Genomic DNA, 72,089 nt, shown 5'->3' on the forward strand with positions numbered 1-72,089 from the left:
CTTTAGTTAAAAGAGGCTGTTTTCAGTTAAAAAATCTTCAAAAATAACACAAGAGTGGTAAATTTCTGAAAATTTTAGGAAAGATGTTCCCCACTGTGCTTGATGTCAATTAATTTTCTCAAGCTCCAAATCAAGGTTTTTGTGATATTTTTGCCCCTGTGAATGATTTCGGATTATGTAAAATCTGAACCTATGGGTGGGGATTTGGACAAAATCATTATGACCATGTTAAATATCATGTTTTGATTAGTGGGTGTGGTTTCCGGTTTGATCCAATTCAGATCTGTGATGGGGATTTTGTATTTTTCTTTGTTTTCCCTTCTTTTTAGCATTTCAGAAAATATTAAAAATAGTATAAATGCATAAAAATTCACAAAAAAATTATGGGATACATATTTCATCAGGATTGATTTTATGGGATCATTAATCACTGACATGAATGTTTGATCATTTTCATAGGTGTTCCTTACCATGTTAGGGATGTAGATGTCATTTTTGTATTTGTTGTGAAAATCCAAGAAAATCAGAAAAAAATACATTTCTAAGCATTAAATTTTGTTTTAAGTTGTTTTAGAATGATTTCATATGCATACATGCCCACCATGAATCATAATCATGCATAAAAAGTCACTTCTGCCCTCGGGGGTATTTTGGTCATTTTACGACCAAATCATATTTAGGGCCCTGGAAAGGTTTCTATCACTTTATTTGCATGTTTTAACTTTCATAAGCATGTTTTAAGTATAAGTTTGTATTTTCATGCATATTTGTATTTTTGCCTTAATAGGGGCATTTTGGTAATTTTATCACTTTGTAGTATTGTATATATTTTAATAATTCACATGCATGCCATTAATCATGTTTTAATCATTTCAGCATTTAAATGTGATTTCTTGCCTTTGTACATATTTTGGTCCTCTAGGGGTATTTTCATAATTTTGGCCATTTTGGCTCTACATAATCACCTAACTTAGGGGTAGTAATTAGGATTAAAACATTAATTTTAATTAGCCTAATTAGGTCCATAAATTTCAACAAAGATAATCAAAACACAAAAAATAAAATAGTTTAATTAGGTGCATAATACGCATAACACAACAGTATACAATAGAGTTTGGTCTAGGAAGACCGGCCGTCGACCGAGCGGTTGCTGGGTGCCTAACACCTTCCCAGCCCGTAACTTGACACCTACCTAGAGATCTGGAGCAGACCATCCATTGAGTCATTGGAGTTAATTAGCGCCCTTCTCTGAAGAACGGGCACCATTTGTGGGTCCTAGACCCTGATCTAGGTGGCGACTCCCTACACCATCAACAACAATCCCCGCACCGCTCCCACACTCGGGTGCACTACGCTAGAAAGAGGTCGCGGATCGATCTTCATCCGTTGCGCCTACACATAGCATACATAAGACTTCCCATAGCTAAAGAATAAGGAATGTCTTTCATCCGTTCTCGCTCCAGATCATTCTGCGGGCACTGGTTCAAACTAAACTTATCACCCTTAATCACGGGAGCAACACTGGGTCTGCAGGTTTTCATACCATATCTCTCAAGAACTTTATCAATGTAAGTTCTTTGTGATAGCCCAAGTAGTCGGCGAGATCTATCTCGAAATATCTCTATGCCGATAACGTAAGATGCCAAACACATATCCTTCATTTCAAAATTCTTAAAGAGAAATGTTTTTGTATCCTTTAACAAACCAAGATCATTGCTGGCAAGCAAGATATCATCTACATACAGGACCAAAAATATAAATTTGCTCCCACTAACTTTCAGATATATACACTTGTCAAAAGTGTTTTCTACAAATCAGAAAGACACGATGATGTGGTTGAACTTTAAATATCACTGTCTAGAAGCTTGTTTAAGTCCATAGATTGATTTCTTTAATTTGCATACTAGACTTTCCTTTCCTTGAATCCTAAACCCTTCTGGTTGGTTCATGTAGACCTCTTCCTTTAAATCCCCATTCAAGAATGCCGTCTTCACATTCATCTGGTGAAGCTCTAGGTCATAATGAGCCACCAATGCTAAAATAATTCTAAGTGAGTCCTTCTTAGAAACAGGAGAGAAGGTCTCATGGTAATCAATGCCTTCCTTTTGAGTAAAATCCTTCGCAACTAATCTGGCTTTAATTCGTTCAACTTTACCCTTTGAGTCACGCTTGGTTTTAAATACCCACTTACAACCAATCGCTTTAGACCCTGAAGGTAGTTCAACAAGCTCCCAGACATCATTGTCGCTCATTGACTTCATCTCATCTTTTATGGCATCTACCCATTTACTAAAATCATTGTCATTCATAGCCTGTGAAAAACTTAAAGGATCATCCTTGATTCTTATATCAAACTCAGATTCCTGGAGATATGCTATGTAGTCATCCGAAATGGCAGACCTCCTCACTCTCTGAGGTCTACCCTGTACTTCCGGCTGAGGTGGAGGTAAATCCACAGTGTTCTCAGTGACAACAACTTCATGGAGTGGTACATCCTCTGTAATTTGTTGTTCCATAGGATTATCATTAATGATGACTTGTGGAAGAACAACGCTATCATGATGTATAGGAGCTGGAAGTGTAACCCGAAGCATCTCAAATATCACATTACGTGGTTTATCACTCCCACTAATGTCGTCATCCTCTAAGAATCTAGCAGTTGAAGTTTCCACAATCCTGGTACTATGATTAGGTGCATAAAATCTAAATCCCTTCGACCATTGGCAGTAACCAATAAAGTAACAACTAATGGTCCGAGGGTTGAGTTTTCTTTCATGTGGATTATACAATCTAGCTTCAGCTGGACAACCCCATACATGTAAGTGTCTCAAACTAGGCTTCTTTCCCGTTCATAACTCATAAGGAGTTTTAGGAACTGACTTACTGAGAACCCGATTAGAGATATACACAGTTGTTTTTAAAGCTTCGCCCCACATAAACTTAGACAGCGATGAGTTGCTTATTATACTACGAATCATATCCTTAAGGGTACGATTACATCTTTCCACAACTCCATTTTGTTCAGGTGTACCAAGAAGTGTATATTGGGGAGTGATCCACTTCGATTTGAGGAAGCGAACAAATGGTCCCTCAACTTGCCCTAGGTCTGTATGTCTACCGTAATACTCACCCCCTCTATCAGATCTCACGGTCTTGATCTTTCTGTCCAACTTATTTTTGACTTCAGCATAAAATGTCTCGAAGACATTTATGCTTTTAGACTTTTCCTTCAACAAGTAGACGTAACAATACTGTGATTAATCATCAATAAAGGTGATGAAATACGTCTCACCAGTAATGCAGGGGCCAAATGGTCCACAAATATCTATGTGAATTAATTCTAACAGTGCATCACTTCTAGTGGCAGCAACTTTATGTGTCCTAGATTGTTTACCTTTTATGCAATCTATACAAATTCCGACGTCAGAGAAGTCTAAATTAGGCAATACACCTTCCTTCACTAATCTCTCCATCCTAGGTCTGGAGATATGGCCTAGACGTTTATGCCATAAAGTTGAGGAAATATTAATGTTGAATTTACGTTTAGTTCCAACATTCACATGCAGGGTAAGCAAAGAGCTTTCATAATCGGAGTCCAAATTAAATCTATAAAGACCATCGCATAAATATCCGGTAAATTCTAGATTATTATCTTTATAAACTTTCAAAATATTGTTCCCAAACATAAAGTCAAAACCCTCAACATCAAGTTTAAACAAAGAAACAAGATTTCTGGAAATAGAGGGGACATAAAGGGTGTCCGATAAGTCGAGCTGGTATCCGGTATCCATAATGATTCTGTAAGTACCGATCGCTTGAACTTCAGACTCCATCCGATTTTCCATGTAGACGACACTCTCACTGGGACTTGGGCTCCGGGTTGAAAGGAATCCCTGTACAGAATTCGTAATATGCACAGTTGCACCAGAATCAATCCACCATGTATTACAAGAAACATCAACGAGATTGGTTTGAAAACAAACTAGGATAGAATCATTACCCTTCTTTTCAAACCATGCTCGACGCTTCTGACAATCCTTTCAAAGGTGTCCGGTCTTCTTGCAAAAGAAGCATTTCATCTTGTCAGACTTTTCCTTGTTCCGCTTCTGTGGATTGTCGGTCTTCTTCTTTGTTGCACTGTTGCTCTTCTTTCCTCTCTTACGCTTATACGACACCAAGTTCGCCACTTGCCCTCCTACTTCCTTCAGTCTTTGTTCCTCCTGCACACACTTGCTCTGAAGCTCATTCAGATTTCACTCATCTTTGTTAGTGTTGTAATGGATCTTGAATGGTTTAAATTTAGAAGGAAGAGATTGAAGGATCAACCCAACAAGGAAAGGTTCATTAAGTTTCTGGTCCAATTTGTCCAACTGTGCAGCTAAGTTTGCCATCTCACAGATGTGATCCCCTATGCCACTGCTGCCATTGTATTTCATGTTGATTAATTTGGACATAAGAGTGCTTGCAAGAGATTTGTCTGCTAAAGAAAATCGTCTTTCAATAGGGGCCAAATAGGTCTTTGCATCATCAGAGGCAGGGATTGAACCTTTGATAGTCTTGCCAATAGTCTTCTTAATGAACAAGAGGCACAACTGGTTTGATCGGGTCCACTTCTCATGAAGAGTTATCTCAGCTGGTGTACTCTTATCAGTAAGATCAGTTGGCTTCTCAGTATGGAAGCAATAATCATGATTAACGGCAGTCAGGTAGTATATCAACTCCTCATGCCAATCCGAATAGTTTGAGCCAGTGAGGATAGGGACAGAATTAGGTACAGCCATAGGGGATGGTCCTATTAAAAGAAAACAGAAATACATGCTTACTTATTTATAATGCTTTAAATTTCAATAATACTAGAACTATAATTCTAGAGGGAGCAACCTATTGCATCATTACAATCTATCCTTCGGGATTGAGAATGTAACAGGCTATTGGTTCACTCAATGGGTGTTGGAAGTCACCTCTTAGGGCAAAAAAAATCTATCTACACAGTCAAGTAGAGATGTGTGCCTTTGGAGACTCCCATTCCAACCCAACTATGAGACTAATAATTTATCATAATACCCTATTTTACCTTTAATTTGATGTTGTTACATTCATATCTAGGGTTAACAGTTAAGGTCATCACAACTATGATGAAACGTATACCTTTAGATACTTCCGTTCAATCCAAATTGCATGACCTAATACCCTAAACTAGTTGCATTATATTTGAGATGATTTTTCATTTATATCTAGGGTGAATCAAATTAGGCAAGTAAAGATGTGTGTTTGCAAAAAGTAGTGTAGGGAGCAGCCATCATACTACCCCATAGTGATTAGTATGATGCACCCGATGAGGTGCAACAGAGATCACCCTCGCAGTATAATTACACTTTGCACAACATAATAACACTTTCATCCAACTCGACTATGTGATCAACACTTATATCCTAAATTGGCTTATTATGATGTCTTTTCGTTAATGATAGTTGGTTTAGGTATTTCAAGTTCAATTACTTTGAATTTTCATGATCGATCCGCTTTTGTGGCAATCAAATCACTATTTATTTATTTATTTATTTTTAAAACCTTGAAAATCCCAACATCTAGTCACATATGACATCAGTAATTTATTAATTTATTTTTCCAAAACTAATACAACTAAGTTCATCAATAATTTTTATCTTAAGGTTCTCTTAAAATAACAAACATAAGAGAAGACGAAATTATAATCAGGTTTAAAAGGAAGACAGAATGACAGCGGAAGCGGTTATGTAACAATTCTGTCATACATGAACTTTCGTCGCTTAAGGTTCTGTTTCTGTCGCTAATAACAGATTTCTATTGCTAATAATTTCTGTCACTAATAATCAGAAATAAATAGAAACTAACATAATAGAACATGTTTGTTTTCAGAAACATAAATAAAAAAACATAAATAAACGGGAATAGAATTCATAATAAACAAAATTGAATTCATAAACAGAAACAAACCAACTTCTATTTATAATATAAATAGAAAAGAAATAGAAATGAATTTAAATAAAATAATTTCTATTTATAAACATAAACAAAAAATAGAAATAACTATACGTAGAAATTAATTTCAGTAACTTAAATAAATTAATTTCTGATTTCTGTTTTGTTTGTTGCTTTAATTATTGGGCCATATGGTCCAACCATGGGTCACTACACTATAAATTTGGATCCATTTCTTCAATTAAAACCATCACATGGGGCTTAAGCTCATTACTTGTTTTATTAAAGAAATGCCCAATAGAAACATTGTTCAAATAAAAAGGTAATAATAATAATAATAATAATTCTATAATACCCATTATGCCCCTAATAGCGGTCACAAGCCACGACAGTTAGACTCCAAATCTCTGACGAACATTCAAATTTGGTCCGACGAATATTATGCCGGCGACCATTGCCGATAGAATCGAGCCTAAATCCCATTTATAGAAGTTGATATAAAACCCAAAACCCCTCTTTAATGGTTGATTCCAATGTCCCAACCCCCTTTTATTTAATGAATCAAATAACATTCATCAAGCCATCATTAATTAATCTGATGATTTATTCTGGAGTTTCCTTTTTCATTAATTGATTTCAAATCCAAAGAAACAAATTATAAAACCCTTTGGTATTTAAAAAATAATTCGGCATCCTCTTTAATAATATATATTTTTAAAACAATTATTTGGCAAAAGGAGTTCCATAGAAAGGGAATCAATAATGTGATTTAAAGCATGAGGGCTAACCTTGGCTCTGATACAACTTGTTGGAGAATAAGTAATATTATAATTCTCGATTAAATCTTTGCCCTATACAATGAATCACTACAATACTATATAATACAATGACATACTGTTCACTGTCGAGTCATTAGTTATGACAGAACTTGATGAAGCCATTGCAGCGTTTTGATTAGAAGAATATCAAAACAATAGAGAATGACTTCTTCCCTCAATCTTTCTATATGCAATTCTTTCAATGGGTAAAGAGTTACTTGTGCGTAGATGAGGGGAGGGACCTTTTCCTCCTTAAATAGTCATAATTTGTCAATCTCCCATAAAGACTTGACAGTTAGATTAGAGGATTAATATTCCCATAATGAAGCTTAGTAATGGAACATAAAGGACAAGTTTAATGGAACCCATAACGGAAACCATTGAATGGGGATGGAGTTGGTCAATTGGCCAATAAAAATTTCCTACAATTGGGTCTACTTGCATTTGCAACCTTATCGTCAGACAACCTTAGCTCTGCGGTGGGATTTCAAGCTAACCCCTACCCCTCGTTTCTATGGACCCTACCAGATACTAGAGAAGCTCGGTGTTGTCGTCTACAAACTTGAGCTGCCGCCAACCTCCAAGAATCACCACGTCTTTCATGTCTCTCTCCTCAAATGCAAATTGGGTCGTGCCGCTGTTCCGTGTACTCGATCGTCGCATGGTTAATCGCAACAACAAGGCTGTCACCTAGGCGTTGTTGCAGTGGTCGAATGCCATCCCAGATGATGCGACTTGGATCGATTGGCAGGAGCAAGAGTCTAAATTTCCTGCTTTCAATCCTTGAGACAAGGGTTCCTAAGGGGAGGGGAATGTCAGGATCCATGAGTGATGAGCCTGACCCAGTGGTGGGCTTTGCCGTGACCATATTGGGTTTCGCTACCAATACTTCTCTTGATAGTCCTTCTTTTGATAGTCCTTCGTTTCTTCCCGCTTGTTTTGTTAACTGGCACCGTTAGAGTGGGCAATGCCCTGTTGTAACCCTCTATATAATGGGAGGAAAATTGTAATCGAGGCATCAAAAAATAGAATACAAGTTTATTTTGGAGGATTCTTCCCTAAAAGGAAGACGGCCAGATTGTTTGAAATCTCTTGATTCCTAACAGAGTCTTCACTAACGGAAGTAATTATGTGTTACTTAAATTTATTATTTTTTTTTCTCACAATTGGGAATTTCTTGTCTTTGTAGGTATGCCCAGTTTGTGCAATGAGGGTACGAATGGCCATGGTTGGGACACATCACTATGCAACATGGATATTTTTTAAGATATCCTTTTTATTTTGTAAAGGGAAAAGTTTGCATACACGACCACCGTGCATGTGTGAGAGGGTGGGAGTTTCAAGACATTAATTAATGGGTGGGGGTTTATGATTTTTCCAACTCTTTGTGCGAAGGACACGACCGTGCATGCTTACACGGCCATGTATGAAAACTTCCCCCTTTTGTAAAATTGGGGTAGATTTTGGGTCAACAGATATTTGTCTTGATTTTTGAACTTGTGATTCACATTTCTTTATTCTGGTTTTTTTTGTTTTTTGTGGGAGTTATATATGGTGCTCATTCACATGTTATTTCTGCCTAAAACAATAGTGTTAAATGCATTACAATATTTGAAGTGTCAAATGGAGTTAAATATACCATGATACCAAAATTGATTAAACAACCCTTTCTCAGGTGTCAGGATGGGCTGTTTAAGCTATTTTTTATGGTGGTTTTCTGAATATAATTGTTTTGGGATTCAACCCCAAGCTAGTAAGTATATTTTCATCTGTGTCTCCTGACCCCATCACTTTTCTGCTGCTATATTTAAACTATAGGAAACCAACCTTGTAGTTAATGAATTAGAAAATTAAGCTTACCTACTTCTCTCTCCCCCACCACCCCTTGTTGAAGTTGTTATCTACTTCAAAATTTTCCTGCTTTTTTTTTTATTACTTGTGTCACCTCTATGCTAGTAGTTCATATGAGATCCCTCATCCTCAAATACTCATCCCATTTGTCAATGATCTTCTTTCACTAGTAAATGGAGTGCTTTGAATTTGAAAGTTCAAGAACCATTTCCTAGTTACAGTGAAAAATCCTAATAACCTAAAAGAAAACTTATAATATTTTATGTCTAACATTGCTATAGCTACTATGCCATGATAAGCTAGCAAGCAGAAACAGAGAGAGAGACTCTCTCTTCTTTCAGTACTAAAGATAAGATCACTCAATCTGGACATTGTAGGCCTCCTTTCTCTTCTCTCCTCCTCTTTCCCTTTGAGAATAATCATCCTGAGCACTCCATACTTCATCTCTGCCTTGATCTGATCCATCTTGCAGAACTTGTAGAGCTTCTTATTAATAACGATCTTGCTGTCATACCTTACTCCCAACATTCCACTTTCCTTACTTTCCTTGTCGCCGCCGCCACCGCCGCCGCCTTCTGCTGTGATGTACATAACATTCTGTTCCACCGAAATCTTCACGTCATCCTTCCCTACCCCAGGCATGGTGATAGTTATGTACGTCCCATTCTCGTTATATTTCATAGTAGATGCTCCACCAATCCATCTCCTATTTTCAGTCCACCCATTCCTTCGGTCCCTCAGATCGATCACATCTGTGAAGAATTTAACAATTAGATATCGATCGATTAATGGTGGGTAATGTAATATGAGAAATTAGAAAGAAAAGAAAAATAAAAAATTGGAACTAATTATAAATTACAACAACTACCCAAGATATATAGGATAGGATCGATCAGAATTGCGAACGACGTCGACCTCAGAATCATCATAGTGATGAGAATGGGTGTTGAAGGCACGAGGAGTAGGAAACGGTACTGCTACTGCGACAGAAGAACGGATTAGATTCAACAATTTGAATTTGTTGAGGAGGATCGAAGAAGCAGAAGCTCTCCATAGTAATGCCGCCAACGATGAAGCCATTTTTGGTCAATTTAAAAAATCGATGATCGATGGAACAAAGAAAGGCGAAGAACTGAATAAAATAGCAGAAGCGTCAAGGAGGAGAGGTGGTTGGTTTGTTAAGGACTTCCTCCCTCTCTTGGAACCCAAGAAAAAAAGGAGTGCGAAGAGATGAGAAGAGTCCAATTTTTATCCTCTCCTGTTAAAGCATGGTGCTGTAACTAGAATTTTTATCTCCTCCAATTCTGACACCCTTCTAATTCCTTCCAATCCCTCACATAGGAGCTGAAATGACCACCCTACCCCACCTTGGGCAATGTGTTCAGGCAGTGGATAGGTGATCATTTCAGCTCCTATGTGAGGGATTGTAGGGAATTGGAGGGTGTCAGAATTGGAGGTGATAATGATCCGCTATAACTAATAGGAGAGGATAACGATTCGCGAAGAGTCCCAAGTTCATCGGTCTCCTTGGCTTGGTCCATTCTCCATTGATTTTAGGGACGCTTTGATCGCCTTATCCTGCCCAAACGTCTTGCCCGAGTAAGGGTAAGGTGGTCAAAGCGTAGCGTCTTGAGTCTGGCACCCGGATATACAGAATCTTTTTCATGATTTTAGGGTTTCTTTTTTCTTTGATTCCTTCGGATTTCGATTCTTCTCAATTTGTATAATCAATAATTACGTAAATACCATTATCCTCACACTTAGTCTAGATAATTATGAAAATACGGCCATTATCACATTTACCATTCCAATTAATTAAAATAATTATGAAAATACCATTACAACTGTGTATCTAAAGATTTTTTTTATTATTATTATGGGGAAAAAGCTCTCTTGGCTGACCGAGGATTCAGTTTTGGTTTTTAAGAAAGTGAAATCATTTATTAAATGGTTTAATTCGATTTTGATTTGATTCATTATTGAAACCATTAACATATTAAATCAATTAAAAACCGGTTACTCCAAACATTCTATGTACATTGTACGCTCTAATGTTTTTTAGTGGATTTGTACCATGTAAATTAATTTAAGATATTTTTATTTCTTAAGTCATAATTTGGGCATAGATGTCATGTTTCAAGCTTGCTCTGTAACATCATATTTATTGTTTATCCAAAAAATTTTAAAAGAAAAAACATCACATTTATTTATGAGCTTAAAAATTTGGTTCATTGCCAATTTGATGCACAACTATTAATTCGAATTGACAAAAAATCTAAACCGGTAAAGACCGTTTAATTGGAATCATTTATTAATTGATTTACGATTTGGGATATTTAAAACTGTTTAATAAATGTTTGTATCATAACATGAACTGAACTTTTACCCCCAAAAAAAAAAAAACATGAACTGAACCAAAATCAAATTGGTTAATTGGAATTGAACCGATTGACACCCTACTCTCCTATGTTGCTTGCTCATTTAACCCTCTTTTTAAATAATATTTAAGGAAAAAGATATATATCGCTCTAGACACTCTCCTATTGAGATTCTATCTCCTCCACAACCATGTGGGTTCTTTTTATCCTGTCCTGAACAATTTGGAGTGGAGGATGCCATTACATGTGAACAGATATAGATACCCTACCTTTTAAGGGAAAAAGAATGTTGTCAGGCTACATAGCATATGTTGTTGCCTCCCTATGTTTATCAGATTAAAATCCTCTATAGTGCATTGACCTGGCGGTGCACTGTGGTGTGGCCTTGCGAGCTCGACACATGGATGATACGACATCCAACAATGCCAAGCTCGAGAAGAAAAAAGAAGAACTACAATCGAGCTTGCACCGTTGGATGTTGCATCATCCACATGTCGAGCTCGTAAAGCCGCACCGCAGTGCACCGCCAGATTGATGCATTGCAGAGGATTTTTGTCCATGTTTATCTCTCCTCTATCCTATGAAATGACATATTTATCCTCTATTATTGGAGGAGAGACACAAGAAGGTGCTAACATACAATACGTAGGTAGACAAGGAACTCAATCCCAAAAAATGAAGTTTTGATTTACATTAACATTGTGTAGATCCTAGAGCTGCAACAAAGCCGAGTTGAGCCGGACTTTTTAAAACCCCAGTCCAACCCTAGATCCCCTTAGCTTAGTATAGGCAAGCCCCGACCTTGACTCAGGTCCTAAAAACTTCAACACAAGCCCAACTCTACTAGGCTCAACTCAGCCCAAACATACTCAACACATGTTTAAGCACATAATTATTCACAAATTCATTTATTTCATATCATTTAGAGCCAGGTTGGACTCCGCCCGAAGCCTCAACCCTGATCCTACCCAACCCGACCCTAAGCTCAAGTAGGGGTGTCAAACAGTCGGTTTGGTCCAATTTTGGTTGGGCTAAATCAGTTTCAGTCTGGGAATGAGAGAGACCAAAATCGAAACGTTTAAGAACTTTGGTCTGGTCCTATACAGTTTTGGGTTATTTCGATTTTCCATATCGGTTTTGATAGTTTGCGTTTTGAAGCTTGAACTATAGTGAAATATTACATTCATAACCTATAGTGAGGAAAGAGTCGGTCAAAACAATTTATATCATCTTCCCCCAAGTCAAACAAATAACCAATAAGAACATGGAAATTGATTCGATGTGTTCATGTTGTAATAGGAACAAAGTGGAATAACTATGAGGTTTGTTTCTGACCCTCCATTGTCCTTTGTTGGTTTGATTCTTAAATGGGGTAGAGTTCCTGGATTGACAAAAAAGGAACAACAGAGATGCTTCACTTCCCATGCGTGTGTTGTTTGGGATATTTGGAAGATGAGGAATTCTAGATGCTTTAAAGCATCCATTCCCCCTTTTCGCTCTTGGATTTCCATTGTCAACAAAAATGTGGAGGAAACTCTTTCGTTGCTTCTTGGTGCTACTCCATCTCATAGCAGTGCATCGCCCCCTCCTACTCCCTTAGCTGACTCAATGGAGATCGTCCGTATGTTTTCGGATGTAGCTGTTTCTGAAATACCGAAAGCCTTGGGGGCTAGATTGCATTATTTTGACAAGGAATCGAGAGTTGTGCTTGATTGCGTCTGACCACGCGGCGCTTTCTTCCGCTGTGGTGGGTGAGGCTTTGGCTTTTAAGTTGGCGATGAGCTCCACTTTATAAGCCGGTTTCCACCATGCTGTTTTCCATTCAGAATGGCTCTCCCTGATTCGCTGCTTGTGGGTGGGATTTTCCCTTCCTTCAGTGGAGATCTCCTCAGTTGTTGAGGACTTAAAGCTTCTTCCGGTTAGATTTGCTTTTTTGTGGCTTCCGTCATGTTTATAGGACGGATAATGTATTGGTTCATTCTATTGCTAAATGGGCAGTTGGTTACCCTTATAAAGGTTCTTGGGTCTCCACTTTTCTTGAGGAGTTGTTGGATATTGTATTTCGGCTTGTTCTCCTTCGGGGGCTTAATTTATTTGGCTCCCTTTGAGGGGCCTTTGCACCAAAACAAAAACAAAAAAAAAATACAATGTAAAAAGAAGGTAACTAAAATTGAAATCATCAATGGATAAATAGAGTTTCTAGCAAAATCATTTTTTACAAATAAAATAATTGTTTATTAAATTAATGAGAAAATATAACTAATATTAAATCAATGGATAATTAATCAATAAGAAAAGATAACTAATGTTAAAATCATAAAATGAAATTTACTGTCAATCAATTTTCAACCAATCCCATCATACCCCAGCACAAGACTAATCCGATAAAAGATTGATTTGATTCAATCTGGATTTTTTTGGTCGGGTTCAGTCAGTTTTACCAGTTCGGACTAGTTTTTGACACCCCTAACTAGGGGTGTCAATTTTGGATCGGAACCGGTAACCAAATCGGAACTATCCCGCTAGAAACCAGAACCGATCCACCCAATAGCTTATTGGTTCGGATCTGGTTTGGTCCCAGGAACCGTTAGAACCAGAAGAAATGACTAGGACTGGATTATCATCTAATGAAATTTGACAAATGATGTCATACACAAGAAGAACAACTTCAGAAGTTGTGTTTTTGGTATTCTCTCCACTCATACCTAACAACTGCAATGTATAGACTATTATTTCAATAAAAATCTTTATTCACAAACCATCAAATTGATGATGACAGATGGCAAATTATTATAAAAGTTTGCTATTTCTAATCCCTCTCTCTCTCTCTCTCTCTCTTTCTCTGCATAAACAAATTCTAATATGAGGAATTATGTGAAAGTTGTAGACAATAGAATTAGCTCAAGTCTAACATATCTGTTCACATGAGATGATAATATATACATTGACACATTGGAACGTCTACTGTTTTTCTAGAGCAATTCCTATTGTCCTTGTTTTGGGCTCTACATTATACTAATGTTTGGACCTGCTTAGGAATTGGAACCAGACCACCCATTACTTAATGATCCTAGATTTCAGATTTGGAACCGGTGAACTTATTGATTCGGATTTGGTCTTGACATCTTAGAGATAGAACCGCTAGAAAACCAGAGCGATAATCCAAAACCGGACCAATTGACACCCCTACCCCCAACCTCTAGTGAGATTAAAAATCTCATGCCAGCCCCATAGGCTCAAGGCGGTCCGGACTCAGGGCCAAACTTGCACCCCAAGTAGTTACCATGTCCGTAGCAGCATGTAGTTTACTGTTTACCAGGGAATATCTGCCCGGTAGTTAGGGGCGTTTCAGATATTCCCACCCATGCCGTGGTCAATTTTTGGACCTCAGATGCCTCTGATTGTAAGCCTTTGAGAGAACTTTCTCACAGTGAGAGGGAGAGAGAGAGAGAGAGAGTACAACGAAGGTCAGGTCGGTGGGAAATCGAAGACCGAATCTCTGGAGCTCTTCTCTGATTCTCAGTGGTTCGCTACTTTACACACACACACGCTCTGTAATTTCTCCGCTTTCTGCCTTTTCTCCCTTACTTTCCTGGAAGCAAAGGAAGTAAAGATAAAGGTTACAGAACCGCCTTTCCTTCCGACCTGTTTCTCCTTTTCTCTTCCCCCCCTCCCTTTCCCCCACTTCTATATTTTAGGGCTTTTCGATCACTGACTCACTCCCTCCTTCACTCACTTCGAACGGTAGCTTAACGTGTGAGTAATTTGTGCAAATCTCGTAGTATTAAACTCAAGAGGTCAGGTTTGAAGAATTTTTTTCTGAATTTTTCAGTTGAGACCTATGGAGCCTGATTCTTGGAATGGTCGTCTCTCTGCCGCCTCTAAACGTTATCAAGCCGCCCTACAATCGCGTTCTGGTGAGTGTTTTGTTTTCAGGCTCTTTATAAAAAAATAAAAAAAAGACCTTTTGAAGGCCTTTCGGGTTTTGTTTTGTTATGGAGGAGATTTTGATTGTCCAATTTCCTTGTAAATTGGACCATATGGTGCAGATCTTTACATGGGGTTTGAAGAGATTGATGGAGATGAAGATACGCGGGCAGAGTTTCCTTGCCCTTTCTGTTCGGAGGACTTTGATATTGTTGGATTGTGCTATCATATCGATGACGAGCATCCGCTAGAGGCGAAGAATGGGGTATTAATTAATTACTTTGTGATTGACTTAATTTACATTTCGTATGTTGCTCAGAAAACGTTAGCGTTCTTGCCTTTGGTTGCTCCCACTCACCTTCCCTTTCAGTCATAATTGTAATTGTTTACAGTATCGAGATTTCCTTTTTGGTGAACTTGTGGGGAGGCATAGTTTTCTGATAAGTGGATTTATTTGACTGAAAAGAATTTAAAACCTAGATTAGTATATACTGAATAAGTGAGGGGAAAAAATTAGATGAGTTGATTATCACCGTGGACAAAGATAAAAGGAAATACAAAGAAAATTTTGATCTTTGGATAAGCTAAGATTAGATAAGGTAAATGCTCTCTTGATTGGCAAAAGTGTATATTGGGACCTATGATTTTAACTCAATTTGATGGGGAGTCTTCACTGACGGAAGAAATTATGTGGTACTTAATGTTTTTTTTTTTCTTTCTCACAGTTGGGAATTTCTTGTCTTTGTAGGTATGCCCAGTTTGTGCAATGAGGGTAGGAATGGACATGGTTGGACACATCACTATGCAACATGGACATCTTTTTAAGATATCCTTTTAATTTTGTAAATTTGTTGTAGATTTTGGGTCAACAGATATTTGTCTTGATTTTTGAACTTGTGATTCACATTTTTTTATTCTGGTTTTTTTGTGGGAGTTATATGTGGTGCTCATTGACATGTTATTTCTGCGTAAAACAATAGTGTTAAATGCATTACGATATTTGAGGTGTCAAATGGAGTTAAATATACCATGATAGCAAATTAGATTAAACTACCCTTTCTCTGGAGTCAGGATGGGCTGTTTAGGCTATTTTTTATGGTTTTCTGAGTATAATTGTTTTGGGATTCAGCCCAGGCTAGTATATTTTCATCCAAATCTGGCTTCTTTTCTTCAGACATACTTTGGTTATCTAGCAGGAAATGCTGTTACGACAATCTTTAGCAGTCAAAATCAGTTGTTCACTTGAGCTAATCCACATGTCATGGCGCCTAAAAATGAAAACTCTGGTTGCAGTTTCATCATGACTCATTTAACTGTTGAATGTATTTATATTTTGCATAATGTACGATGTTAGTAAAATCAAGGACAATTACCTTTTCTTTGGGGACGGAGTGGGGAATAGAAGCCATTTGAATTAATTTTGTGTAGATCAACAAAACAAGGATGTTAAGCCTTAAGGACTTGGTTTGCATCTGTGTCTCCTGACCCCCTCACTTTTCTGCTATATTTAAACTATGGGAAACCTTGTAGTCTATGAATTAGAAAACTAAGCTTACCTACTTCTCTCTCCCCCACCTCCCACCCCTGTTGAAGTTGTTATCTACTTCAAAATTTTCCTTCTTTTTTACTTGTGTCACCTCTATGCTAGTTCATATGATCCCTCATCTTCAAATAGTCATCCCATTTGGCAATGCTCTGAATTCCTTAACTAGTATTACATGCAGCGTAAGAGGAGATTCCGTAAAGGTGGATCCCATTCAACCCTTTCATTATTAAGAAAGGAGTTGCGAGAAGGAAATTTACAATCCCTTCTTGGAGGCTCTTCTCGTGTAGTTTCTTCCTCCAATACAGCACCTGATCCATTGCTCTCCTCGTTTATCTACAATCTGCCAATTGCTGATGAATCAGAGAGTGTACAGCCTCTTTCTTCAGCTGAAGCAAGCTCTACCAAGAAAAGTTCAGAGGAGACCGTGGTAGAAAGGTATCAAACACTGTCACTGTTAATCAAATTGGTTTTTCCATGTTTACCTTTTTGATGTTTAATATTAATGGAGTAAACTGGTATGCAGTTGTTGCATGAAATGTGTTTCCATTTAGATTAGGTATTACATATGTCAAACTTTTGTGCTTGCAGTTCTATCTGACATAGTTGTCAAGGCGTCACCTAGGCGTCCAGGCGCCTTGGTTGCCTTGGACGCCTTGTTGGTGTCGCCTTGCGTTTGGACCCTCTCCAACGCCTTGGGTCGCGTAGACACTGTGACAACTATCATATCGAACTCTCAAAACTCTATGATATGGTTCTGCTGCTTTAAAAGTACAAGAATTTTATATACTTGTTTGAAATGAATGAGTACTTTCCCATCACCGACTGAGAAACAGATTTTGTATGGATGACAATCTAAATACTAAATCAACAACTTCATTTTCCATCTTCTCGATAGTTAACAATTGGATTTTAATAGTTTAAGATGAAACATGAAAGTGATGCTTTCCTGGATGTTTCGGAGCAATCAAAAGGATATACAATATAGGAATACATTGGTTCCGACTGTCACATCATATAAGTAGTCAGGATTGTCATTATCTAAATCTGGTGGACATTGTGGTTTTCAAAGTTGAAATAATGCCTTTAATGTAGTCCTATATAGGCAAGGCCTAATAGGAGCCAGGTAAGATAAGAATTCTGTAACTGTTTACAGATGTGGGCTGTTTAGAGTAAAACTAGGATTAGGGTTGGATATTGGGAAAGGGGTTTGTAAGGTATTAATGGGCAGGTCTAGAGGGCTATTATGGTATAAAAAGGTTAGGGTTTGAAATTCTGCAATTTTGGACAGAATTGTGTTGCAGATTTTGGGTTTAATGGAGTGGAGGAATGGAGGGGTTATGGTGGAGACTAAGGGCTAGGGTTAAGGTCGAGTGTGGAGAGTGATGTGGGGAATGTAGGCTGGAAGTAGGGTTTGAAAGTGAAAGGCTAAATCTGGACTTATGGGGGAATCCTAGTGGAGGTAGGAGTATAGGTTTAATGGAGAATTAGGGTTTGGTGGATGGAGGGGGTGTGGATTAGGTTAGAGGATGAAGAGGGGAATGATATATGCAGGAAATTAAAATTACTTACTGGTTTGATCTCCTTCAAAGGCAATAACAGCAGCTTGAAGAAGCTCGATTGAATAAGAAGAAGGACCTCCCTATCTACAAGATGCAAGGAGGTGATCGGAGTCCACCAATCCCTTCACCTTGATATTACCCACAAGGTAGCCTTGATATTACTCACAAGGTTCACTCAACAGAGCAGAGCACGCAACTATGGCAGCAAACAAAAACTTTTTCATTAATTAAATTCGTATGTAATGTTGGCCTCCCTTACAAACTTATATAGAAGACTCAAAAATAGACTTGGACACTAAAAATGAATGGCCTAACCCTATCCCTAACCTATTAAGTAACTTAAACTGACTAGGAAACTAGAAAACTAAAGGAAATAGACTCAAAACATGGCTGGACTTATAGAGTCCTAATCCAACCCAAGACCACTTAAGTTGTCACATGACCACTTAACCAAGTCACATGATCACTTAAATTGAACCAATTGGATGCAACCAATTTGAATCGGTTCAATTAAAAAACATAAAAATAAACTAAGTATTGGGCTAATCCCGTATGCAATCTATATACTCATATTTTAGGCCCATAAAAGTGGCCTATTACATTAGAAACCCATGGGATCAACGACCCAACATGTATGTAACCCAACCCTAGACTTATTCCCAATGAAACAACCCTTATTTGGTGATGAATCTGCATCAGCCTTATTCTCTTAGGGGACGTTTGTTTGACGGGGAGGATGGGTGGGAATGTTGTGGGACGGGGTCCCACAGTGTAGTGGGTTGGGGAATAGGGTACTTTTCCCATGAACAGTAACCGATGTCCCACCAATTTGGTGGGACTTTGGATAGGATTGGGGTGGGGTTTTCAAGTGCCACATCAGCAGACAAAGCATTTAATGTTGTTCTTTGAGCTTTTGTAAGTTCACTACCTCAGGTTAACCAAACAAGGTTGGGGTCGGATTTTTGAAGTGCCACATCAACACTTTCCCACACCTAAGTCCCCGTCAAACAAATGGCCCCTTAGGGAATAACATGACAATCTGCAGTAGTTGGTTGCATTGGAGATAATTGACCTAATGATGGTTGAGCCATCCCCTTCTATTTAACATAATCGTTAAATTGAGATTCCTAGAGGTCTATAACATACTCATTTTGTACCAGTCTTGACCTCATGTACAACCTCCGTAAAACGTCTATTAGTCTTTGGTCAAGCTTTAGATTTCCATATGGTTTTGAATGAATTTTTTTCTAAAGGTGATTTTGCATGAAAAATTCCCACCACTTATCTTATGCCCGTTGAAGTATCCAAACCCAAAAGCTTAAGCTAATAGGTGGAGAGGCCCAACTGGTATATGAAGTCATCCAAGGTCTCAGAGTTGGTCAATGCGGGATTATTCCCAATACTCCCCCTCATGTGGTGCCTTTCTTTTGGGTGGCAGTACACATGACAATATGACATGTGTGGCCCCTCTTTTTGGTGATTTGACGCTGATATGTTTAATTAACATAATGGGTTTGATGCTCTAGTACCATGTTAAATCCGCTTATCCCAAAAGCTTGAGCTGTTAAATAAGGGAAACACCAATTTATATCAACATCCCCTGCACGTGCAAGCCCATACACACATGGATCTGCACGTGACGCCATCACGTGGCATCAAGGGTACAAAGTGTAAGGGCACAACAACACACAACACAAACCCCTTGCACTTACCAGGGGTCAAACACCTGATCTCCTGGCTCTAATGCCATTTTGAAGTAATTAACCCAAAATCTTAAACTATTAGGTGGGCGGCCCAACTGGTATATGAAATCATTCAAGGTCCTAGAGTTAGTAGCTCTGGGATTATTCACGACAATGCCATCTAATGATTTGGAGAAGGATTTTGAGGGGAAAACAAAGAACTTGTGATTTGAAGAACTAGATCTTCAGATTCTTTTATACAGATGTGCTTGGTGGAGATTGATTCAGTCATTTGACGTCCCACTACATCGAACATCAGTAGAAACCTGTACATATTGGATTATAAACATCCTTTTGTATTTTGATGAAGAAAGTAAAGGAAACATAGTGTACTGAACTATTGAAGGCTTGAACCCCAAAATAAATAAATAAATAAAACCCATTGGTCTCCCTAAAACCTAATCCTTTGATTCCTTTCCTCTCGTGCCATTGTATGCCAAACATGTTGGATGGAGGTAAAGAATGCAACAGTGGCTGTCCAAGGGCATTGCAAGTTGACATTTGGTGGGCAGAGGGAGGAGTGATGCAATTACAATTCCATGCTGAGGCCAACATAACCCAGGCTGCGAGGAGCCGGGTCCAATCCTGGGTTATGGTCTATTAGGGATATTTAGGGTATTATTATGGATTATTTTGTAATTTGAATATTTTTTTTAATGCTTGTTAGCCTGAACCGTAGGAGTTGGAGTTTGAGTTAAATTTGTTTCCAGTTTCAGGAAATGATTAGCAGATTAGAAGATTAGGAGTCTTTTCCTCTTTATATAATGCACATAATCAGCGATTAAGCAGAGTGGAATGAATGTATGTTTGTTCTTAATTGGTTTTTTAATAAAATTTAGGGGCCTTCCCGGGTCCCAGATAATGTTCGGGGTAAAATATATAAAAAAAATGCAGAGTGGAATGAATTTTGATTAGTTTCTCTGAGTTTAGTGTGTGGTACTGTTGGCTGAGAACTGCCTCTCCCTCTCTTTGATCATGATCTATCTTCCCTTCCAGGTGTTGCTCTTCCAACCAACCTCTCCACTATTCTCCTCGCTGTTTATTCTTGATCTTCTTATTCTTCTGTCTAATCCTTATTTCCTATTTATGTTTCAAAAATTTTATTTGTTGTTCCCTGCTGCTGATGGTACTAGCAGTACACTAAGTTGGTTCAACTCCCCTCATAACTTAATCTTTCAACCTGAGATTCTGTAGGGTGTTCATAAGTAAGGGGGCAATTCTGATAGGGGTGTTCGGGGTTGGGAAACAGTTTCTGTAAGGAAATCAAGCCTTCGATCAGAACTGGGTCATGCTCTTCCGTTAGGTTTTATTTTAGAAAATTTTATTTAATTTTCAGGTTGTCGACTCATGTGCTTGTTGGTTGGATTCAAATAGGGCTTTGAGTTAAGAGCCTAATCCCCGAGTTTCAGCTCGATTGGTTTCCATATGAGTTAGAACACACAACTGAAATCAGAGAGGGTTTACTGCTGGGGAGTGATGTCGTGAGGTTGAAGATGTTACTTTCCTAAATTACAATTAACGACAAAACTTTCGTTCATTACTCAAAAGCCCTCTGATTTTGTAGACTGATTTTATTTTACTCCTATTTTCAATTGAAATTCTAGAGAAGTCTTTTTCCCTTAAATTTATTACTCCTCTATCCCTGGGTCCTTTGTTCCTTCCAATAGGATCATAAACTGATCTTAGAATTTATGAGATCGCCACTGCTCCTTTAAAATTGAGTTATTTGTTCTCTGTGTGCCCATATCAATCCAATATTAAGGGTTTGTAGAACCCGGGGTTGCATTAACGAGTCTCAAATAGGGATAGCAATGGGCTGGGTTAAACGAGGGCGTGCCCTGGCCTAGTCCCAATAGGCTGGGCTTGAGATGACCAAGATCGGTTCTTTGTCTTTTGGGGAAGATGAACCATGGCATTCACTCTTGTAGTCGTCTTCTCTTACCTACCAAAGCCTTTTCCTTCCCTCTGATTGCTTGATGAGTCTCTAGTTCATTTTTATGGCGTGTATCTTCTGCATCATTATCCTTTAGATAATTCCCAGAGGTTCTTATGGTTTCTACCATCAGTTTCTGGCAATAACTGTTAAATCATGATTCCCTTGTCTTCAACAAAAGTCCATTGTGAGAGACTGTTAGTAAATCATTGAACCCCTTCCTTTAAGCTTAGAGACTTGATGGAGCAGCTGAAGCCTTAGTGTGTGTTAGACATAATCTTGTTACAGTAACTCCTGCTAAGAGCAATGGCTTTGTATATTTGAATGCTCAAAGTACCATTCTTGGGGATAGGTGGAAAAGCATTTATACTACTAATGATATCTCTTTCCTAAGTGCCGATTTACATCTTAATTAGTTAAACATGTTTAATTTCCCAGCATTGTTGGAGAAGTCTATGGAGATCTTATGGAAAAGCCTTACCTTCATTTTTCATCTTTTATCTACTGCTATACAAATTTCCTTCTTACCTTTTCTGCTTGTTCCCATGATAGCTAATCCCATCTAGTCCTTTTTTTTTTTTTTTTTTTGTGGGGGGTGGGGGGGTTTGTTGAATAATCCAATCTAGTCCTTGAAACCTTTTGAAAGATACTTGCCTCTGTTTTGTAGAGTTTTGCATGGTCCCTTCATTCAGGCTTTTACAGTCATCATCTTAGTAAGAGGAGTTCATTGTGTTGTCTTGCACACCCTTTTTGCTAAACCAGGAAACTCTGCGGCTATTTTTAAGCTACATGGATGCTCCATGTGGCCCTTCCAGACCGTTGGTTTGATACATCACTCTCTTAATTTACCACCTTAAATGGCCCACCTTCTATTAGACTTCTGAGTTTTTAGCTATTTAGTTGTTTTCTCCTACCTTGGCTTTTTAACAATTCTTTGACCGTCACTTTTCAATGTGTAGAACATTTTTTGCTCTGAAATTTTACATGGTGATAGGGGTTGGTGGGTCCTGATTGAGTACCATATTTGAGTGTCAGTGTAATGTCACATGGCAGCTTTGCACTTCCCGCACTGATGATCCTGATGCAACTTGCAATGCCAGTGGCAGTACCACCTTCCTTTGTTCTTGGTTGGCCTTTTCTGTCATTGAAATGTCTTTCCCTACCCTCTCCCTCCCTCCTAATTCCTGAAAAAGGTAAAGATTTTAGACTCAGATGACATTTATGATAAAGAATGATGACACCTACATTGATTCTACTGTTCTTTGGGGATCCCAAACTTGTGGTAGCCCTCCAATACAAATTCACTTAAGGAATACCCTAGTAGGGTCTTGGATGCCCCTGGTCTTATCTTTCCAAAGCAAACCCCACCCCACAAATGAAAGATAACAAATTGCTCTTGTTCTGGAACTCTTAATATCTTGTACTTACAAATCATTTAATGCTTCTGACTTTCTTGGTATCATTTTTTTATCTAGTTTTTAGGAATTCTGATTTTTAAGGGTCAATGAATTACCTAGTTCCAATCTCTCTCGTCTCAATGGTAGCTAGGAAGTGAGTATTGGTCGAATATCAACTTCTTCCTGATCAATTATCATCATCCTTGTTTTTGAACTCCTGCAAAGCAGGGGGTAAGGCTGCATACATTTGTCCCCTTCCCTCAAGACCCTGCAACAGCAGGAACCTCGTGCACTGTGACGCTCTTGAACTATTTCAACTATTCAGTTAGGTTGGATTGTTATAATTTTTCCTTCTCGTAAATTCTTTGATTGTTTATTACAGTTGAGGCTACTTCCCGCCATAGTTGTCATGGCGTCGCCATGGCGTCCTGGCACTGGAGAAGCCTGCATGGCGACCTACGCCATGGCATCCTTCTTTGATTTCTTCTTCCTATCTCTCTTTCCCTCTTCGATTTCTGCCTTCCCTCTTCGATGTCTTCTTTCCCTCTTCGATTTCTTTTTCCTGTCTCAATTTCCCTCTTCGATTTCTTCTTCCTGTCTCTCTGTCTCTGTTTTGCAACTAAGAAGTCGCCAGATCTGATTCCAGGAATTAAATACTCCTTGCTTAGTTGATTTCTGTGATGAGTTCTTGCTGGAATTGATAGAACATGATGTGGCGATGCTTTGCTTGAAGGTTTAGACTGGACCGAGAAGAGTTGAAGGAGTTATCTCCTTTGTACTTTGCCTTTTTCCGTCCCAGGCTGAAGTCGTAAGGTTGAAGATAACCATAAATCCGATCGTGGGTTATTACAAACACTTATTTTTTCCTTTTTCCTAAAGTACCCTTCTCTTCTTTTATTCCCCTTTGTCCATACTATACACATCCCTCCAAGTTTACCCTTAGTCATTAAGTCAAAACCCTTTTATGCCCTTTCTTAGATTCTGCTTAATTACAAGATTGCCATCCTTAAAACTTGAGAAACAATAGAGAAAAAATAAAACATGGCTTGAGTATACATCTATTAAACCATTAAAAATAGAGAAAATAAAAAATAAAACATGGTCGACATGCTCGCCATGGCAACGCCATGACGGGCAACATGTCGATATATCGACGTGACACCCCTCCACCGACTTGCATTGCCGTGATGCCGTGACAACTATGCTCCCTGCACCCACCCAAGAATGAAATGATAATAATAATAAAAAAAATAGGGGTGAGTGGATGCAAATGGAGGCTCCACCAGCCATAATTGCCATGTGGCAATCAGGTAGGGCCAAATTTTAGCGAGTACCAAAGGTCGTCCCCCCCCCCCCCCCCAAACAAAAAAAAGAAAAAAAGAGGAAAAAAACACATTAACCATTAGTGCAGATTTGGTTTGGGTTCGATGGTTCAATTCACCTTTGAACAAGTTTTTTGGTTCAATCCTGGTTTAATTATTTAGGTTCAATGAACTTGGAATAGTTCAAGGGGTGTAGTAGTACTTAGCAGTTTATTTTCTCCTTTTTTTATTATACTTTTTAATGCAAGACTAGAACCAGAATAGGTTTAATCCCAGGCAGGATCAAATAGAAAACCCTCCAATAAACAAGAAATCATATGAGGGAACAATTTCCAATAGAACAATGAGAACTCAAATGGGGGAACAACTTCCTTGGTTGAAGTCATAGTTATCAAGGCGTGGCCTAAGCGTCCAAACTCCTTGGTCCCCTAGGCGCCTTACCTTGGTGTCATGATGCAGTTAGGATTTTCCAATTGGGTCAATTGGGCCTTGTAAAACTTTATTTTGGCCCATGGTTGGTTTCTATAGACCCTTGGTTTCTTATTTTTGGGTTTATTGATGTAATGGATCTAATTTGTAAGCCTATAAAGTGGGGATAATGTTAGTACACGGGATTAGTAGTTAAATTGAGTGTTTGAGTTTGATTAGAATATTTAATAGCTAGATAGAATTTTATTTTGAGTTTCTTTACTTTATTGAGTGTATTACAATGATTAGGAGTCCTTTTATGAGTTAAATTAGGAATTTTAGAAGGTCTATATATATGTAATACTTCCCCTATTAATTAGGTTAATTAGGTGGTTGAATGAAGATAAAACTCCTCCCAAAGTAGCTGGTCGATGGGAAAGAATTAAAGATAAGTTTTTGAGTCAATAAAGGATTGCCAACTCAGCCCTTGTTAGTTTAGAGTTCAGTTTTATTTCTGTTTTTCTTGTATTTTCAGCATTATAAAACGATTGTAAAGGCTAACAGCCTCCACGATGTGATTATGTAGTAGAATTTGTTTCTTTTTACCCTGAAATTGAGATTGTGATCTCCTCTGCCTCCCTTCCCCTCCCCTCTTACAGCAGGCTACCATTCACGGTTATTATTCAGTTTCAGAACAGTCTCTTATTTTCCCCTTCTTCCCTAGCAGATCGAGTTCTTCTCTGCCATTGATCTGAAACCCACTAGCAGCAGACAGGCCCACCTATCAGATCTGCATCACACTGAAAACAAAGCAAACAAAAAGGGTGTAGAAACATAGTCTTTGAGCAGTTCTGTGGATGTATTGGGCTATTATGACATCATGTAGTGCTCACTTACAGTCTATATGGGCTGCGGCCTATCGTGTGTTTGCAGTTGTGCTGCCAGCTCTGTATCAAATTTATGATTATGTGGGGGAAAATTTGCGATGCAAGGTTGGTCATCCAATTGAAATCAGACCCTCACTCTCACTCATAATGAATAAATGCTATCCCTTCTGATTTAATTGTTTGGATTTATTGGCACATCACCTGGCAGAAACAGGGGTGCAGGAGTTGGACTCTCCATTAGAAGTGAAGTTCTAGTGTTAGTGGGAGCAACTTTCCCACACCAATTTTGGATGGCTATAACAAACCTGTTTGGTTTGGCCTAACTCTGGTTGTCTTTGACTAAACCCTTCTCTGATACATTTTTGTTTGCCTGCTTAAGCAATCCTGTTGTTTCTAAGTCTTTAATGCTCCAAGTTTTTCCTTGTTTGCCTTGTGACCAAAATTGACTCTATTTTTGCTGTTCTGTCAATCATATTTATTTGGCTCTGATGGTAATTTCTGTCTAACAGGAGTATTCAGTCTTCACCTCCTCTATCAGATAAGGAACAAGAGGAGAAGGCTCGGAGATGCAAGTTTGTACAGGGGCTACTTCTTTCCACGATTCTTGATGATGATTTATGAATTACCATGGGAGAGCAAGGTTATTGAGTTTTAGATTGGCACTCAATAGGTTCACCATTAATGTTGTATTTTGGTTGATGTGCCTAGTTCTTAATGCAGGGAGGGATAGAGATAAAGAGAGCAATGTAATCTTATTTATAAGTGGAAGTAGTTAGCATAACGGACTCTCGTTTCCCTGTTATATCAGGAGATATTGTTCATTAAGGAGGAAAGAACCAACTCAATCTTTGTGTATATGTAATATGCATGTCATTTCTATTCGAACTTCTCAGTTAATAAACTAGCATATCAACACTTGGTTCTACATTAATCCATGCTCTCGAGTCTGGACTCAAGGTTTTAAAAGAAGACGAATGGAATCCTGGTGGCGGATCGAAATCAGTAGGTCCCAAGAATCCTATAATCAGCTCTTAGATTAAAACATATAGTGATTCGATCTAGGGTTTCAGATTGATTAGAATTGGGGCCGGTTCTGGCCAATTCACCGATTAGATACCCGATTCTTGAAACCATGTGTGGGCCAGACCGAGAAAAGGAATCTCTCTACGGTGGTGGTTGGCTAAGGGAATGGTTCTTCACTTCTTTGAACTTACTGAACTCCACTTGCCTCGCAGTCATGGAATCCTCAACGATCTCACGATTTTTTCTCCCCTTTCAATGAACTTCTCATGGGTCCTTTCAAGTCACAGCGGCTGGGTTACAGCTGCTATCTTCGGATTTCCCTTCTCTGAAGGGCGGTGCACCGCCCACTTAAAACACTTGAAAGGGTAGTGGTGTCTTTTATCCTTTCAAGGTGTTGGGTGGACGGTTAGATTCTCAAGCATGATGCACTAAGAGGATAAATTTCCATCAGTATTTGTAGTACTTTGAACTCCCCACCATCACAAGTTCACAACTTTTCACATTCAATAAAATGACTTGCTGAATCAAGAACTTCTTTTCCTCTTAAATCCCCAGTATTGCTACTCGCGACCAGGGAGGGACGACTCACCAAAATTGTATTTCAAACCATTGGAGAACCTAAACGAGAGAAAGGCATGGGGTGCGATAGACAGTGACGCGTCTAAGGCAGAGGCGGATGCTATGAAAGTAGGAAAGGCATTTCGCCCTGGGAAGGACTAGAAGCCACCACAGTTCATCCTATAAATAGAAGGGTACTATACAAGGTAAAGAGGTCGTTAACCATTAGTCATCAATCATTCACATTTACTCACTTTAACTGTGAGCTCAGATCAGGTCTTTGTACGAGGACCGTCTTTGGGAGCTTGGATCCACCCACATGGAATCTACTGTCCCCTCTATAGGCCCTCTGGATTCCATGTGTGTGACCTGATCTGCACTTACTTTTTCACTCAGTTCCTAACTCATAAAGGAGCGTACCCAATGCACAAGGCCCCCGCTACTACGGGGTCTGGAGAGAGTCATAATGTACACAGCCTTACCCCCTCTTTCACAAAGAAGCTGTTTCTGGACTCACCTGTGACCACTTGTCACAATAGAACAACCTTTACCATTTCACCAAGGCTCGCCCTCATAGTAAGTTTAAATTTCCAAATCCTTGACAACTAACAGTGGGATCTTAAATATCTGTTACGACTGAAGTGCTTCAAACATGTTTTCTGTTGAGACACAGACAGAGTAGCTGCTCTCTGTTCCTTCTTTGCAAATGTAGTTGGAGTAGTAAAATCTCAGGTAGACCATCAAGGGTGTCCTATGGTGTCCTCGCAAGTGCTTCTTGGTCAAGTAATTGATGGCATTCAGACAAGATTCTTGTTCTGTTAAGCACTTATATGTAAGTATTACCACTTAGCTGTGACAATTCCAGCACATTGCCAACCACAGATCTCCTTGCAAAGCTTATGCACTGCTATCTGCAATACCATGCTTCATCATATTTCCATGATTTTAATCCATAAAACAAATCAGTCATAAGTTTCATTCAGATTTCAGACACATTCGTTCTTATCTTTTCCAACTTTATATATTACATTCAGCAAAATATCTTTTCCTTTCTTAATACTCATGCAATTTTGTAATGGTTATTAACCAATCATAGAAACTATTTTCCCTCGAAACAAATGGAGCTCAAGTGTTAAGACTCCAAACCATTCATCCATTTCTTGTTGACAATCCTGATTTGAGAATTACGAATAACCATGGAAGAGGACATTTAAGAAACAAACAAGTAGGGACACTTTTGTTCCATAGTATAATTTCTCTGAGTTTCTTTTCCTTTTATAGAAAATGGAGTCAGTTTTCTGTGTCAATAAAAAAAATGTAGTTAGTAACAGCTGAATTTCCCAATACAATTTAATCTGATAAATCCCAACCTAATGACTTTTTGTTCAAACTCCATAACTAATCTGGATCTCTATGCCTCACAATGGGGGAAAAATAGAAATGAATAATAATAATAAATGAATGCAGTCCAGACCAGAATAACTGAACAAGCCCGGGAAGTATTCTTGCCACAGATCATCTGCCGAACCCTACGGATTGCAGCCTCATGTACATGATCTTCCTTACCACGTCACATATAAAGGAATTGAAGCAAGACGAGCAACAATTCTCCATCTGATTGATTGGTTCACTTAGTCTCTCAATATGGGGACATCTTGATGGTGGCTGAACAGGGATAGCCATGTTCCTATTGTGGTCAAGCCCACAAGCAGCTAAAACAGTGTGAGTGGAACGCCTGGCAATGTCCTTGAAAGTCCCGTGAGCTACATTAAAAAAAAAAAAAGGTGGAGAAAACAGTTATTCTCTCTGAAATTTTCTTATACCAAACCCTGCAAAATAGGCTTACTCATGTGGCCTGCAAGAGCACAGCTAATAATTGGAATCTTAATCATTGGAAACTTTGTGAACTTCCATCCTAAATATGTTAACTGAACTTCACATAGCTACTCTGTGCCCCTAAACAAAGAGGTTCAAACACATCATCAAAGGGCGTACACAGTGCATGAGGCTTCTGCCATTCTGGGGTCTGGGGAAGGTCAAGCATATCATCCTAGATATGAAATCGATAAGGGAAGATATACAATGACGAATGGAAGATGGAATTTACCCTTTTCCGAAGCAAGGACTAACCAAAATTTAAGGAGGATACCAAACCAAAATTTGAGATAACAGTAAAGTTCTCAGGTTGCCCATTTCTTGTATGCATCCGTTGCTTCTGGACACAAGAAGAATAAAAATCCCATACTCCCCCATTCATGTAAACATAACTCAATAAAGCTAATTAAAATCAACATATATCCGCAGATGATATGGGTTCAACAATCTTAAGTCAAAAAGATGTCTTGTTGATATATCAAATTCATTGAACGTGCATGAATTCATTCCAATAAAACAAGCAGGAGCTTTCTAGTTTTTCACATATTTTTAAATTGGATGTTCTCATATTTTCAAGGAGCAGTTTGATAGCAAATGCATGACTCAACAAATTAAATAGCTCACAGGTTACAGCTACTACTTGAATTTCACAATTTAGGTTTCTAATCAAGTACCATGTTTTCCGTAGTGTAAGTCTGCAAGCTCCAGAATCATGGATTGCAATATCCAGATAACTGGAACCTCTAATGCACATTTGACAGTGTGGGTCCTTAATCATTCCATGTTTTCCTTGGTGACATAAGCCTGTTTTTAACCAAGTATATAATGAATTCCAGATCACAATGAACCTATGACATTGAAGATGGAAATGCCACAAGGATACACATACCTATTTGTGTATGTTGGGACAACCTTTTCAAATGGTGTCTCACGATAGGTTGTAACCGTTGTTTCGCCCCTTTCTGTTCGTCCGCAGCTTTTGCCTGGTGAAAAGTAGCTTCATCGCTATCTCTGTTAATAGAAATATTAGCATCAGTTCCATTGATTGGCGTGCTGCTGCACTGGTGGAGTTGCCCAAGACCTGATACTGCATTAACTTCAGTATGCTCAGCACATAATGCTCCACAAGAAGAAACACTTAATGTGGCAGTACTGGGGCCTTCATTGATATTTCTACCTAAATGCCCAAAACTTGCACCAAAGGCATCCACCTCTTGCGTGGGACGAGGAGCACTGTCCTTTCCCAGCTCAAATTCACTTCCAAAATTAAACTGTGAAGCCCCATCAGTTCTGCTGGCCATTTCAGTTCCTTCATTCATCCTATTGCTGGAAAGAAGGCTATGTATCCGAAGCCGTATTCTACGTCTTCCTGACAGAGTTGATGCCCCAGCTCCAGTCACAGTAGATGAAGCCTGATAATCTCCTCCTGAAGCATGCCTGGGAGATGGGACAAACCCAGCTCCTGGAGAAACAGAGAGACCTTGTACAGACACTGTGCAGTCAGAACTTTCCACATTCATTTCCCCGGTAGAGAGTCCAGCAGTTATGTTGCTACTTACAGTCGTCTGATTAAATACAGGATCTTGAACAAGTGAATTTGAAGATCCAGGATCAGCGGGCCTGCAACCTTCACAGTACCAATTACCTTCAGGCACTTCCCGTCCTAGACCGACACAATAGCTATGTGCAGGGGAATCGCAGATATCACAAAGTAACATAAGATTATCGTCTCCACCTTGCTGACATTCCAAGCAAACTACATTTTCATATGGATCAAAATATCCCCTTACTTCCTCTTCGGATGGCCGATAGACCTGCAAATAACATCCCTACATCAAATCTCAAATAGTACAAGACAGCAGGTCATTATAGTGCCCTCCTCCCCCTTCCTTTTTGTAGGTTATCATGCTCAGACAAAGGTGTTTTAATGTCAGTCCAGTGTCCTAGCAGTTGTCACTGCTTCAAGAGCCATGACAACATTAGAGCTTGGACATTTTAAAAGCGGTGAGGGGGGGGGGAAACAGGACTTAATCCTAGAGATGAGAAACTGAATATCAGAAATCACCGAGATTTAAACGAATAATAACTGAAATAAAATTATTCAGCATACGGTTAACTAAATTTAAAGCTTGGTGGACAGGAATGGCAGAGAAAATAAGATACCTGATCACGTTTTGGGACCCGTAAGACCACGCTCCTTAGATCAATTCCTAAGTTGGACCTTGCAGGTTTACTAATTGTGGCAAACCTCTGTTTGCACAGTGGGCAACGAGATTCTACTCTCGACCACTCTAATATGCAAACGAAACAGAAGTAGTGATTACAACAGTTTAATGTTCCCCGGACTGTCCCCTTTCCTTCTTCGGACAAACAGATCCCACAAACTTGTTTCCCTGCATCAATTTTAAAATCTTCAACCTTCTCTTTCCCCTTTTGTCCCAGCCTTGTCTTTTGATGATGGTTTGAAGTTCCATCAACATGGAGTCGCTTCGACAAAGACGAACTCCTCAAGCAAGTTGTCAAGTTCCCACAAAATACACTGGCTTCTATGAGCACCTCCCTCTCTTCCTCAGAGATGGTGTACTCAAAGTCCGAAGATCCAGTGCATTCAGTATCCGAATCAGAAAACGTAATGGATCTCTTCTTTTTTCTCCCTGGTTTCTTCTTAATCTTTTCCTTTACCATCCTATTCTCGGCTAAGAAGTCATCATCAGAGCTTACTAACCGCCTCGAAACCGCCCTTTTCGTCGTCCTTCTCCTCTTCTTTCTCAATGGCTTCTTTGCAGCCATAGATTTCCTTTTCCTTTTCTGGCCTTTTAGAGATACCCTTTTCGGCACAATACTTTTCCTTGTGTTACTTCTTCCCCTGACCAGAAAATCTTCATCATCGTCTACAAAATCAATGCCATCTGGAGTGAATTCCTCGTCATCGTCATCATTATCATCATAATCGCCACTTCCATCATCAAAGTCGACTGAACCTCTGGTTCTCTTCCTAGAACGTTTGATATTATTGTAAGAACCCTTGATTGGATTTGATCTAACAAGCCCTCTTTGCCTTCCATTTACACGATCCATCCCATCAGGTATGAATTCCTCGTCATCATACTCGTAGTCAATTTCTTCATCGTCTGAAACTCTTGTTCGTTTGCGTGAACGTTTAACGCTCTGTTTCCTCTGACCTCGAAGAACCCTGCGGGGTCTCAACCCATTAAGCTCTCTCTCCTCCTTTTCCTCTTGACTGCAGCCACTCATCTCCTCGAAATCAAAAGTTTCCTCCAACTCCTCTCCAGCAGAGAAGGAAGCACACCCGGAGTTATCAGATATCTCGTTTTCTTCATCTTCTCCCAAAACGTAATCCTCGTCTGAATCATCCGAACCCTTTTCTTTAGAAAGAACCCTTCTCTTTCTACTGCGCCGAAGAACCAACTTCCCTCCCCTACCCATCTCTGCAGAAAGAAAAACCCCGGAATAATTGAATTATAGAAAGCAAAATTCAAGATACTCTGTCGTCTGCCCCCTTCCCTATTTCCCTCATGAGTCATGAATAATAATAGACAGTAACTTGTTCTTGGAGAGCATCAATTGCTCAAACAATAAACAGAGAAATCTTAACCAGTATCAAATCAAAAGCAGAAGAAGAAACAAGAAAGAAGCAAAAATAATGAATCTCTCCCCACCCCATGTATGTTCTTTTGTTAAATATATATATATAAAAAAAAATGAGTATTAAAACCACCCAAACAGAAAGAATTAAAACTCCGAGATGGGCAAGGGAAGAAAGTTGAGCAGTTTTTTTTAAAAAGAGGTTGAAATTTGTAAATGTCAACCTTATTCACATTTTTTTAATTATTAAACTCCAAGATTATTCTTGTTTGAATATTTCAAAGATTAGTGTTCATGCTTTAATATAATCGTATGTTAAGTAACGAACCTGAAACTCTGAGAAGAGGATTAACCCAAATCCTGAACGAGATGGAAAAGGAAATGCCGGCCTTAGAACAGCCTCGCAGCTTGATTCTAGACCTTCTGGAGTTCTTGTCTCTCTCCTTCGGTGCTTCCTTTTATTCTTCTGGATTGGATGGCTTGGGTGGGTGGGTTGGTTTCCTACTTCCTACTAAGTCTGTGGAAAGTCTCAAACCCAAAAGGCAAAAACACTGAAGAAAGACTTCTTCGCTTGGGGTTGAGTCGGTGTCGGCTTAAGGTCGGTTTGGGGATAAATTTTCATGGGAAAATCGAAAAAAACCAGTCTAGGGGTCAAAATAAGGCAGTCAAACTCTTTCCTACTTTCAAATGGGGATTAGGGTTGTGTTTGGTATACATTTTTATAGTAGATTTTGGGTCTAGAAATTATTCTGAAATCCGATTGAGAATGTATTCTAAAGTTAGAATCTATTTTGGATATAGAAGACATTCTCATAATAGATTTTGTCTTTATTATTATTTTTTTGGACTGAGTTTCCGTTCACAAAAGGTAACTGGGATCCCATTCACCGTGGGGTAGGAGTCTACCAAGAGAGTGCAGGAATGGGTATTGAGAGGATATTTTGGAACATACCAAAACCCTATGAGGGGTTTATCAACCCTAGAATGGTGGGTGAATGGGTCCTCTATGGGTGTAGGAAAACTTTGCCTCAATTTTTTTTTTGTAAAGGAGGATTTACTGAAAAGGGGAATGTGTACAACCTTTTTACACACAAAGGTCATGAAACCATAGAATGGATAACGGTTAATCTATCACACACACAAGTAATAGGGCCTTCCCGTAGTTTGTAAATTTGCATATTCATTGTTGTATCCGACCGTATGAATCAATAATTCGACTCTTACCATATTCTATGAGATAGTAAAATTATACGCGACTCTAAAAAAATACCATATTAATTTTCGTATTAATCGCGTATTAATACATGTTTATGAGTTTTAATTAAACAAAATAAAAAACTAAAACCTACCTAAAAGCCGGTGAGAAAACTCCCAAACCTGAAACCTGAAGACTCTCGTTCTAGCAAACCATATACTCTCGCAGTCAGGGAAAGCACTCTAGTTTTGTGATCAACCTTGAAGACTCTAGTTCTAATTCATATCCATCAAATCCAGATATCTTTCATCTCTCTCTCTCTCTCTCTCTTTGTGTGTGTTTGTGTTGATAAGATTTATATAGATCTGCAATTCTTCACAAATTAGGGGTTTTTTTTTTATTTGTGTTAGTTGTTCGCGATTCATGGTGCAGGTTAATCCCTTTCTTTTTCTTTTTTTCTTTTTCTTCAATTGGTATTTTATTTTGCTTTGTTGGTTGTGACCTTATTATTTTCTCGATTTTCTGCTTAGGGTTTATGTTAGTCTAGACAACATTGTAGGGGTATTTTTATAATTTAAAAAGTACATATGGCCTGGATAGGTACTGGTCAGCATACATGGCTGCTTTGATGATCATGTTAGTCACAAAGGTAGTCATTTGCCCGTAATGTGACATGTTAACGGTGATTTAGGAGTACCTGGGCCTATGTGGCAGTATGGGGCTTCCTATTTCATGGTTGTTCAGTGTTTCGCAGCGTTGCACAACATTGGGTGAAGGCCAGATGCTTTTCGTTGCATTGATTTTATAGGATCACACACTGGCAGCGTGTTCGTCGATATTTTTGGAGGGTGTAATGGCCGAACTGGGCGGAGCAATCTACATAAGTATTGTAGTTCGTCGAGTCTTCTTCGGAACGCAACTGGATCGTGCAATTCCGAGTTCAGATGGGAAAGTTATAATGATTCCCATGTAGCACTTGAAAATGACAGGCATTTTAGGCAATCCTTGAGAAAACCTGTAAGGTTCTTGATGATGTGGCCAATTTAGCTTGGTAGTGCTCATTGTCACGGCCACGTAGCTGTAAACGACACTCAAATCTCATTCTAGGTATTCTGGTTGTGGAGCTCGTCGAGATCTTCTATTTGATGTATTTCGACATATGTTCGTCGACATTTTTGGAGGGTGTAATGGCGGGACTGGGTAGAACAATCTGCATAAGTATTACTGGAATCTCGCAATTCCGAGTTCGGACAGCAAAGTTATAATGATTCCCGAGTGACACTTGAAAATGAAGGGCATTTTAGGCAATCCGTATTGTTTTTCGATTCCCTGAAAAAACAGTAAGGTTCTTGATGATATGGCCAATTTAGATTGGTAGTGCTCAGAGTCACAGACAGGTGGCTGCAAATGACACTCATACCAAAGCTAAAACAAAGAAGTTATGGCATAGATTCCATTCCAGACATTCTGGTTGGCTGAGGTGCATTGAGAAAGAGTTATGCATGCATGTATTGAATCATATTTTGTGTGGCTAAGATTCTTCCATGTGTTCAGATCCCATTCGACTGGGTGAGATTAAAGTACACAAAAGACAACCTCACCACGGGAAATATTCCTGTCCGAGAAATTTTATTAGGTGGTGTACCGAGCCTGGGTACATCGGCGTGCATAGAAGTATAGCTAGGTGTTGTTTGGGTGTAGCGTTACACACGGTGGAGGCCAAAAAGATTCTGATCTCGTGAACAAAAGTATTTCAAAAGTGTTAAAATTTTAAATGTATGGTCAATTAGATCCATATAAGTAGACCCTATGGTCAGTGATTTAATATAGAGCCACTGCATAGAAGCGCTTATAAAAGATTCTTTTTGGAAGGATCTCATGAGTCCTACTAGTTCAAGATGGAATGGATAACTATTCGATGGCTGAGAAATTTTCCCGCCTTCATTGACAGATCTGATGGCTTCCAAACCGTCGTTGATACAACCAATGGGAGAATGAAACTCATCAAACACCAATTTGATGAGACTTAAAAATCCTTTTAACTTGTGGGCTGGACCAAGGTTGAGATTTCAAGGCCTAGGGTAGCATTAGGTTAGGTGATAGCCCAGTATGGAACTGGGTCAGGCTTCGATTGAGGCCTCGGGTTGAGCACAGTTTTGGCCTGGCAATGTATATATAGATATGGGAGAGCATTCTTTGTGGGGGGAGCGTAGGGATCACACATGCATAACAGTCAATGAGAGCGCATACTGGCATCTCGGGGGGTGGAATTTCTGCCTTTCATGGGGGTTAGGATGGTCTATAGGCCCCCACTGCCTAGGCGTCCCCAGATTACATTTTCCCTATAAATATATACTGTACAATTATACATAATAATATCATACATATAATTAAAATAAAAATAAAAATTAGGGATAGCCCAACATTGCCTAGCCTTGAAATGACAAAAATAAAGGATACCAAGGTCAATCAATGTTTTCTACCAAACAAAAAAGGGTCAATCAATGCTAGGCTGGATTGGGTTGGAACTATGCTATGATATATCAGCCTTGCTCTGATTAGACTAGGCATGGGCTGAGCTAAGGAGATTTAGGGTTGGGCTGGGATTTTAAAAATCCAACCTAACTTGGCTTAGATGTATCAAAGTTAGGTGTATGCACTACCACCCACATGATCAAAATATGAATTCTCTCTATACCCTTATTTTGATGAATATATTATTTGCTTTCAGCTAGCATTGAGCCAATATTGGACTAGGAGCCCATCCTGTCCCTAGACTATGAAGAACCTGTCTATCCCCTTTAGTTTCAACCCAAATAGAGTCGAATAGAAAAATAAATCTTATTGAAACATAAAAGAGAGTCAAAATTAATCAAAATTACTCGCATTTATAAGCTTATCAAGGCGGCCCAAATATTTACCATGTGATAAATCCGATGTGGCCCAAATTTTATTGACAAATAACCTAGGCCCCCTGCTCTCATGTAAGACTTCAACTTAAACAAAGTTTGTCAAGTGATAAAAACCAAGATTTAAAAATAAAGATTATGGGAGAGCGCACAGTAGTGGTTAGACTACTATAAACATGCATGGGGTGTATGACAATGCACAAGAGAATATTTGATTGAATTAGATTATAATTTGACACATGACTATTCTAATATATATACTATTCAACTGTCAAAATTACCACATCATCATTCCAAATGACACAATGAAACAACCTTATTAACTTTTCAAGACCAAATTGTTCAAATGAGTTTTTACCTGACATTTGAATCACCTATCCCATACATGTAAACTATTAGGTGATGGCATCTCTTTTTTTTTGCTTCCATAAATATTCCTCTCACTGGCAATAGATGGGACATATATTATCATCAAATTGTATATATGTGTAAGTATTGAATCTTTATATCAGCTGATGCAGATCAATATCGATCATGATTCGTTATTGACTTGATACGTCCGATACATATCGATGTTCACAGTGACCAACCAATACGTGAAATTACTAAGTGTTTTCAACTATTTTTTTTTTTGGGGCCGCTGTTCTTTGTGCAACAGCGCGAGTTGCACCCAGACACATGAAAGATGAACGCAATAATCACCCTGCTCCTCTAAATGGTAAGCCTATGTGCTTGGGCAAAGCTTGCGATGCGGCACATAGGACATTCTCCACTTGATACCAATATTTGTTGGTAAAAAGGATTGATTTGATCCTTCCGATGCAAATTGATATTCGAAGTGACCGACACGTGAACCAAACAATTGTTTCCAAATTATGTTTTTTTAACGAAAGATAGGTGTTTCCACTTGATAAGACACAACGAGAGTACGAGACACGCTGATGTCAGTTAGATTATATACCGATTTGACAGTTAAAAGTCTCCGGTTCACCTGATTATAATAAACGAAGTTTACAAAGCAAAACGTGTGGCACACGTTTCCTATTTGGAATTTGGAAAGGAAACAAAAAGTAGCAGCAGCACCACGATTAGCCCCTATACTTTGGTCTAATTACAAGTAATTTTTATTTTTTAAATAATTATATCTGCACCCCTAAAACTGACGTGTGTTAATGAGGTGAGGAGATGTTAATTTTGAAATGTAAAAGACAACTTTGCTCCTTATTTCTTCTTTCTTTTTTTCATTCTTTCATTCTTTCATTCTTTCATTCGTTCTTTCTTATTCTTCCTCCTCTTGCAACCCCTTTCTTGCCCCTCCACCCCCAGCCCTACAGTCAGTCCCACCTCTCATCCTTGCCCCCACCCCCTGTTGCTGGTTCCACCATTATTAAACTCCAACTAAGTATAGGGATGTCAATAAAACCCGGCTGGCCCGAACACGCCTTGAGCCCGGCCCGAGCCTGACCCTAATTTTTCAACCCTGAGGTCAGGTTTAGGTTTAGTTATAGTCTGATCTTGGCAGGGTCGGGTCGGATCAGGGTTTAGATCCTGGGCTTAACTCGACCCGGCCCTGTATTAATTATATATATATATTATATACTTAATATAAGTATTTTCTTAACAAAAAAAAAAAAACAGAAGAAAATTGTAGAAGAGATAACTACTAGCTTTGTCATCATCATGAAGTGGGAACCTATAAAAAGAGTAGATCATCTACTATTTTGAGCAGGGCTATAAAAAGAGTCACTGAAATGATTGTTATTTAGTTGTAGTCCCTATAAACTTCCAGGCCTATTGAGGGGACACCATCACAATTGTAGAGAGAGAGACTATATACACGCTGTTTTTTTCAACATATTTATTAGCTGTCCCACAGGTTGAGATCCTATGTTACAAAAACATGGTCTAATGAGACACGTGGACGGTGCCATAAATCAGGACCAACCCGACCCTGGCAGGGTCGGGTCAGGGTCAGAGTCAGGGTTAAGGCCTCTAGGGTCGGGTCAGGGTTTAGGACAGGCCCGGCCCAACCCGACCCATTGACATCCCTAACTAAGTATTCCCCAACCAAGAAGCAAAACCATGTAACCTCCAAATGCCCAAGAAATCTTCAAAACCTAGATGGGGTAGATTTCAAAGACAAGAAAAGCATGACAACTCATTTGAGGTCGCAATACAAAAAACCAGATCCCTCAGTTAACCTTCGCTGAGCAAAGGGGTGGGCATTGGGAAATTTCTGAAGTGTTTGCATTGAGAAGTTTAGGCTCTAATATGGCGGTATCTAGGTTCTAAACTTGTTGAATTGTGAGGAATCAAATTCTTCCCCAGCTAAGTTTATCAAAACAGAGAAAGAAATCAAAACCATAAAAGATTGAGTGATGGCTTATCAGATTCTGGTTAAGGTTGCAGTGCTTGTGAAAATCTGAATTAATTGCAGAGAGATAAGGAACATAGTATTGAACAACAGTTTCTTCATTGTTCAATATGATTGGAGTTCCTGCCCCCTAAGCGCTCCATTCACCATAACAACTCCAGAGATTCTCCAATGTGAAATATTCTACTGTTTCTTTTTCTCAAGGATACCAAAGTCGATTAAGATTTTTCATGGCGATCTGCAAGACAAGAAATAAAAGTAAAACCCATAAAAGCTACGAATTCATTCTTTGTAAAAGAAAAGGAAACAATTAAGAAAAACCAATCGAACGAACCTTTGGTAGAAACTGTGATCAAACAATTGGGGTTGTACATTCTAGAAAGCATTTGAGGTTTGATTGCGTTGGCCCTCTCTTAAAAAAACCATTAAGAGAGAGAGAGAGAGAATTGAGTTATTGTACATATTGGGAATGAGTATGGATGAAAAAACGAATGAGAAAGAGGGCTTTTAGATCGTCAGAGTTGGTCGCGGTTAGTTTTCTAGCTTGAAGATCGTCGGAGAAAAAAGAGGTGAGATGGAAGATGAGATTGGGACGTTGGAAGGTTGAAGAGACGGATTTGGGTTTTGTAAAATAAGGGTAAAAGGGCAAATTACATTAATGATGGGGGAATATGATCATTTATGAATGAATGTTTTGTTTTAACTAACGGTTTCAACTTAACTGGGGTTACTTGTAAGCCTCACTTTAGTTCAGGGAAGGTTCATGTAATTATTCAAACAATCAAAGGTTTCTTGTAATTAGATCAAACTAAAGGGAAAGTACATGTAATTTGCCCTAAAAATAAAAATCGTGAAACATTGATGTTGCTGTTCAATCGATTACGAATTTACGGGGGAGCGAACCCGTCAACAGGAGAGGAAGAGAGATGGTAAGAAACGGCGACCTTTTTCCTCATCTTCCCACTGCAACACAGATTAAACATTTTTGATTGCAATTCCTCCCTCTCCTTCGATCTCATCGAAATTCTAGCTTTCTGTTGCTTATTATTCCACCCGCAACGGATATCTTCGAATTCATAGGTATATCATCTGGCCATGCGACCCTGGTTCTCTGATATCTCCCTCTCGAGAGAGGAATCCCTAGTTTTGGCTCAAGAATCTACCTCCTTTCGACATCTTTATTTTAGCTTCAGCGATGCACGGCGAATCTCATTCTCTTGGCCCTAATGCTAAGGGTCTACTCTGCAATGCTGGCGCCGGCGCCGCTGCTGGTTCGTTGAATTCTTCCCATCGCATAATTTAATTTTTTTTTAGGGATTGGCTTTGCATATTCTTCATTTCTCCTTTATACGGTTTAAATTACGATGTAGGAGTTATCGCTGCCACATTTGTTTGCCCTTTGGATGTGATCAAGACTAGGTTTCAGGTCCATGGGCTACCTAAGCTCGGAAACGGAACCATTAAAGGTACGTGCTTTTTTGCTTTTTTTTTCCTTTTCCCTGACTCCGCTGACGGTTGCAACAAAAGATAAAGGAATCAAATAATGTCAAAAGAGAAGCAGTACACATTTAGAGGAATTGTATCTCACTCTCAATCAAGTGTCATGCTCTATGGACTCCGAATTAACTTCATGGCGGGATAAATTGGGGTTTATGAAAATTGTAGATCTTTTTATGATGCCACTCATTTTAGTGATTATTGAAGATGAAGAAGAAGAAAGTAACTCATCTATCCAATTCTGAGTGCAAATTCACAACACAAATTAATTTTGTGAAGTTTGGATAACATCCACGTAGTAGTTTGGCATGCAATAATTTGCCTTGTGAAGAGGCTATTTTAATCATCTATGATGTAGCAAATGCATTATCTGCTATTTCCTTTTTCTTTTTGCTAAGAATCATATTAAAAGCTGAAATTTTGGTAATGACCTACATTTGACCAGGTAGCCTCATAGTCGGGAGTTTGGAACAAATATTCCAAAAGGAGGGCTTACGTGGCATGTATCGTGGACTTTCTCCTACTGTGTTGGCTTTACTCCCAAACTGGGCGGTGAGTATGTCTCCTTGAGTTAAATCATCAATTTTGTAACAACTTATTAATGTGTATACGAGAGAATAAGAAAGGAGTGAAAATAACTTGTAGATTTAGTGAATGTGTGGGTTCATAAGAGCCTCATAATAACTTTCATTCCATTTTTAGGGGTATAAAAAAAAAGGGAGTACCCAGTGCACAAGGCTCCCATCATTGCGGGGTCTGGGGAGGGTCATAATGTACGCAGCCTTACCCTTGCTTTCACAGAGAGGCTGTTTTCAGACTCGAACCCGTGACCACTTGGCCACAATATTATTACGTATGTTGATCTTTATTATACTATCTTTATCATACAAGAAAATCCTTTTGACATCTTTATTACGTCTGTTCATCTGTTGCACCCCTCCAAAAGAAAATGTATGGTCTGTTGGAATGCATCTATGCTGGGTAAGAAGAGGGTGAATGGCCAAAAGATATAAGAACATTCTCATTGAAATGGTGTCTGATGTTGAGGTAACACTTAATAATCGAATCCTAGATCTCACTTGTGTTAGTAACCTTCATTGATTATGGTAAGTTGATGTTAAATTTGCAGAAAGCTTGTTTTTGTCACTTTGAACAAGTATGCCTGACAGTATTGAATTGTTTTTATAAAATGATCACTTTAAAGCTCAAGTATATATGGTAGGCTTTGGGTGCTGGAATTGGCTGGTTATCTGTCAACTATGTGACAAACTTATCACACAATCCATTTATGGACCATCTGCTACCACTACGTTGCATTGTCTTCCTCGATTACAATATTTGCTGATATATTATGATGAAAAGTCTTACATACTTATTAATTATAATAGTTGTGATCCTTTCCTGAAATGCATCACTTTTGCTTGACTAGTAATAAGGTGCAAAGTTGAATTTTCTATTCCCATACCAGAAAAATTATTTTGTTTTCTTACTGCTTGGTACCTCGCAAATTTCAGAAAGAATTAAAGGTTAAATTTTGCAGGTGTATTTTGCCATGTACGAGCAGCTCAAAAGCTTACTCTATTCTGATGGTTAGTTTCTTAACTTTAGTACATTGAAGAATAGAAATGTTTTTCTCACTACCTTAGAGCATCTATTTTAACTTTTGGATATTACTAGTCAAGTCTAGAATTTCATTCAAGTTGTATTGTTTATGTAGTTGGAAGCCATGAACTCTCGATAGGTGCAAACATGGTAGCTGCTGCTGGTGCTGGAGCTGCAACAACTATTGCAACCAATCCTCTTTGGGTTGTGAAGACAAGATTTCAAGTATGTCAGACATGACTTGAAGTCATGAACACCAGAGTTTTTCTTTCCCTGCTAATCTAGAATCATGACTGTAGTTGCCTGTTAGAGAAGTATGGTAATTGTTTGTGTTAATTATGCATCATTGATGCAATCCCGGGTTCAATAACCCTGATTATAGGTTTGCTATGGGCCACAAGAACAACAAATATCTCAAGTAGTGGTTGAGTGACAATACCATAAATAAATGAAAGTTTAGAATCCCCTTGTTGATAAGTAACAAAATAAAGGACTCAAAGATAATTAAATCAAAAGGGAGAGACCTTTTCTAGAATTCAAATAAAGCTAGGGCTAATTTAAAAGAAGTTGAAAGTGAGGGACTTTAGTGCAAATAACAAGATAGGGTTAGAATATCATTCGAAGAAGACTCTTCTTCAATAGCTCAATTGTTTCAGCCAGCGGTAAACCAGCTTGGGCTCAAGCATGAGATCTCCCTCTTTAGGGACTCATTTTACGTGAGCAGTTGGGAATAAAATCTTCTCCCAAGCATGACAAGTCTTACATGGGAAGAACAAACAATGAAGGAACCAGCATGGTCTGAAGTCAGATCTAGCGGTAAATTTCTAACCGAACCTGTGTTTCAGTTTGATACTCCTAAATCAAGCATGTTTTTGAACTAGTACCTTGTTGGTATAGTCGCTGAAAGATAAGAAGTAACCTCCCAAAGTTGTAGAGAAAGAAGTAAGAGGTTGAGGGAGATCAACTATAAACAATGGCTGGCTGTGAGAATATTTGGCCCGAGCAAAAGAGAGAAGTAAAGAACAGAGAAGAGTAGTAACAGAAGGGGAGGAGGGGTAGTAAGATAAGACTTTTACCTAACTGGAAGAGAAGCCGAACCCAAGGTTCAAGAACTCGGTGCCGACACTGGTTTTGACCAGCCAGAAACCAAGTTTTCCCAGGTTATATGGTCAAAACCTGGTACTTTATGCCAACTCGAAACCCTGGTTTTGCAGCTCAGAAGTTGTGTTTTTTGCCTTGATTCTTGTTGTGCTGACTATTTTTGACATTTTGAACTCAATCCATGCATTAGTTTCATATAGAGAACACTTAAAATAATACTTGTGGCTTTGACCCTAGTTTCATAGTGTATATTGTTCTTGGACATGGTATCGAATAAGGTTTGATTGGAACATAACTAATGTAGAACTACTCTAGGTTAGATTTAGTCCCAAATAACCCCTGAATACTCAGCAGTCAACTTAAAACAACCCTCAACAGCAGGGTGACACAAAGGCTGAAATTTAGAAATAAGGCCTAGGTTAAATATCCAAATCCTGCCACTCAATGGGACTAATATCAAAGTAATGTAGTCCTAGATAGGATAGGACCCTACTAGGAGCCAGGTGAACAGAAGTTCTGAAACTGATAACCGATTGGGCAGAATTGGGTACTTGGGTAGTTTAGGGCAAAACTAGGGTTAATGCTAGGGTAAAAGGTGAGTGCGATATATGATAATGATGGGCAGGTCTAAAGGAAGCTAATGGTATAAGTTTAATAGGTTTAAACAAAATTTGAAATTCTGGAAATTTTAAGGTTAGGGTTTCAGGTTTTGGGAATGAAGGGGATGATGAGATCTAGGTTTAGAATAGGATTTATGGGCAGGGATTCAGGTCGAGCTCTATGCTGATAGGGAACAGCACTCGGCCAGGTTTGGGTGAGTTTCTGATGGGCAAATATGGCCGGACAGCTAGTTTAGGGTTTTGGGGTTTTAGAGAGATGGGGATTAGGGTTAGGGTGTTGGGATGAGGCTGCAACTAAGGTTGAGTGGAGGGGGAGGTCTAAGGGGGCTGTGATTGAAGTTTGATGGTGATTGATGGAGGGAATTGGGCTGAACAGAGTTTAGATGAAGTTAGGGTTATGGGGATCGAGTGTGGAAATGTAGGTCTAGGTTAGAAGATTAGAAACAGCAGGGTAGTTGCAGGAAAATAAAGTAACTCACTGGTTTTGCGGGAACTCAATAACAGCAACTTGAATCAGCTTGTAGAAGAGTCTCCCGATCTGAACAGGTGCAAGGAGTGAAGAAGAAGAACCTCCCGATCTTAACAGATGCAAAAGTCAACTGGTAATCCCCCAATCCCTCACCTTGAGATCCACAAGGCAGCAGCACTCTCACAGGAGCAAAGGCAGCAAGCATAAACAATATATTTTTTTAAAAACTAAACTGTGGGGGAGCCTCCCACGATTTTGTGATTAATAAAGGCCTAAGGCCAAATCCTAATACAAACTAAATTCTTTCTCTCTTCCAAAATCGTGGAAGGAGTGTGAGACTAATAAAACACTTAAAATAAAAGCCCTATTTACCCGAACAACTTAAAACAATTTAAATAGCTGAGATTCCTAATTAACCAATAGGATATAAGATCCTACTAACCAATGGGAACACTTCACTTAAATTAGACCAACTTAAATTGAACCAATTGGTTGCAACCAATTTGAACCGGTTCAATTAAAAACATAAAAATAAAATGAAGTATAGAACTAATCTAAGGCTCCTACTATGACCCTATGCCTAGGGTGGCTTCTTCAACTCAAGGAGGCTTGGATCTACATCACAAAGTCAAGTGTGAGTCTTAGGATAACCAGCAAGACCTCCAAACAGGATTGAAATAGGATGGCTAGATCACAAGTTACCAGCAGGACACCAAATTAGAAAGTTAAAGGAACTTATCTGTAGAAGTCAAATCAGGCAATAGAAGAGAGCCAAAGTTAGGTCGAGTGGTGCTTGTACAGGGGAGAAGCTCTGCAGAAAATCCCAGCCAATTCTGATGGTGTGATTTAGAGATCTAGAGATTGCACCAAAAATAGAAGGTTAAGGTGCAGGCCAGATCCAGCCAGTGGAATGGAGTGAAAAGTGGGATTGAGTGGAGTGGAGTGGAGGAGTATGGAGATGTCACACTCTGAAGTTGCAGCAGATTTCCAAGCACAGGAGTACAACAGCCTGCACTCGATTGGGAGAAAGCAGCAGCAGTAGCTTCAGCCAAAAGGAGCAATCAGCAGCAGCAACAGTTGAATGGATGAGTGTCTTCAGTCCACGATTGATCTTCTCCAGTAGCAGCAATAATCACAGCACACCAGCAATCACCAGCAGAGATCGAGCAGGGTAGGAGGGAGTGGAAGAGAATAAGAGAAAAAGGGATAAAGGTACTTCGGCTCTCCCAGCCAGGTTTCTCAACCCTTCAAGTCAAATTAATCACTTGAGAAGGAAACATAATTTGCATAAGCAATCTTTCATTCATTTGATAAATCGTGGGGGTGGCTGAAAACAGTCTTATAAATAAATAGGAGCAAAACTTGCTTTCCAAGAAAAGACAGATATCGAAACTAAATTATTGACTAAATCTTTAGAATTAGAAACTAAATAACTCAATGACTAACTTAGGAATATAAGTTATTAACTAACTACACAAATGGGGACCACTATAGTGACACTCGACCCTCACTTGTTGTACAAAATTTTGTCATAAAAATGACAATTATACCCCCCACGATTCTGGGTTTGAGAGACCCAGCAACTTGGGCTGGCCCAACTTAAAGTTGGTTGGCCCTATGACCCATGGGGTTGGTCCACCGATTGGTGAAGTGAACCAGCCCTTCTCCTATGAATCTTCCTAAAGTATTTCTTGTCAAACAACTTGGCTTCTGCATCAATAACTCCTTCAATATAAATCAGATTTAAGCAATCTTGGATTTGTTTGAAAGCTTTCCAATCCGAAATTGAAATAGATCATATCAAATCTGGCCTTAGTGTACACATCAGACTTGGTCTTACAGAATTCAGTCTCCACTGTGGTCTTGGTTTCACAAAGATTAGTCTATACAGCCATCCTGTGTGTCTGGAGCAGTCATTGAAGCAAGAATATTAGAATAGTTTGTGGGAACACCCCTTTATAGGCATGAAGAGTTTTGGCTACAAGATATATTTGGTCACCCATTAATAGGGTCACATCCACAAGCATAGACTCCCGTGTTTCTGGAGAAGTCATTGAAGCAAGAATAGTTTGTGGAACACCCCCTTATAGAGTTGGAACGGATGGGTGGGTGTAAAAGACTTTAGGCGACGTCTCAACAATTTCAAGCAAGGCATAAACGTTTGGTAGAAATTGGGCAAATGTAAAGTTCTGGAAAGACAATTATGGAGTGGTCAACCAATTTTTGTCTGCTTTGTGTATATTTTCAATATTTCGGCATACTAGAATGCCATTGTTTCTCATGATAGGAAAGCCGGTGAACTGAATTTTGACTAGGCTCCTATTTGGAGGCATAGTCTACATGTCTGGAAATTGCAACCTGTTGAAATAGGCTATTTACCCGATAGGGGTAATTAGTCCTAGTTGTATTATGATTTATCCTTCTTTTGTTTTCTCTTTTTTCTGTTTTTTCCCCCTCGGCCGATCTCTATTTTGGCATTCCTAGTTGGATTAGGAATTCCTAATAGGATTAGGTTGAGGTGGCATTCCTACTTCTACTGTGACTAGTTGTAATTCAGTTTATTATAAATAAAGGGCCTGGATGATCTATTTTGATCATCTAAGCATTCAGTTCTACAGAGTTTTAACATGGTATCAGAGCAGAAACAGATCTAAGAAGAAGCTTTCAAGTTTTCTCTGGTTTTTTTCCTCTCCTCCCTCCCACTACTTCTGGTTTCTCCCTTCTCCATCACTCTCGGCTCCTCTCTTCCATTCAGGGCAGCACCTATGAGGTGATCTAATGAAGATTTAGATGCTGTCCTTGCATTCACCTCATTGAAGATTTCAGTTTACTGGTGTTGCCTACTGCCGACAGGTTCCCTCCACCATTGGAGATCGAGTTCTTCCCACAAAGCTAAAGATTGATTTCTGTTTTTTGGAGATTGGTTCCTGTTATTCCTGGCACACACCTCTTCCTGTTTGAAGACTGCAGTATTGAATCAAGACAAAACAGATTCAGATCTGCGATTTCTCTCCAACAGTTTTTTGCCCTAATTTTTGCAAAAATTAGGGCTTCTTATTGGTTGGTCAGAATCAGTTCCTTTTTTGAGGACTTATTCTCCATTACAAGAGGGAAACTCGACCTCAGTTTCAGCCTTTTCTGACAGCTAATTTTTTGGGAATTTCAAAACCCATTTGCTGTACATCATGTCTGATCTGACTTCAGCTGATTTAGATGGATCCACTCGTTCGGAGTATCTTCCTTTTGCTTCCCCAACTAAATTAGATGGAACTAATTACCTGCTGTGGTCTAAATCCATCTATCTCACCATTGCTGGCCGTGGTTATACAGGCCACCTTACAGGCAGCCTTGTGAAACCTGATGAAGAGGGGCCTGCACAGAATCAATGTTTATCTCATGACTCTATGGTAATGTCATATCTCATCCATTCTATGCACTCTTCCATTGCACCTGGTTATCTTCTCCTCGACACTGCTGCTCAGATATGGAAAGCTGCCAAGGAAACCTATTCCCAGGTAGGGAATGATGCGCAGGTATATGAGTTATGGAAGAAAATTCATGAGACTAAACAGAATGAGTTGACTCTCTCTCAATATTATGCTGAACTTCGTAAGTATTGGCAAGAACTTGATCATTACTTGGATTATCGACCCACCTCTGCTACTAATATTGCTGCCTATAGAAAACATGTTGACAAAATCTGAGTTTATGACTTTTTGGCTGGTCTCAATGTCGAATATGATCCAATAAGAATACAAATTCTCGGTAAGGATCCTTTTCCTACACTCGAACAATTATATGCACTGGTTAACATTGAAAACCGACGTTGTTCAGCTATGCTCCACTCTGCCCCTACTGACCGATCAGCTTTACAAGTTGGGGCTGGTTCGACCTCTACTACTTCTGACACATCCAAAGCCGAAAAAACAGCAGTTAAATGTGAGCATTGTGGCAGATTGTGGCACACTAAGGCCACCTGTTGGAAGATACATGGTAAACCAGCCGACTTTGATGTTAAATGTGCTGCTCGAAAAACAAAGCTAATCATACTGAGACTGTCACTCCAGCTCCTCCTACTGACACTGGACTGTCCAAGGAAGAACTTCAGGCTTTTTGTCGTATGTTACAGGCTTCTGCTGCTTCTACTACATCAACACTTGCCAGCTCTTCCACACCTCCAGGTTCACATTTAACGCACTCAGGTATTTCATTTGCTGGTCATTGTGCATTAGTAGTCTCCTCTCCCTGGATCATAGACTCAGGTGCCACTAATCATATGACTGGATCCTCCAGCCTCTTTACTCATTACTCTCCTACATTTGGTAAAGATAAAGTACGGGTGGCTGATGGCTCTCTCTCTTCTATCTCTGGGAAGGGCTCTATCAGTTGCACCCCTTCCTTACCCTTATCCTTTGTTTTACATATTCCTAAATTTACCACTAATCTTCTTTCCATCAGTAGCTTTACTCGTGATTTAAATTGCAAAGTGATTTTTTTTCCTTCTCGCTATGTGTTTCAGGATCTGGCAACGGGGGCGACGATTGGATGTGGTAAGATGCATGTTGGATTGTACCTGCTTGATAATGGGAGTCCTACTTCACCACCACCTTTGGCTTCTCCTATACATTAAAGCGCGTTAGTTTCTTCTGAACTTCAACAATGGCATAATAGACTAGGTCATCCCCCTTTAGGAACATTATCCTTTTCATTTCCAGCATTAGCTAAAGAATGTCATAAAAACGATTTTTTTTTGTGAAGCCTGTGTTTTGGCTAAACAACATCGTTCTACTTATTCCATTTCTAATAAAAGAAGTTCTTCTCCTTTTACTCTTATTCATTCTGATGTTTGGGGTCCTAGCCGAAAACCATCTCTCAAAGGCCATCGTTGGTTTGTTTCTTTTATTGACTGTTATTCTAAGAGTACGTGGGTTTACTTAATGCACAACAAAAGTGACGTTTTTTCATGTTTTCAAAATTTTCATAAGATGATTCAAACCCAATACAATGCCACTCTCAAGATATTGCGGAGTGACAATGGTAAAGAGTACATGGATGGTCAGTTCCAAAACTACCTTGCTGCCCATGGTATACTCCATCAAACCAGTTGTGTCGATATCCCAGCTCAAAATGGTGTGGTTGAAAGAAAAAACCGCCACCTCCTTGAGGTGACTCGGGCTCTTATGTTTGCCCATTCTGTCCCTCCCCAATATTGGGGAGATGCTGTCCTAACTGTTGCCTATCTCATCAATAGGCTCCCTACCCGAGTCCTTGACTCTGACACCCCTGCCTCTTTACTGCAGGGTTCCTCCTCCTTTGTCGTCCCACCTAAAGTTTTTGGTTGTGTCTGTTATGTTCGGGATACTCGCTCTCCTGGCAAGCTCGAACCCCGTGGGGTCCGTTGTATTTTCTTGGGATATTCTCCATCCCAAAAAGGATATAAGTGTTACCATCCTCCTACACGTCGCACCTTCACTAGTCTGGATGTTGTCTTTCATGAATCTCTCTCCTATTATCAATCCACACCTCTTCAGGGGGAGACTTTTAGTGAAGATGTGATGGTTGACCTTCCCGTACAAACCCAGACCAGGGACCAACCACCTGTTGATCCCGCCCCTCAACCGATTATTGCGTCCACCCCTCTTCCCTCTGCTGGTGCCCAACCATATTTCCCCCAAGGGGAGCACTTAGAAGATGTCTCTGCTGGTTCCCCACAGGATTTTCCCCAGGGGGAGAACTTAGAAGATGCTGAAAATCCTATTGGTGACAATTCCCTTCAGGGGGAGATGACTCCAGTCCAACAAACCATTAGGTAATTTCAGAAGAAAATTAACACTCTAATCTCAAAACCTATCACAGGGGACATTCCAAATACAAGCAGCTTCCATCCACTACAGCACCGGCACTACCACAGTTGTCAACCCTGGAACCAGATCAAACCCATGGTAACATATCTTCTCCTTGTTCTCCTGATTTACCTATTGCTCATCGTAAAGGTATTCGGGCTTGTACCCAGCATCCCATTTCTCATGTTGTCTCTTATGACTCCCTTTCTCCATCCTTTCGTACATTTGTCTCTTCTCTTTCTTCTGTTCGTATTCCCCAAAATTGGCAGGAAGCTTTTATAGATGGAAAGTGGAAAACAACAATGATGGAAGAAATGCAAGCCTTAAAAAAAAATGATACATGGGAACTTGTGGTTCTACCACCAGGAAAGAAACCAGTTGTATGTAAGTGGGTGTTTGTGGTGAAACAGAAGGTAGATGGCACTGTGGATCGATACAAAGCACGTTTGGTTGCAAAGGGATTTACTCAGACTTATGGGATCGATTATCAGGAGACTTTTGCACCAGTTGCGAAACTAAACACCGTCAGAGTGCTACTTTCTTGTGCAGTGAATCTGGGTTGGGAATTACAACAATTAGATGTGAAGAATGCCTTCCTCCATGGAGAACTTGACGAGGAAGTATATATGGACATTCCACCAGGTTTCTCTTGTGATAAAACCAGTGGGAAAGTTTGTAAATTGAAGCGTGCTTTATATGGGCTGAAACAGTCCCCCCGTGCTTGGTTTGGACGATTTCACAAGGCAATGGTCTCTGCGGGTTACAAGCAAAGCAATGCTGATCATACCCTGTTTATCAAGAAAAATGGTGAAAAGGTAACCATCCTAATAGTTTATGTGGATGATATTGTGGTGATCGGGAATGATAGTCATGAAATCACCCAGTTGAAGACGTACCTTGAACAAGAATTTGAAATAATGGATCTGGGAAACCTAAATTACTTTCTAGGGATAGAAGTTGCTCGATCTTCTAAATGCATCTTTCTTTCTCAAAGGAAGTACATCCTAGATTTTTTGACTGAGACTGGGATGCTAGGGTGTCATCCTACTGATACACCTATGGATGCTACTACCAGACTTAAAGAAAAGGGGGGAACACCGGCCGACAAAGGTCGCTATCAGAGATTGGTTGGTAAGTTCATTTATCTGTTTCATACAAGACCTGACATTGCAGTATCTGTAAGTATGGTCAGTCAGTTCATGCATGATCCGCATTCCTCTCACATTGTTGCTGTTATCCGGATTCTTTGGTATTTGAAGTCATCACTGGGTAAAGGAATTCTTTTGTCTCCAAATGGTCATCTTCGTGTCGAAGCATATACTGATGCAGATTGGGCTGGTTTCTCTGATTGAAAGTCCATTTCTGGCTATTGCTCATTTGTTGGTGGCAACCTTGTTACATGGCGTAGTAAAAAGCAGAACATAGTGGCAAGGTCTAGTGCTGAAGCTGAGTTTCGTGCTATGGAACAAGGTATTTGTGCGATGTTATGGCTCAAGGGTTTATTACATGATATTGGTACTCCTGTTCCTCTTCCCATGATGTTATATTGTGACAAAAAGGCTGCTATTAGCATTGCTCACAACCCTGTTCAGCATGATCGTACCAAGCATGTGGAGGTTGACAAGCATTTTATTAAAGAGAAGTTGGAAGGGGGGCTGGTGTGTGTTCCTTTTGTGCAGTCTGCTGACCAGCTTGCTGATGTGTTCACTAATGGCTTAAGTGGAAATGTTTTTCATCCTATTCTGGTCAAGTTGGGCATGGTTGATATTTATGCTCCAACTTGAGGGGGTGTGTTGAAATAGGCTATTTACCCGATAGGGGTAATTAGTCCTAGTTGTATTATGATTTATCCTTCTTTTGTTTTCTCTTTTTTCTGTTTTTTCCCCCTCAGCCGATCTCTATTTTGGCATTCCTAGTTGGATTAGGAATTCCTAATAGGATTAGGCTGAGGTGGCATTCCTACTTCTACTGTGACTAGTTGTAATTCAGTTTATTATAAATAAAGGGCCTGGATGATCTATTTTGATCATCTAAGCATTCAGTTCTACAGAGTTTTAACACAACCTATGGTCAAGTTGTCTACATATTGGCCAATGTTAAAATTGACACAAATACTAGGATAGACAAATCTAGAATTTTCAGACATTGATATTTTTTCCCCAATTGAATCCCAATATGAAGTTTTTTGACTTATTTCTAGAGCAGACCTTTATTCCTCACTTTAGAAAGATCTGGGGCTAAAGTACTTCCACAAGGTTTTTGTGGGAGAAACATCTCAAGGGAGCATTTTAACCTTGAATTCCCAAGGTTCATTTTTTTTTCCTGAATTCACAATACATTTGACTGGGTACTGAAGGTGTCTCTTGTCTGCTGATCCATTATATGCTGATGAAGTCTTGAAGGCTTAAATTCTATGGGTCTGCCTTTGGGTTATGCTGCAAGCCTCCAATGCTTAGAGTGCTGTTATGTGGACGGAAGCTTGCGGGTCTTAGTTAAAGAGCAGCAATCCTAGGGTTTTCATGGTTGGAGTGTCTTAGCTTCCACCAGGAGACAATTCATTTTTATTCCGTTAGCAAAAGCGGTGGAGTAACATCATGATCCATATCCATTAAGATATAACAAGACAATCTATGATGTAGACCCTAACCACTATGACTTAGAAAGACCATTCTAGAGGCTCGTTTGACTAAAACAAATTGCACCTATACCATCACATCAGTACTCCCAAGAGAACCTAGGATCTCATACACAAACATTTCCCATATTTGGCATATAAAACAGTCAAAAATAGAACTTATCACTTCAATGTCTTTGGTAACCTAGTGCTGCATCCTACACTAGAATTTAAACTATTAACGCTTGACTATCTTGACCATGGTTTAAAGTATCGGTACGTATCGTATCGTATTGGCTGATACATATCGGTATCGGTCAGTACCGATACATCTATTTTTTTTAAAAAAAATGGACTGTCTCGGATTGTATCGAAATGTATCGGCCAATGTAGGCCGATACGATACGCATCGATACATAACGATACGCCTACTAAAAGGGTTCTATGGGTGTTTAATAAGTATCGGCTGATATGGCTTGATACATACCGATACGTACCAATACCATCGATACATTCCATAGAAAAGCCATTTTCACTCACAGACTCGATACAACTCCTATTCTAACAAAAAAATGAAGAAAAACATTCAACCAAAAGACTAAAATCTTGCATTTAATCTTGTTTTTTCACACTTTTGGACTAAAAAATGAATCAAGGAGTGCTACAACATCATGCTTTGCATCATCCAATACTCTTCATGGCTATAAACATGCAAAAAACATCATCTTTTATAACAATTTCAATTTAATGCACTTGTCTGGCTATACATTATTCTCCATTTTAGTGTTTATGCATGATATATGTTATATATCGCTTGTTTATATTATTTTTTGTGTCCAAAAGTGTATATCCATGTGTATTTTGACCATTTTCATACGTTTTTGCACTATTCAATACGTATCTCCAATACGATACGATACGATATGTCTCTTAAAATCGCCCGACTGATATGATACCCGATACCGATACTTTAAACCTTGATCTTGACTCTAAATGATAATCTTCCAAGGGAACAACCTTGTGTAAATGTAGAACCAGTCCCACAATAGGATCACAGGCACTGACAAAACAGCAGGTCATAACACCTATCCCAGCAGCAGAACAATAGATACCAGTCCCAACAACATTCTAATAAATTAGGATTTATGACACTTATAGAGCCTCAGGTCTGATATAAGGTACAGTCATGAAATACCTAACCATAGTGAGCAAATGGCAAGATAAATTAATGCTGTCGGCAGAATACAGAAGACATAAAACCCAGGAATAAAATAGTAACCCTAAATAGCAACTAGATGACTCAGATTGGAAGATCCTTGTAGTCGAAGGTAGCGTACCTAGGAGGGATTAACGCTTTAAAATTCCAGCCAAGGTTAATGGCTAGATCATGAGATAAACTAGAGGTTCAAAAATAGAAAGTAAAGGTTCATCTTTTGTAACTACAACCTAATGAAGTCTAGGGTAAGATCATACCAAAGCCTGGATTCATTCTACTGCTTAGATGTGATGTAAATAACCTTGGAAGTCTGCTGTCCAGAAAGTTCAGAACAAAGGTGCCGAGACAGTATATCTCCCCCAATATCAAGCCCTGTTGATGGGACACTGATGCAAACCCGAGAGGGTAAGCAAGCCAAGATAGAATCTGGAAGAGAATAGGTAGGTATAAAAATAGATAGCTAGGTTGTAGAGCTGGATCCCACCAGTCTACCAGCCGTAGGAGTTGCACCTAGGCCAATTCGCAGGAGTCCCACCTGGGTTGCTGAGTCTCACAGCTCTTGTTTCTCACAAGGTTCTCACAAGAGGATTTTTGTTTCCAAAATTCGGGGTTGCCTTTGAGAGCAGCTAGGACTTGCATTATATAGAGATAGAAATCTTGAGTACAGCAAAATAATCATTAGAGACCCTTAGAATTCCAAAACCCCTTTGGAATTCCCCATACATAGAGAACAATTCCTAGACATTGAAACTATTCCCAAGACCTAGAAAGCTGTTCCCAAGACATAGGAACTACAAACAAGATATAATAACTACTAAGCTAGGAAAACTAAAAGACTAATTAATACTACCTAGGAAAGTAAAATCCACTACATTAATTAACCTAGGAACATGAAAAGGCAAACTAAGAATACAAAAAGTCTTCTCCAGCAGTTGTTCCAAAATAATGGACCCAAGTGGACCCAAAAAGAACTATATAAAATAAACTTAGCAGGGCCAGGTTGGGACAGCAAGGACCTGCCTGCGGCTTGGCCCAGGTTCTGGAAAAGAACCTTGTGAGCCAATTTCTCCCTGTATCAGACACTGGAATCCTTCTTTCACAGATAAACAGCAGTGAAAGAAGAGACTGATGGCCACGATAGTCTCTGTAATTACTGGTTGCAGTTGCAGGAAAATAGTAACGACAGAAGAAGAAGAAGGGGAAGAAGGATAGGTAGTCTCTCTCGGACTAGGGCATCTCATCCAAGGCTTCTCACATTATTACATCTCACAGGTTTTCCTTGCACAAAGCAAATTATTCATAAATTTGTGGGGAGGACCCAATAGGTCCATTACATATATGATAGTGAATGCTAACAACAAAAAGGAAATCACTGAAAATAGAAAGTCCCTTACAAGGCGGCTTTTGGGACTTGCACAGCAAGTAATATAAAATCCTAGCTATTAAATCAAATTAGTAAGTAACTAATAACTAAGGATTACGCGGAAATAGAAACTCCAAAATATAAAGTAAGAGGATTGTCCCCAAAAATAGAAACTAAAGAAAATAAGATCTTCTAGAAGAATTCATCAAGAAAACCACCAGTCCAGCAGTCCATATGGGGGTCCATATCATTGTGCATATGATCAGTGACACATGAACAGTGGTACTGTTCACGTAAATAGTAATTTTTCCGGAAATCTACTTTGGTCCTTTTCTTCTTCATGCTTCGATCTACATCATGTGCACAAAGCAATTAACATACTTTCTGCTTTGTAATTGGATGGTAAAAGTCTCTTGTATGATTGGGCAGAATCATTTACTTGGATCTTTTCCCTCATTTGGGATCAATTTAAAAACCATTTAAATTAGATTCTCATCACAGCTTTCATCGATCACAATTGTCACTGGATTTCCAAAACCCTAGCTTCTTGTGCTATTGGTTAGATTGACCTGCTGTTCTTTTAATGGAGGAACCTATCGTTTTCCTATCTAGCCTTTCCCCTGCTGTCTGGGGAGGGTCATAATGTACGCAGCCTTACCCCTGTTTTCGCTGAGAGGCTGTTTCCAGACTCGAACCTATGACCAGTTGGTCACAATGGAACAACCTTTACCGTTGCACCAAGGCCTGCCCTCCTAGAAGAAGCTTTTAATGTCTTAATGAATTATCACTAGATTGCCCCTGTTTGAAATTATTCTCTAAATTGAATAAGATGATAGGCTTGTGGACACAGATATGGCCTCTACTATATCAGGTATTGGCCTATTTAGAGACTAAAGAACAAGGCCTATACTCCATGTGTAAAGAGTCTCTCAAAATATTTTAGAGACCAAGAAGTTAAACCAAGTATTTTGGAATTATCCCCCTGCTTTCTTTCTGGTACGATCAGCTTCCTGTAGAAGTTATTAGTTCATTTACCATTTGTTGAAACTTTGTAATTTATATTTTTTATATTCTCTGTGTAGACTCAAGGAATGAGGACGGGATTGGTCCCATATAGGAGTACACTGTCTGCTTTGAGGAGAATAGCTCATGAGGAGGGCATTCGTGGATTATACAGGTTGTGTATCACACTCTTCTTTTATTAGTTGATAATTGGCTTATTTCTTAATCCAATGACCTCTCTGATTTTCATATGGTGAGCAGTGGTCTTGTGCCTGCATTGGCAGGAATTAGCCATGTTGCCATTCAGTTCCCGACATACGAGAAGATCAAAATTTACTTGGCTAAGCGAGGTAATTTGCATCTTATGTATCCTTTTTGCCATACAAGAATGTTGAGTTATTGCTGCTGACCCTATGTGATGATATTAGATAAAAGAACCACAGATACACTCAGTACACGTGATGTTGCTGTTGCTTCGTCGGTCTCCAAAGTAATTGCATCAACATTGACGTATCCACATGAGGTACGGTTTCCTAGAAACATTGAAATTGCCTTGATCTCATATCCCAGCTTTCCTTTTTTTCTTGTCATGACCATTTTCCATTTGAACTTTTTTTTTCCTGATAAAGTACATTGAGGGCTCTTCTTCTGTTAACTTTTTTTTTTGGGGGGGGGGGGGATTCAGAAGATTATTGGTACCGAAATATTTTCCCTATTCTTCATAATATTGCCAAGAATCTTTTAATGTTGATTGAAATTGCAAGCAAAAAGAAAAACAGGGGGAGGGGATTTCTGTACCAACTGCTTGTAAGCTATTTCTAATGCTTGTTTATAGGATTGGATGAAAAAAAGGTTTATAATTATTATAAACCATTTGCAGCTTCCTTTATCTTGCAAAATAAGTTTTTACCAATGTTCCCTAAGCTTCATATCAATATCGCCCAACATGAGTATTTTAATCTTTTTTCATTTCTCCCCTTCCTGGGCAGGTCGTGCGTTCAAGGCTTCAAGAACAGGGACACCACTCAGAGAAGCGATATTCTGGTGGAATTGATTGCATTAAGAAAGTCTTTCAAAAAGAAGGTATTCCTGGATTTTACCGTGGTTGTGCTACCAACCTATTGAGAACCACCCCAGCTGCTGCTATCACCTTCACCAGCTTCGAAATGATTCACCGGTTTCTGGTCAATCTGTTCCCTGGTGAGCCACAACCTCAAACACTGTGAATACAAATTTTGCTCAACTTGGGTGCTTGATATCAATGAAGCTTGAGCTAATGTCAGCTTTTCTGTGGCTCTACGCATTCATTTGAAGGCAATATAATTCAGCCAGTCAATATATGTCCAATTGATGATTAAAGTTCAAAATAGTTATTAAGCCAGCCAATATTTGTCCACGTGATGATTAAAGTCCGAAATATTAGTCAGCCAGCCAACATTTGTCCAAGTGAAGATTCAAATCTGAGATTGGATTTGTATGAGAAAGCTGGGCGTGCTAGCACGAGGCACCTATCCCTTTCCCATTTATGTGTTTCATGGTGTTCCATGGCAGCTTGAAGGTCATTTTCAGCCTGGCTTGGCTTCTCAGGTTGGGAACACATTGTATGCCTTGCTCTGATCATAATATTGGCTCTCTTTTCTTTTTTTTAGGGGGGGGGGGGGGTTCCTATAGTGACATGCTGATGATGACGATTACGAAGAGTATATCTTGAAAACAATCTTACATTTAGGCTATATATAGAATGCAAGACATGGATAGAAAATTTCAGCAAAACATAATAAGATGAAAATGTCTCTTTCATTTGTATCTCTACATTGTTTTTTGTGTAGGTTTAGGCTGTGTTTTATATGCATTCTCAGAATAGATTTTGGGTGTGGAACGTATTAAACTCAATTCATTTCTATTTTCTATTTTAAATACATTCTAGATCCAGTATTCTGAGAATGAATATCAAAAACAGCCTTAAATTGTAGATTAAAGTCTGATCGGGTTAGCTATAGAGCTCTCATTTTTCCAGTGTTTTCCATTGGGCAACCCTTTCCTTTTTGGATGGTTAAATGTAAATCTGCGGAAACAATATGCTCATGTCTAGTAATCTGATCTGATGGATTAATGATTAGATCCTTCTTAGTGGAGTTGGGTACCAAGAATTGTTTGCCCTGCATTGTCAATCAAAAAATGGAAAAAAAAAGAAAAAGATTTTGGGCGGATTTTGATTTATGGATTAATTTATTTTCATTGGGGTTGGATGAAGAACACATCACCTACCATGCTAATCAAAAGGGTTAAAACTTTATGATCTCCTTATTGTTTCTTTGATATCGGTCGCAGCCGATATTGATACCCTGCCGAATCATATCAGGCAGGTATTGATGTCAGTTACGACCGATACCAAATATTTCTCAGTTCGCCAATTTCAAAGATTGATTACGGGCTTATAGGACCAAAGAAAATGATGAAACACCTTAGATTTCTAATTGGTTCCTAAGGATGAAGAAGTTTTGTCATATTTAACTGGCTCCAATCAAGAAAAATGGTAAAGAGCTTTCCTTGTTAGAAGCTGGGAATTCCACAAAGATCACAAAATATTAAGGCTTAATGGGAAAGTCTTAGCGGCATTATCGCATTATGCCACATGGAATGATGATGTGACAATTCTAATAGTTGGATAACTAAGTATATGATTTGGATTAATCAAATGTCAAATCATATATTTTCTCGTTTATTGGTATGCATCCGTTGTATGTTCATATATATTTAGAACCTCTATTTTCACCATTTGGAAACTCAGTTTGAGTTGAATTTTTACATTTGAATGGGGGACCTTGGGGTCTACCTAGTGTCCACAAAATTCAATCTCTCATCGAATTATTAGGTGAAGATCATCCAATTGATAGACAAGGTAGGAGGGATGACAAACGGATCTGGCTCTAAAACTCATGAAATACCACTTGGTAGTCCAACTCAAAAGCTTAAAGCTATTAGGAGGAAATATCTCACTGGTTTATGAAGACACATCCAAGATCCCAGATAAACAATGTAGGACTTTAACCTTATAAACTCCAACATCTCAATACCATGAACCATTGGTGTCATGACCATCTTATTCTAGAGAGAGAGAGAGAGCATGCGTGATCACCCAACTTGTCTATCATAATTATGACTAATAATCCATTGAAACACTTCTAAAACCAATGCTAGGTGTAGAGTATATACAGTTATTCTCTTTCCAGCCTTGGGACATATTGTGGCATTATTCTTCCCTTTTCTCTCTCTCTTTCTCTAGTCATTCGATGAATATGAAGTTATAAAATAAGAAGCTCTAAGCTAGAACCATATTACTTTCACAGACAACTCATCACTTTCCTTTCTTCCCCACATACAGCTTCTGATTGAGTTGAATGGTCCAGCTCAGTGACATAGAATGGATAATTAAATTGTCTAATTAATCAACAACGCCTCTTAGTTTATTAAATAATGATAGCCATAGTTAGAGGACCATTTCAGTTCTTTCCTTTTCTATCATATAATCTTTTTTTTGTCCTTTCTTTTTCCCCCACAGGGGTGGGAGAGGGGGGCAATGGAAGAATTACATAAGAAGAAGCATTGGAATAAACATGGTATCTAACCCTTCACATAAATAAAGAATGTGCCCCAAAGTGAAGAACAGCCACACTGAATAGCTTTAGGACTCAACCCCTTCACTTGATTTAAAATCTTTTTTATTTTTATTTTTTGGTTTTCCCCTCTCAATGCTTTAGATTATACGTACTAATGAAGAGGAATAAATGTCATCTATAATGAAAGGGCCAGTCATCATGCACAAAAAAAGGGTTTCTAGGGCTTTATCTTCTGGTTGGAAGATTTAGACAACCCAAGGCCTGGGACCTGCTTGTGACCCAAATCATGAGGACCCTATTAATATGGTCCCTTGTAACCCAAACCATGAGGATCCTATTAATATAGCCATGAAACCCTAAGGTATTTGTATTCTTTGGAGTTGATCATGCATGAGTGCATGGCTTTCTCAGACCCATTATCCATGGAGAAGGAAAAATCCTTTTGTCACTGGTGATTTGATTCTGTGATTGGATTCTTATGTTATCATTAACTCTCACTCCCTATTATATTAGGATAAAACGATACCATTTTCCATACTATCAAAGGGTCAGATCTCCATTTTGAGGAGATTGGTACATAATATCTTTTTTTTTTTTTGTGGGGGGGGGGGGAATTAAAAGATCTTCTTAATCATGTAATACTTTTGATTGATAATTGATAATGTGTTGTATAGGAATGTGAAAGAAAATGGCCTGAACTGTAATATTTGAGAGTGTGGGTTTTTGGAGGGAAGGGATGGAAGGGAGGAGGAGAGCATCTTTTTGTTACATAGATATTCTCATATTCAAAAAAGGTAGGAGGGACCAATAGGCAACAGTTCTTTTCAGTCTTCTCACCTCAACCATTATATATTTCTCTGGTCCAAAAAGATGAGGCGACCAAAAGAAATGGGAGTGGGAGGTGTTCATGATTTCTAGGGAATAAGTGCCCCACTCACAACAACATATGATGAAGCTCATCTTCTCTTTAATCTCTCTCTCTCTCTTGTTTAGATTCAAGCCACCTTGACCAGCCCATTGCGAAAGCTTTACTCTTAACTTAAACCAAACTTGAAATGAAAGCTTCTAAAATTTAATTTACCCAACTAAACCCTTTAATAAATAGACTTGGAAAACATTAAAATAGAAGGTGAAGTGCAGCTAGGGTTAGAACCTTGGGCCTTTGGAGATTTGGGAAGAGATGAGATAATTGCATTTAGAGCTATGCTCTTGAAGGTTAATTATGAGGTAATTATTAGACCTATTTTAATCTCTCTTAACTCTTTTCCATCAAAGTGAATTTTAATAAAATCCATCTTAAAGATAATTTTCCTTTACATGGATTCTACCCTAAAATAAATTCTTTAATTCTACAAAATCTAAGGAGACCGTACCCTCATAATAATTGTATTTCAAACAATGCAATCACTTTTGCTTTCTAGATGTTAACATCAACTTCCCTTTGGCTGGTTGATATTTCATTATTAATGAATATTTTTAAAGGTACCTTACTTTCTTATTGGCTTCACCTAACCCTCTCCCCCCACCCCCCCCCCCCCCCCAAAAAAAAAAAGAAAAAAAGAAAAAAGGGTTATCTTTATGTTTGGAAACATTTTATTTCTAAATCCAAATACCCTTTTAAGAAGTCCACAGTGGAGATTGGTATGCAAAAGTTTGGGCCTACCTTGCTCTTACTTTGTTTTTGTAAAAGAATTTGCATGAGAGTAACCAAAAAGGAGGAAAATTGCCTCCAATCCAGCCAATTGCCAGCCTTAATAACTGAGACATCAATTAGGGAAGACTTAAAAAAAAAAAAGAACTGCTAAATATATGTCTTAATATTTTTGTTGATAATTGCTGAGTTAAAGTTGAAAATAAAGGGATAAGAAAGGGTAATTTCTACAATCTATCAACATAGATATGGGAGATTTTAACTGTCAGTTTTGGTTTTATGCTTTGCTTAGCATTCTTGATTAATGACCAACTGCAAAAAGCCAAGGGAAATGGGGTCTTGATGCTATGTTGTGCTATTTTAGACATGATAGAGGTATCTCTATATATTTTATTATTGGGTAAGACATCTTTGCTTGGTCGTGTAGCCCCTGCACCAACATGGGGACCAATGAGAGCATGTGCAGGGGCATTTGTGTGGATGAGACTTTTTATTTCATTAGGAGTTGATCAGTCATTTTGTGTGCTCTTGTGTTTGGGTGCAGGAACCACGCGACCAAGCAATTTTCTTTTTCTTTTTATTATTTTTAAAGATAGTACAAGTGGCTTTGTAATTTATCATGGTGGATATAATTTGATTTTCATCCTCTCAAGTGCAGTGCACTGCACTTAAAGAATCCAACCATAAAACCATGGACAATGACGTCTTTTTATCCTCTCAAGTGTTGAGTGGATGGTTGGATTCTTAACTGTGGTGCATTGGGAATATAATTTGATGAAGTTGTTATTGTTTCTATTCTAAATTATTTATGGTAGAAAGTTCTATGACGTGAGTGTAGAGGAATCTCTCACGCCGTACCAATCACGATGTGGAAAATGAATTCATCAATAGAGGTCAGGGGAGAGTGCCTTATGGCCAACCTGGTCACAAAGGAAGGAAGGAGAGAGAGAGAGAGAGAGAGAGAGAGAGAGAGAGAGAGAGAGAGAGAGACGATATACACTAAACATATACATCATACATCCATTTTATTTGGGGGAAATTTTGTCGCTTCCAAGGACATCATATACATCATATTTCCATATTACTTGGGGGAAATTTTGTCGCTTCCAATGACATCATGATGTAATCCTATGATTGGATTCTTAGAGTTTTAATTTCATCTATGGGTTTAGGTATTGGTTTTATGATTGACTGTATCTAACGGTGCCAAAATCTAGCCCGAACCGGTAAGACTGATTGAAAAAACCCAGATCAAACTGAATTAATTCTTATCGAATTGATTTTGGACTGGGGTATGATGGGATCGACTGAAAATCGGACTGCATCAAACTGATCGATATCTAAATCAAAAATCGAATCAAAGGAAATCGATAAAAAATCATTGAGTATAAGATTATGAATAGGTAAGTTATTTATCCATTGATTTCAATATTAGTGAGAAAATTTCTGATTGTAAAGGGAACTGTTACAAATCAATGAGTATGAGGTTATGAATAAGAAAATTGATTTGTTACAATGCTTCCATTGATCTCCTTGTTCACTATATAAAATTAGTTGGATACTTAAATGAATGATTTGATAAGAGGGTTCATTTTGTGATTTTGATGTTAGTTAACTTTTATCTTCTCAGAGACTAGTTATTCATTGATTTCAATGGTAGTTATCTTCCTCTTACAATTAATGATAAATAATTATATGATTTGTAACAATGATTTCGCTACAAGCTCTATTTGTCCATTGATTTTAATATTAGTTATTTTTCTCATACAAAGATCTCTACTTGGTGGTGTTTCCTATGCCCTCTCATAGGGCACCATGAGATGACGCCTCTGCCCCCTAGGTAGATACCCAAGTGTGTCCCTATATGGAATTAAAGAAGTTAAGGATTGATTCTTAAGGGAAGCAATTAAAGGAGATTTTATTTCTTTTGCTTTGGGCAGCATGGTGGGCCCCACTTGATAACTACCTTGTGATCAAGAGAAGGATTTCAAAGTAGAAGGAGTATTCACGTACTAGAAAAAGGAAGATTCTGTGGACAACAAGTTTGAAAGAAAATAAGATAGCCAAGAAAGGGTTGGATGGTTATAAGAAAATAAAAAAATGAAAAGAAAAGAAAAGAGGAGTTAAAATAGGAGAATAAGTGGACTCCCCCTCCCATATACGTTTTCAGCACCTTGAGAGTGCGCCTGTGTGTGTGTGAGAGAGAGAGAGAGAGAGAGATTTGAAGAAGGGTTGATTGAAAGGAAAAGGTCTCAAGAGCAAGAATAAGGGTACAGGTGAAGTTGGATCTTAAAAAAGAGGTATGTTGAACTGTGCCATGTTTCAATTAAATGTTTGATATGCAATATGAGGGTAGACTAGGGTTTGGTGCTTAAGGTTGTATTATGAATCTTCCATTGATGAATACACATATTGATTATAATTTTAAAAGTATATTTGTAGTTTCATAAGTTTGAATAATGATTTTAAAGCATACACATTCGGATTTGGGAGATGATGAGAGAGCAAAATGGGATTGTTGCATGTGAAAAGTATTTTCTAGGTTGGATAAAATAGCAGTCTGAAATCTTTCATGTTATTGACCATAGTTAGAAGTTGTTTTACAGTCTCAAAAAAATTATTGGGAGTGGATATGTGTGTGTAGATGATTTCTTACGAATTTCATTAAATTATAAGTTCATTTACCATGGTGATAAATTCGTGCACCTAGACTCGTCAAAGTCAGGGAAATATTTGAACCCGAGTTTGAAAATGAGAACAGACATAGTTATAAAATGTATTTTGATTTGAATTTTTTACTGTAACAACTTTTATGAGTCTTCTAGCTATTCTCACTGGTTTGACCTGAATTGAATTCGGAAAAGGAGAGACATGACTTTTATAATTTAATGACTCAGAATTCTGTTTTAGTCAGAAACTACACTGTGATAAAATGGTTGGATATTTAACTTAGTGAGTATTTTGTTATGGGATTTCTTTATGATATTTGTGTTGGCTTTCAATGGAAATCAACCAAGTTCATTCTCGAGTTCTAGATGTATTTCTTTTGTATTTTTCTTTCAATAAGGACAAAATAATGTTACAACATAATGTTGAAATTTAATATGTACAGTATAGAATGAAGAGGTAAGGGATATATGTGATCAGATTAGGTTAAATAAATAATAATATTGACATTGAATATCTATATATTCATGTTTAAAGAAACTTTTGACTTGTTTTAGAGAGGATCGTTAGAGAATTGAGGCGACCATTGAATTATATTAGATGTTGATGAGATCATTAATTTAGGCGAAATTGGGGTGAGTGTCCCTTATGTATTATTTTCTATAAATCATTATGATTCACTGTTTTATGTTGAGTCCATATTTGAAAGACATGTAAATTATTTTAAATATATTTTATATTGAAACTGCGAATGTGATTTTGTTTTATGATTTGATTTATTGTCATTAAAGTATATGATTATTTGAAAACATGATTTGGTTTGAAAACATGTTTTTAAGTATGATGAGAATTATGATTTTATGAGTTGTGGATGGATTATCGTTGTTGGACTGCACCCTTCAAACAAGGGGTTGTATTATTGGGATGGAGTGCTGAGCATAGGAGTGAGACATAAGCATGACGTTAAGGACTTTGTACTGGTTTCGAAAGCCAAAAGCTTGATGTTCGCATTTCCATTTTTGTGGGTATATGAACCGGGAGGTGAGGCAAGAGCATATGTTAAGGAACGTGCTTTTCCCATCATAGAAACACCATATCCGGTTCTTTGAGCCAAGAGCCTAAGTTCTTTTCCAGTGTTTGATTTGATACTTGATATATTACATGAGATAGGAGTGTCACCTTGAAGCCTTCATGACTGAGAAAATTAACTATGGAATATAGATTGTTACATAGACTTTAGATGTTTCAAAGGCATGATTTGAAATCTATTTTATAAGAGAAATTGCATGACTTGAAATATTTTTTTTTATTTTGAAAAGTATGTGTTTTGTCTCTATTATGTAGATAATGTTCCCCCTCATTCACCAAGCTTACCCCATAGTACTTTTCAGATGATGTTGTTGAACAGGAGCCGTGCCACTGCAATGAGTGCATGGTGAATGTTGAGGATGATGTTGTTATTGGTGGAGATGATGTTCGGTTTGAGAATGATGATGCTTAATAGGCTTTACCATTAGTTACTTTTGACTTATTTTAATTTTAAGAGGATTGTAATTGATTTTAGAAATTGGATTTGATTATATTATTTTAGTTCAGTTTCAAGAATTATGGTTTGTAAATGTCATTAAGTAGACTTGGATTTGTTCTTAGTTGTGGTGCCACCAACATTATTATACATTAGTTTATAAATTTGATATTTGAGGTTTAATTGATTTGAGTCTTTCGCTGTAATTATTTTGATAGTATTAAGATGTAATGGTATGCAATAGTATCAAGGTTTTATGGTATTTCATTGTTCACAATTATAATCCGTATTTTGATTTTGGATATCGTGATGACCCATACTCTCAAGATGGGTTTGGGACGTTTCAGCTTTGGTATCAAAGCCGGGGTTTGAAGTTGAAATTGATTTATGAAACTACATAAGAATAATTGGAGATGAGTTTTAATTGACTAGAATATAAAAACGAGTGGCATAGGTTTTGAACCTAAAAAATATTGAGAACTTAGAAATTTTACACCTAGAATTGAACTGTTATCATTAGGAAAGTTTATCTTGATTTTTTGTGTATTAAAATTTTGACGTGAGGGTGATATATTACTTTGAACTAATATGCACCTATTATTGTTAGGTAGAATGCCTCCCCGTAGAGAATTTCTGCCACCACCACCAACAGCTGAGGATACCTTACCACCACCACCACCTTTGGTAGCTGGGATTACTCAGCAGGATTTTATGGGAGCATTCACAACATTTATGAACTTTGTGCAGCAACAGGTCGCAGTTGGCGGCAATCAACCACAACAGGCTCAACAAAATGCACGAAGAGAGGATCATACTGGCAGGGTCATGGAACGATTCAAGAAGATGATGCCACTTGTTTTCAAAGGAGTGGGACCCGACCCTTTATGGCCATCTTTTTGGGTTGAAGAGATGGAGAAGATTTTTGATGTTATGGAATGCACAGACCCCCAAAAAGTTATGTGTGCTACTTTCATGTTGAGGGAGGAAGCTAATAACTGGTGGAAGACCACCAAACAGATTTTAGTGGCTGAGAACCCGGTGATTACTTGGGCAAGGTTTGCAGAGGTTTTTTACAAGAACTACTTCCCCGAAAGCTTAAGAGAGAGAAAAGAAGTAGAATTTTTACATTTGACTCAGGGGTTAGACTCAGTGATGGTTTACAAAAAGAAATTTGAAGAATTGGCATGGTTTGCACCAGACCACATCGATACTGACGCTAAGAAGGCAAAGAAATTTTTGAGAGGTTTAAAACCCCAATTGAAGGGAGCGATCGTAGTACTGGAGCTGAGATCGTATATTGAAGTGCTACACAAAGCACTTATCTTAGAGGAGAGTTTGAGGGACACCACTCAGGGCAGTAGCAAAGTACAAGGGAAGAGGCCCATAGAGATACAACACTCTAGGGATGACAGACCCCAGAGGCATCAGAAGACACATCACGAGCAGATAACTCAGACTACTTATTGGAATTATGCCAAGCACCATAGTGGACCATGCAAACAGGGAACACAACATTGTTTCAAATGTAGAGGAAAGGGCCATATCGCAAAAAATTGTGCTATACAACCATCTCAGAGTGTGCCACAGAATGGAAAGCAGGATGCACTGGCACCCCCGCAATTGGCATTTTATAGGCCACCCTACCAGGGCCAGCCAACTCATCATGCACATCAAGAACAACATCCGCTACAAACAAACCAAGGACAACAAGAACCCCTGAGGCAGCAACAGAAGCAGATACATAAGACTGCACATGCGAGTCAGGCACAGAAGGCCCAGGTTAGAGGTTTTGCTTTGACGACAAAGGATGTTAAGGCTTCACCGACAGTGGTTACAGGTAAGTCTATATTTGAGGACTTGATTTATTGTATAAATTGATGATTAATTTGATTGATTGATGAATTACATCTAAAACTAAGAAATGAAAACTGAAACCTAGAACATTTTTAGGTACATTGAATATTTCCATTATATCTACTAATGTATTATTTGATTCAGATTCGACACATTGCTTTCTATCTAAATAATTTTTTGAGAAGATTAATGTTTACCCTAGACCATTGAGATCCTCCTTATTGGCGACCCTACCATCTGGAGAGAACTTAATTGCAGACATTGTGTTTGAGTCCTGTTTGGTTTAGATAGAGGGCATAGAGATGCCAATAGACTTAATTCTTCTAGACATGATAAACTTTGATAGAAGACAGAGAGATGCTAGTAGACTTTGTGGTCTTATAAGTTTGAATCATGATTTTAAAACATAAAATTTTGGATTTGAGAGGTAATGAGAGAGAAAATGGGATTATTGCATGTGAAAAGTATTTTCTAGGTTGGATAGAATAACAATCCAAAATCTTTCATGTTATTGACCATAGTTAGAAGTTGTTTCATGGTCTGAAATATTATTGGGAGACGAAATGTGTGTGTAGATGATTTCTTGTGAATTTCATTAAATTATAATTTCATTTACCGTGGTGATAAATTTGTGCACCTAGACTTGTCAAAGTCAGGAAAATGTTTGAACCCAAGTTTGAAAATGAGAGTAGACATAGTTAGAAAATGTATTTTGATTTGATTTTTTACTGTAACAACCTTTATGAGTCTTCTAGCTATGCTCATTAGTTTGATCTGAATTGAATTCAAGAAAGGAGAGATACGATTTTTACAAGTTAATGACTCAGAAGTCTGTTTAGTCAGAACCGACACTGTGTTAACATGGTTGAAAATTTAATTTGGTGAGTATTTTGTGATGGAATTTCTTTATGATATGTGTGTTGGCTTTCAATGTAAATAAATCAAGTTCATTTTTGAGTTTCAGAAGTATGTCTTTTGTATTTTTCTTTCAGTAATGACAGAATGACGTTATAACATAATTTTGAAATTTAATATGTACGGTATAGAATGGAGAGGGAAGGGATATATGTGATCAGATTAAGTTAAATAAAGAATAATATTGACGTTGAATACCTATATGTTCATATTTAAATAGACTTGTGACTTGTTTTGGGGAGGATCAAGGTGACCACTGAATTATATTGGACGTTGACAAGATCATTAATTTAGGCGACATTGAGGTGAGTGAGACCACACGATTCCCTTATGTATTATTTTTTATAAATCATTATGGTTCACTGTTTTATGCTGAGTCCAGATTTGAAAGGCATGTAAATTATTTTAAACATATTTTATATTGAGATTGCGAATTTAATTTACTCTTATTAAAGTATATGATTTGGTTTGGAAACATGTTGTTTTTAAGTATGATGAGAACTATGGTTTTATGAGTTATATATAGATGGATTGTCGTTGTTGGACTGCGACCCCTCCAATAAGGGGTTGTGTTGTTGGGATGGAATGTTGAGCACATGAGTGAGGTATGAGCGGGACGTTAAGGATTTTTTTTCGATTTCGAAAGCTACGAACTTGACGTTCGTATTTCCTTTTTTGTGGGTATATAAATCAGGGGATGAGATAAGAGCATACGTTAAGGAACGTGTTTTTTCCGTCATAAGAATACACTATTCAATTCTGTGAGCCAAGAGCCGGAGTTCCTTCCTAGTGTTTGATTTGATACTTGATATATTATACGAGATAGCAGTGCCACTTTGAGACCTTTATGACTGTGAAAATCAACTATGAAATATGAATTGTATTACATAAAACCCGCTTGATAACCTTACGGGAAACAGTTTTTGGTGTTTTTCCGTTTCGAGAAACGGGAAAACACCATAAAAAGCGCTTGATAACGGAGTGTTTTTGGGAACAGAAATCGAAATTTATGGTCTGTGGAAGAGTTTTGACAGAACATCAAATACATGTTATGACGTTTATGGGCTGAAATTTACAAAAGTGTGCCCAATAAAAAAGGAGAAAATTTTGGACAAACACTTCACGATGCACATCTCTCACTTCTCACTCGACACTCCTTCAACCTGCAACTTGACCCGTTGACTGGGAAATTAACTAGAGAGAGATGAAGGGGAAATCGTTCCAGATGAAGTTTCTTGCGATGAGTTGAATCTCACATGACCATCTCCATCTCCAGCGACTGAAACACAGTTTCCATGCCTCTTGCGATGTGAATCTCGTCTCATGTCCAGCTACTAAAATCAGAGCTCAGATCTTGCATCTCCAGTTTCCTCTTGTGACTGAACTAGAGGAGAAATCTCATCTCTAGCTTCCTTTTGCGACTAAAACCAGAGGAGAAACCAGAGATGCCGTGGATCCTCACTGAACTTCTCAAGCTTAGCAGGTAATCTCGGTCTCTCTCTCTCTCTCTCTCATACGATCATACCATTTGATGAAACCCTATTCCAGAAATTCCCCCTTTCTTTCTCTTTGTCGTCTCTCCCAAACCCTCTTTTGTTGCTCCAATTTTTCATTGTTCTCTCTCCTATCGCTCTCCCTCTTGAACTCAAGTTTGTGCAAAGAGGGATAGAGGAAGATGAAAAAACAGGTGGTTCTTCACCAAGCTCAGGTGGTTTTAACGGACATTGATGTCTTTATTTTGTTGATTTGAGGAATCTAAAGTTCAAAAATTGAGGTTTTGAATTCATTCATATTAGCATTTTTGTCTTAAACAGGATATGTGAACATATTTTGCTTAAATATTGGAAGATGTGAATGATCTTTGTGTATGAATTTTCCACACACACCCTGCTTATCTGGAAACGTTTTCAGAACAAGTTTACCAAGCGGGTCAAAAGCGGTTTCTCAGCACAGAAACAAAAAAAACTCTTCTGTTGTTTCTCAGCACAGAAACAATAGTAAGGTTATCAAGCGGGTACATAGTTTTTTGATGTTTCAAATACATAATTTGAAACCTGTTTCATATGAGAAATTGCATAATTTGAAATATTTCCTTTATTTTAAAGTATTTGTTTTATCTCTATTATGTGGATAGTGTTCTCCCTCATTCACTATGCTTTCCCAAGCTTACTCCATAGTACTTTTCAGATGATGTTGTTGAACAGAAGTCGTGCCACTGCAATGAGTGTATGGTGAATGTTGAGGATGATGCAGCTATTGGTGGAGAGGATGTTCGGATTGAAAAGGATGATGCTTAATAGGTTTTACTATTAGTTACTTTTGATTTATTTCAAACTTAAGAGGATTGTAATTGATTTTAGATGTTGGATTCGATTATATTATTTTAGTACAATTTCGGGATTTATGATTTGTAAATGTCATTAAGTAGACTTGGATTTGTCTTTAGCTGTGATGCCACCAGAACTATTATACATTAGTTGATTAATTTGATATTTGAGGTTTAATTAATTAGAGATTTTCGTTGTTATTATTTTGATAGTATTAAGATATAATGATATGCAATGTTATCGAGGTTTTGTGGTATTTCATTATTCGTGATCATAACCCATATTTTGATCTTGGATATCGTGATGACCCATACTCTCAAGGTGGGTTTTGGGGTGTTTCAGTTTACTTGTTTGACTTGGGGAATGTGAATTAAAGTGTTTTTATCGAATCTTTCTTCAGTAGTCACTACAAGTTATAAAATGTAAGATTTCATTGTGGTTCAAATATAAAAACAAACTGATCTAAACCGATATTAATTCAATATTGAAAGCCTGAAATAAATCGAAACCGTATCGGACCAAAACCGACCGAAAACCAAAGTTTCTTAATGGTTTGGTTTTGGTTTCTTCATTCCGAGATTGAAACCAATTCAATCCAACCAAATCAGGCCGAACCGACCATTTGAGACCCCTGTCTGTATCCCAATCGATATTGTATCGTTGTAACAATATTGACCAAGGGTTTAAAAAAATTGAATTTAGTTAAAGAAAATCGGGGACTGATCTGATACCATGTTGATACACCTATCTGTATGTGGTTGAAAATGGCCCTCTTAATCCAATCTAAAGCTCAGATGCCGTCAGCCACCTTGGGATGCAAATGGATAGCTGAAAATCCGTATCCGATCTGTGTTCAAATCTGTTTACGGGTTTCCTAATCCGAAATTTTGGTTTTCGAAAAATATCTGAATCCGTCTGAAAGATAATCGAATTT

At 38.4% G+C, this 72,089-nt stretch overlaps 3 protein-coding genes across 6 annotated transcripts; 2 read left to right on the forward strand and 1 right to left on the reverse strand.

The window, feature by feature from the left end:
• The first annotated feature begins 14,694 nt into the window (after window positions 1–14,694).
• Window positions 14,695–26,574, forward strand: LOC122660325 (protein DEHYDRATION-INDUCED 19 homolog 3-like). 2 transcript variants are annotated; one of them, XM_043855581.1, is made up of 5 exons: window positions 14,695–14,925; window positions 15,058–15,200; window positions 15,684–15,761; window positions 16,654–16,916; window positions 23,215–23,278. In XM_043855581.1, exons 1-5 carry the CDS (start codon window positions 14,850–14,852, stop codon window positions 23,261–23,263), a joined length of 609 nt encoding a protein of 202 aa, XP_043711516.1. In that variant the 5' UTR covers window positions 14,695–14,849; the 3' UTR covers window positions 23,264–23,278. The 2 variants fall into 2 exon arrangements, with proteins under 2 accessions (XP_043711516.1, XP_043711515.1); XM_043855580.1 differs by lacking the exon at window positions 23,215–23,278 and adding an exon at window positions 26,239–26,574 and having other exon boundaries at window positions 14,696–14,925.
• Window positions 26,575–28,494: 1,920 nt separating this feature from the next.
• On the reverse strand, window positions 28,495–32,672 carry LOC122659583. The gene is made up of 4 exons (XM_043854685.1): window positions 31,349–32,672; window positions 30,075–30,999; window positions 28,877–29,073; window positions 28,495–28,608 (listed from the first exon to the last, which is right to left on the reverse strand). Exons 1-4 carry the CDS (start codon window positions 32,630–32,632, stop codon window positions 28,495–28,497), a joined length of 2,520 nt encoding a protein of 839 aa, XP_043710620.1. The 5' UTR covers window positions 32,633–32,672.
• A 7,667-nt stretch (window positions 32,673–40,339) lies between these two features.
• Window positions 40,340–57,941, forward strand: LOC122659904 (nicotinamide adenine dinucleotide transporter 1, chloroplastic-like). Of its 3 annotated transcripts, none has more exons than XM_043855070.1 (9): window positions 40,340–40,540; window positions 40,640–40,735; window positions 41,212–41,318; window positions 42,307–42,355; window positions 42,484–42,593; window positions 56,677–56,771; window positions 56,858–56,946; window positions 57,025–57,119; window positions 57,586–57,941. In XM_043855070.1, exons 1-9 carry the CDS (start codon window positions 40,465–40,467, stop codon window positions 57,820–57,822), a joined length of 954 nt encoding a protein of 317 aa, XP_043711005.1. In that variant the 5' UTR covers window positions 40,340–40,464; the 3' UTR covers window positions 57,823–57,941. The 3 variants fall into 3 exon arrangements, with proteins under 3 accessions (XP_043711005.1, XP_043711006.1, XP_043711007.1); XM_043855071.1 differs by having other exon boundaries at window positions 42,487–42,593; XM_043855072.1 differs by lacking the exon at window positions 40,640–40,735.
• The last annotated feature ends 14,148 nt before the right edge of the window (window positions 57,942–72,089 follow it).

The sequence above is a fragment of the Telopea speciosissima genome, chromosome 4 (assembly GCF_018873765.1).
Source record: "Telopea speciosissima isolate NSW1024214 ecotype Mountain lineage chromosome 4, Tspe_v1, whole genome shotgun sequence".
Taxonomy (NCBI): Eukaryota; Viridiplantae; Streptophyta; class Magnoliopsida; order Proteales; family Proteaceae; genus Telopea; species Telopea speciosissima.

What these genes read in the sequence shown, in the direction of transcription:
- LOC122659583 (XM_043854685.1), bottom strand. Translation starts at nt 32,632, where the DNA reads ATGGGTAGGGGAGGGAAGTTGGTTCTTCGGCGCAGTAGAAAGAGAAGG. An exon ending in GGGTCCCAAAACGTGATCAG is followed by an intron (nt 31,000 to 31,348) that starts GTATCTTATTTT and finishes TGTTATTTGCAG; the next exon opens with GTCTATCGGCCATCCGAAGA. An exon ending in GTCCCAACATACACAAATAG is followed by an intron (nt 29,074 to 30,074) that starts GTATGTGTATCC and finishes TTTTTAATGTAG; the next exon opens with CTCACGGGACTTTCAAGGAC.
- LOC122659904 (XM_043855070.1), top strand. Translation starts at nt 40,465, where the DNA reads ATGCACGGCGAATCTCATTCTCTTGGCCCTAATGCTAAGGGTCTACTC. An exon ending in AAGCTTACTCTATTCTGATG is followed by an intron (nt 42,356 to 42,483) that starts GTTAGTTTCTTA and finishes TTGTTTATGTAG; the next exon opens with TTGGAAGCCATGAACTCTCG. An exon ending in CATTGACGTATCCACATGAG is followed by an intron (nt 57,120 to 57,585) that starts GTACGGTTTCCT and finishes CTTCCTGGGCAG; the next exon opens with GTCGTGCGTTCAAGGCTTCA.
- LOC122660325 (XM_043855580.1), top strand. Translation starts at nt 14,850, where the DNA reads ATGGAGCCTGATTCTTGGAATGGTCGTCTCTCTGCCGCCTCTAAACGT. An exon ending in CGCCCTACAATCGCGTTCTG is followed by an intron (nt 14,926 to 15,057) that starts GTGAGTGTTTTG and finishes CATATGGTGCAG; the next exon opens with ATCTTTACATGGGGTTTGAA. An exon ending in GAGGAGACCGTGGTAGAAAG is followed by an intron (nt 16,917 to 26,238) that starts GTATCAAACACT and finishes TCTGTCTAACAG; the next exon opens with GAGTATTCAGTCTTCACCTC.